Genomic DNA, 68,555 nt, shown 5'->3' on the forward strand with positions numbered 1-68,555 from the left:
GGCACAGGCAATTACCCAAACCCCGAAATGCGGCTCTGCTTCATGCCACACTGCCCGGGGTGGGGTGGTGCCACCGTGGGCACCCAGACCCTGCCTGCCGTGGGCACCTGGAGCCGGTGGCGTCCGTGTGTTAACTTCATTCCTTGCCCTTGCCACAGCTGAATTTGCAGTCGCTTCCAGGTGGGAAGGGTCTCGAGCTCTGCTTGCAGAAGCAGTGGCCCGACACCACGCGTGTGCAGGACAGCTAATCCTCCGCCTGAAACGAAAATAAGACAAACATCCAGATTAAATGGAGCATTAAAACAAGATCAAGATGGTATTAATATTCAATTAGAAATGATCAGGGTGAGACTGAGGCTGACTCCTCCATTATTTCTTTGTTTGCAGGTGGCCTTTCCTCGCCACGGGCAGCTGGGGAGGGAGTGGGCACCGTCCCCGTGCCCTCGCCGGGGGCACGGAGCTCCAGCAGAGGTGCCAGGACCACGGCTCCTGCACAGCACGGGCGAATGAGCACAACGAGGTGGCAAAACTGGGAAAGAAACTGCAAATCCTGGTGCTGCCCCAGCCCATGGTGGTCAGCACAGCCCCTCGCTGCTGTCCCAGTCCCAGCCGGGCTTTTTGGTGCTCCCAGGCTGCGCATGAATAAAACATCTCGGGAGCACAGGCTGCCTTTGTCTCGCTGCTAGCCGGGTGCTCTGCTTCTTGCCATGTGCGCGCAGCTTGGGCAGCAATATTTTAATGGGACGCTGCCTCCGACCAAAATAAATGACTAATTGTTCTGTCCCTTCCTTCCCCGCAGAGGGTGGCTTCCTCCTGCACCAGCCCAGCCGGGCCCCTTAACTCCTTGCACACCCGGTGCCTTCGTGTTTGCTCCCCAGCGAGCTGCCCCTGCTGATGCTGCACGTCTCCGCCTCGACACCTACTGATTTTCTGCTGAAAAAAAAAAAAAAAGGTCTTCATCAGAAATGAGTCACAGGCAGAATAATTGAAACTTCTGATGTTTCTGATGTCTCGGAGGATAAGGGGGTCGGGGCGGCTCAGGATGCAGCCTCCTGCCTGCCGTGCCCGGAGCCCTGGGGATGGCTGAGCCGAAAACTGAGCGGGGCTACGTTGGGCTGGGTGGCCTGGGCTGTGTGTGCCACTGCGTGGGACAGCAAAATCAACCTCAGGGCTCGTGTCCTGGCCGTGTGGTGGAAGTGCCATGGTGCCACATGGTGCTGTGACCCCCAGGAGGGACTGGTCCCCAAAACCAGGCTGAGCGCTCGTCCCATGCGCATCGCCCCATGCTCCTGGGTGGGTTTTCCTACCCCTCCGCCTGGGCATTGCTTTTTCCTTTCCTTTTTTTTTTTATTTAATCCATCTTACAGCAAGCTGAGGAAGTTTGCCCTGTACTCTCCATGTGTGATGTGTCCCTGGGTGCAGACAGCACGGGCTCAGAGGGATCTTCAATGCCTGCCCGGGCAGCGCTGGTTGGGGCTTTCACTCATCAGCTGCTGCTGCCCGCACCCAGCCCCTCTGGAAGTGGGCCCTGGAGCCATCCCAGCTCACCTCTGCTCTGTGTTTAAAATGGGGAAACTTGCTAAAGAAACAGGGTTTTGCTACAAAAACCCGACATGCCCCGGGGGAGCAGTGGCAGAGCCAGGCGTGGGGGCAGAGGAGGTGCTGTGGCCCTGGTCGGTTCCCCCAGCCAAGAAAATCGCTCCCCCAGTAAGGCTGTGCTGCAGGCAACTGGGGAAAAAACACTTAAGGTAATAGTGATAATAATAATAATAATAATAATAATAATAATAATAATAATAATAATAATAATAATAATAATAAATAAATAAATAAATAATAAAGCTGTTCACGGAGAGCCTGCCCCCTCCAACATTGCCGTCCCTGTGCCCAGTGCCTGGGGCAGAGCCGGGGCCACCACAGCCCCACGCAGTGCCAGGCACACACCACCAGTGCCTCCCCGTGCCCCAGGTCCCCACGTCCCCACGGCTCAGGGCACGAAGCTGGGTGGCCCTGGGGGTGGCAGCAGCGGGAGCTCACTCTTGGTGTGGCCGCGGGTGCTCCAGGGCTGCTTTAAAATGCTTTAAGGAATAATGGGACCTCTGAAATGGTACCCAAAATGTGCCCAGGATGCATGTTACTCTTAATCTTTCCTTAAGGATGAAACCCTCCCAGGCCTGTTTGGCTTAAGGAAAAGCTGTTGAGGTGAAAAAAAAAAAAAAAAAAAGAGATGATTAAAAGGTCTGATTCTTCCTTCCTGAAGAAACTGTAACAATTCTGATGGCACCAAACGAGCGACAAAATGTTCCTTCCAAACAGGCGGCTTATAATTGGAGACGAGGATTTTTTTATTTTTATTTTTTAATTCCCAGCCAAGTGTGATTTCAGCCTCTCTGCTGAGGATGGCGAGCGTCTCCCCCAAATCCCCGCGCCCGCGCGCTCCCGCGGGATGCGCTTATATGGGGCTGCGGTTTTTGGGAAGGAGAGGGCCGGCAGGGCGGAGGGCTGCGAGGCACCGCAGGGGTGAGCCCCGCTGGGCGGTGGGGCCGTGGAAAACCGGGTGCTGGCTGAGCACCGCCGGAGCCACGCAGGGGAGAAGAAATGCAGGAGGAGTGGCGTGCGAGACTTGATTGCTCGCTACAGGCATGTTGGCTCCGCATGTGTAAAAACAATAATTAAACGTAAGATGTGGGAGGATTATTAAAGGTTTTATGGCATCTAATCCTTTTTGAAACCTTTTCTGTAGGCTGGAATCTGAGGCTAGAGCAATAAAAATGCAAACTACACCCAGATTAATTCCGTGCACCATGATTTTCCCTCCCCAGCTCATGCCCTGGGTGCTCACGGGGCTGTGGGAGCCGGCTGGGGGCAGGAACCTGCCCGGGCATCGCGTGGGGCAGGCAGGAGCTGGGGGGGCTGCAGCCACGGCTCCTCCAGCCCCAGGGGGGCTCCATCCCCAGGGGGGCTCCCTGGGGGCTTCCAGGCCCCAGCAGGGTCACACATTTTGGCGAGGGAGTGGGCGAGGGGCTCCCTGGGCTGGGTGTGCCGGTGGTGCCCTTCTGGTGCTGCCCCCGTCCCTCTGTGCAGGGACGGCAGGGAGCCATCGCTGCGGCTGCCAGCTCTCATGGAAATACATAAATAAAGGCGCCTTTCGCATTTCAAAGCTGGAAGAATTTTTCTTCCCCCTCCTTCAGAAGGGCTTATCTCCATGAAATTAGTAATTGGCGTTGCTTTCTGAAGCCGGGTAAGCGCCAGCAGCCGGTAACACCCACACGGCACTCCATTCTCTCGGAGAGGCCCCGCAGCCAAGGCAGAGAGCCTAATAAAAATAATAACAAGGGAAGAAAAAAAAAAAAAAAAAAGGCAGTAGAAAGTGCTGAAATCAGATGTTACTTTCCCTTTTGCTGGCCCTGTGTTTCCCAGGCCGGGCAGAGCAGTGTGGCAGGGGCGAGGCGCTGGGAGCGGCGGCGACCTCCCGGGTGCCCCGTCGCAGCGCGGCCCCTCGCAGGCTGGGCAGCGACGCCGTGTTTCCAAAATGCTGTTTCATCTCCAAAGCGCCCTCGGGGCAGCAGCTTCCTCCCCCGGAGCTCCCGGCCCCGTCTGGCACGTCGGGGCGGCAACCCCGAGCCAAAACAGGTTTTGGCTGATGACTTCCAGCGTGCTCATTAACTTTGAGTTGGCTTCATTAGTTTCTTTTTTTTTTTTTCTTTTTTTTTTCATTTTATTTCCATGCACGCCAAGCTGCTCCTGCCCTCGTGCTTGGAGCATCCAACCCGGGGGTCTCTGGCTGTGGTCTGGGGGTGGCGGCTGGGGCAGCCCCTGGGTTTTGGCGATGCTGCGGGTGCTGCGGCGAGGCCGCGGCGATGCCACCGGCGGTGCCTCGGCCACAGGAGCTGAGAACGGCGGCGTGGGGCCGTTCCCGGCAGGCGTGCCGGTGCCTCGCCGAGGGCTGCGGGACGATCCTTATCGACGAGCCTACCCCAAACCAAACCGGCCTGCCAGTGCCGGGGCCAGCGCTGGGTGAGCGCCGCGCTTATCCCGGTATCCAGCGGCGCATCCCTCCCCAGCTCTTTGAGTTGCTAATGACGTCCACGCCCTCGACAGCCGATGGTTATCAGTGTGGGAGATCCTGGGCGCAGCTCGACGCCCTGGCCGTGCCTGAGGTTCCCAATCTGCCTCGCATCTCGATTGCTCTGGCTAAGGTGAGGCGGCTGCGAGCCCTCTCCTGCTGGGAGAGCAGTGCCGGGGCTCAGGAGCTCACCGCCCGCTGGATCCCACGCATCGTGGTGCCGTGCTGCCAGCTCGGGGGCTCTGCCTGCTCCACCATGCTCCGGGCCACCCACGGGGCCAATTCGGGCCCCATCCCACCCCGGGGGATTCAGGAGTCCCCATGGGGTCCTCTGGTTCACCAGTGCCAGGGTTTGGGGCCATTTGTGCTCACCGCCTGCGTGGGGCCAGCCCTGGCGCACTGCAGACACCTGGCCCTGGGTCTGCTCCCCGGTCCAGTGATTCACTCTGCTCGCCAGTACAGCTACCTAAGCGGGTTAATTACATTAATAAATATAAATTACAGCGTGAATTAGAGCACGCTGTGGTTTCTAGCCCGGGCTTTAATGAGCGCCCCATTTACTCCGGAGCAACCCGCTGCAGACGCTTGGGGAGATGGCTGGGATTTCCACAGCTCTGCTCTGCGCGAGGGGGAGCATCGCTCCCCGCTCCCCCAGCTGAGGGATGTGGGTGCTCAGCTCCACCAGGACGCAGGAGATCAGTGACACGGGGAGAAAAGCCATCAGCCCCGGGCTGTGCCCTGCAGGAGGCAGCTGGCCCCGGCTACCAAAGGGGCTGGCTGCAGACAGAGGGGTTTGGGGAGGGCTGGGCTGGGCCCCCTGCCCACGGTGCCCACCCAGGAGCACCCAGCTCAGCACCACCCAGTGACTTCCACCCCCCCAGCTCCTTACAGAAGCCAGACCCCTCTGAATCACTGTAATTTTTGTGGTTTTTTATTTTTTTTTACATTATTTTTCCCCCCTCTCAGGCAAGCCAAAAGCACAGAAATTGCTACGAATCGATTTTTGGACATCAAGTTTAGATGGGTCATATTTGCCTAGCTTTTAATGCCCGGTGTCTATAGCTTGCGCTTCCATCATCCCATTACATGGATGACAAGCAGGCCAGCACCACGGAGAGGAAACAAATTACCTAATAAATCAAGCACCTAGGATATAAAGCGGACAGTGTTATTAGGCTGCTGCAGAGAGGGAGAGTAACGGATAGGTATGGATCCAGGCTGGGATGGCTGGGAAAAGGACCCCGGCTGTCTGCTCTGCTGAGAGCAGCCGTGGAGCCACGCGTGCCGTGCCGTGAGGCTGGGTCCTGGGCACGCCGACGGGGCCGAGGGGTGCTGGTTTTTGCCTCGCCCTTTCCCCAAATCCTCCCTGCAAGTTCCCCTTGCCGCGGCGAGAAATTTGGAGGAGTTGGGAATAAGCCTGCTACAAGCCATCAGGCCTCTGCGGCCTTCATTGCAAAGCACTGATTTCATTGTGGGATTATAATTAGCAAGCACAATGCCATAATTACGCACCACTTAACTTCTTGGCTTTAATAGCTGCGTGAGCCAGCCTTAAAACAAGAGAGCAGGATTTTGGTGCTCGGCGGTGGGGGAAACATCCAGGGAAGGAGGCATTTCCAAGAGGGGGGTTGTTACGCCTCCCGTGCACTCAAACCTTCCCTCTCCCAGACAAATTGCTTTTGTTCGCTGTGAGAACCGCGCGCGGCTCGGCGACGGAGCCCCAGCCCTCAGCCCAGCCGGGGCAATCGGCAGAGGAACAAAAGAGGGCTGCAGGAAGGAAATGCTTCATAACCTTCTAAAGGCTCGGGCTCAGCAGAAGAAATGCTTTTGATTTTTATCACTCCTGTTCTTTCAAATAACCTCCCCTTAACCTTTTGCGTTTCCCTTTCTGGGACAGCGAGATAGTGCCGCGAGTGCCTGCGGCTCCTGGCTCCAGGCTGGTGGTGAGGAAGCGTCAGGTTTTGTTCCTGCCTTCGTGTCCCATTTGTCTCGTAGCCGCAGTGGAGGCATCTCCCCTTTGGCATCACCATCTTCCGAGGCCTGGCTCTGCCGTGCAGCCCCATCCTGCTTCTTGGCACCCCTGGGATGGTGCCTGGTGGGGCTGGGTCCCTCCGGCACCCCATGGGGAATTCAGGGTCCCCGAGGGGAGCAGCCCCCTGGCACGGGTCAGTTTTTGTGCCCCGCATCACTGCGGGCATTTCCTCTGGTCCATCGGCCTCCGTGCTGCTTAACTCGTCAAAAGCTGCCCTGCAACTCATTATTCTGGATGAATTAAATTGTTTGTAATTGATAAATTATGCAAAAGTGCCTGCCAATTTTGAAATGTAGAGCTGATATCAACCCACCCAGGGGGACTCATTCTAATTTTATCTCAGCCTTGCATTGTGCCTCTCCTGCTTGATGTATGTTGTATTGATTTAACAAGGCTCCTGGGAATTAGGTTGATTTTCTAATTTTATCCTGTAGATGAAATGAATCAGATACAAATACAATGAGTGCATTGTCTGCCCTGGCAGAGCGAGCGGGGTCCTCCAGCCGGCCGTGCCGGGCAGCTCGGCGAGGCACGGCCACCACGCGGTGCCACCCCTGGGCCAACCCCCCCAAACCTCTCCATGCCTCCCCGGCGGATACTCCGCGCTCTTCCTGGCCTCCATCCCCTGTGACTTCAGCAAAGACTCTGGCTGGAGCAGGAAATGTGAGGTTACTCCTCAAAACAGCCCTGGCTTTGCTGGCGGGGGGAGTTGCTGAAGCTGCCTGGGTGATCCCGGGTGGCACGGGCACGAACAGAGGCATCGGGATGAAGAGGAAGGTGGGGAGAAGATGAAGGCTTTATTTTTTTCCGTGCTTGCTCAGTTCTATGTGATCAGAGTCTGTTGAGGGGATGATGGAAGAACTCGCTGCATGCATTGGATAGATTTTAGCAATCTCTCCGTGAGAGATTTTCATTTTTGCTGCAGTGAATTTGGGGCAGTTTGTGGTCCCCTCGGCCTCCCCAGCCTCCTCCAGGGCTGGAGCATCGGGCGTTATCCTCTCCAGCTGGGAGGATGCTCAAAAAGCAGCAGCCGATGCCCAACACAGCTGTGCTCTGCCAAGAGCTGCTCCGACCCACCCTCTCCCTGCACCCACTTATCAGATAAGTGGGACAATTAGGAGATCCTCGCCGTAAATAATCCGGATTATGCAAGAAAAACTGTGGTTAGGGTAACGTGTTCTGGTCTGTAGGATTCGGGTGGCTGGAAGAGGCCCTTGGCTTCGGGATGTGGCTGGAAGCAGTGGTTTGGGGAGGTGGGTGGTTCGGAGGATAAAGCACCAGCCGAGGACATGCACCCTGGGGGCTTGGTTTTGTCCCCGCTGTGCCTGTGGATGAGGCTCAGTGGGGCTGTTTTTTTTGGGATTTACCAGAATTTATGAACAGAGCGGGGTGGAGGGGCGTCCATCTGCAGGCTCGTGGGGATGGGAAGCGCCCAGCAAAGCCCTGGTGGCCGTGATGGGCACGGATGCGCCAGCAAACGCATCTCCGTGCAGGAATTCTGCACAACTTGTCCGTGCATATGGTACGGCTGCCCCGAGGCAGACAAAATTTAAATTAATATTTTTAAATTTTTTTTTACTCCTGTTTTAAATGAATATGCATGGTTTCACTGCAGCTAGGATTAACTCTTCTCTCAGCCTCCCTCCTCTCGCCCAGACCTTTAGGGCTTGTAGCTGGACTGCTGCCCATTATATACGTCCCCTATATAGGACTGTGCCGAGCTAAAATACATAAATTTGGTTGTGTGTTTGGCCAGTGAGGAGCCAGTTAGCAGGAGGAGGATGCGCTTTGCTGCCTGGGTGTCAATGTCCCTGGGTGTCAATGTCCGTGGTGACCTGGGGGCTGCTTTGCTGGAGAAGGGGCTCAGGGGGGTCCTGAGCTGGGCTCTGGTCCTAGGAGCTGGTGGGGGGGAGGCGAGCCCCTGCCCTCCCCTGCCAGGAGCTCTGCGAGGCCGTATCGATCTCTCCTCCCAGCGCCAACCCCACGAGGGCTTGGAAATTGCTGTGCTCCAGGAGCAGCTTCACTGAGAATGAGAATTTGTAGTGTTCAATAAATATTATTAGAAAACTGAAAGATAATAATTATGTCAATTACAGGATGGGTAATTGGGCCTGGAGAAGAAAAGTACTTTTCTTCCTAATTGCTGGGGCCATGCTACTGTGATTGCATGTATCAGTTCCAAAAATAAAAGGCCAGCTATCAAGTGGAGAAAGCGCTTTGTTTTTCTAATGGCATGTTATAGCACTGTGCCTGGAAGAGCGCACTGGGCCAGCCTGCAACCAGGAATTTAAAAGAGCATCGGATAAAAAAAAAAAAAATCACATCATTTTCAGGTGTCAGAGCCTCTGCAGGGACATTTTTTTTTTGCTCCCAAACCGCTCAATGCCCTGAGCCCTGCTCCCATCCCCACCGTGTCCCAGGGGTTTTGTGGGATGGGGGTGTCTGGGGGTACCCCCACGGTGCCAGATGGGGATTTGGAGGGTCTGGGCAGGGCGCAGTGGTGCAGGGTGAGGGCAGCCTGTGGCAGCAGGCTCGCTCCCCTTGGCTGAGGCTGGGTGGCCTGTCAGTCACGGGCACGCACAATCCCCCGGTGCTCTGGGGGTTTGGGTTGTTTCCACGGTAAATAAAAATTTCTGTGATCCTGCTTGAAAGATGTCGGGGAGAAATTTCAGCGCGGTGGGAGCGGGGGAAGGGAAGCCATGATTTATTTCCTCCTCGCCTGGTGTAAAAGATACTGCGCTGGGTCTACTGAGCTTTGAGTGTTTGTATAAATCTGTCTACTCAAAACATCTCAACGAGTTGACTGACGGCCCATGTAATTTAGCACACAGCTAAAAATTTAAATCGTACATCCTGCTGAGAGCTGAGGAATACAGCATCATCTGTGCCGCGCTCAGCGCCGCGCCGCGGGATGCAGGTGCCAGGATTAGATTTTGGGAGGTGCCTACACCACAGCCAGACCCCTGGGTGAAGGAGAAGCCCGGTTCCCCTCCCGTGCCCCCCCCGGACCGGGGTCCCTGCCCGGTGCCAGCGGTGCCATCACTGGGTTTGGTGATGCTGGGCATGGGGCACTGCAGCCATGGGGCCCCAAGGGGAACCAAGGTGCCTTCCTGCAGCCCAGGGATTTTGGGGCAGATTTGGGGGCCAATTTGGGGGCAGAACCAGGCTGGCTGGCGGCGTGGGCTCAGCCCAGCAGCCCGCAGGGGACAGGAGGCACAGGAGGGTGGCACAGGACGCGTGGTGTGCCACCAAGGTGCCACCACCCCATGGGAAGCAGCTTCTTGCGTGCCTCCAGCCTCTTTTTCTTCCTCGCCTTTCATCTCCCACTTAATTTGTCTGCTCTGCTAGCCCATATGTTTGCCTGGAGATGGCGAGGTTTATTTTTTTCCCCCGCACTATAAATAGACGTTTCAGAGCAACTCCTTGCTGCCAGTTATCCGTCTACACATCAACATTAACATAATTACCACAGTGAATCTCTAATCTCGGCAGCAGCACATGCAGGTTTTAGTAGTGGATTGGGCTCGGTGACTGTGTGTAATTTGGGTCTTTAGTCAACTGACAAATCTGCAGGCGAGTCGCGGCGGAAAGTTGTGAACTTCCCCTGCTTTCCAGCCCCGACTGCTCGAGATCTGCACGGTGACAAGTGAGAAAGGAACAATGAATAGGATCTGCCACACGTCCCAGAGGTAGAGATGTATCACCGCCTAACTCGTGGCTGTCAGGGCCGCGGTGCATTAATCTTCCATCTTCTTTGTTTTGTTTGCAAACGGCCCTGAAGGACGGGGCTGTAATTGGGCCGGCGGAATTGGCAGCGGGATTTCTCTGCCGCCTTCCCCAGCCGCCTCTTGGGCAGCTTTCTGGGGAGCTGGAGCAGGATGGAAGCAGCACCCGGCTGCTCGAGGTGCCCAGCTCCATCACGGCTCCCCCACAGCTCCTGGGCATCACCGGGGCTTTTTGGGGTCAGCCCTCCCTTGGGAGCAGCACGCTGGCACAGCATCACCACCGGGTCCACGCTCCCTGCCGAAAGTGATGCTGCGGGGCTGCTTCCCAAAAAGACATCATCCCTATTACCTCCAAACGTGGCTGCAGGGCAGGGGATGCCCTTGCTGCTCGTGGGTTTTGACCTCTCTCAGCTGCCCCCTCCCCAGCACCGGGCACCCCCGCTCGCCTCCCGAGCCGCTGCTCCCCGGGCAGCACGGGGAAGAGCTGCCCCAGACCTAAGTGCTTGTGTGTTCCCTTCCCAGCCCGTGAGTTAATACAGGGACTGGTTAGATGGTTTCAGTGGTTAGATGACTCATGACCTCATCATATTGTGGCAACACGGCTGTAGCGCTCGCACTACAAATTATGGGCTGGATCCTGCCGCCCCGGCTGTGGCCGGGTGACTTCAGATATAGCAGGGTGCCTGTTTGCTTCCTGAAGGGCTTTGACTTCACTGGGAGGGTTGTTTTATTTATTTATTTATTTATTTATTTATTATTATTTTTTTCTACGGGGGAAAGAAAGGATGGAGCTTCCCAAATGGAAGGGGCCGGGATTCTGGAGATGCCCTGCTCGGGGTCCCTCGGGAGCCCTGGCAGAGGACGTGCATCCTTACCTCGACCTGTCCTGGCTGTCCTGCCATGGTGTCCCCACACAGCTCTCGGCAGCCCCAGCAGGCTGTGGGTCCAGATTTGGGAGCAGGAGATGCTTCCGCTGCCCCAAATCCCGCTCTCTGCTTGCTGATGCAACCGGAGCAATGCTTGCAGCACATTTGCTGCCACTGCGGTGGGTTGTCTGGAATAAACCCGCTCAAACAATCATCACTTTGATTCTCAACAAAAGAAAGGAGCCGGCTGAGTTAAATGCCTCCCTTCTGATGTTCTGTTTGGTTATTTGCTTTCAGAAAAATAAATACCCCGTCGGGCATGTTTATAGCGTCGATTTGGTATTGCAAACACGAGGCTAAACGGGAGAACAAGGCAGTTCAGGAGAGAAGAGAAGAGAAGAGAAGAGAAGAGAAGAGAAGAGAAGAGAAGAGAAGAGAAGAGAAGAGAAGAGAAGAGAAGAGAAGAGAAGAGAAGAGAAGAGAAGAGAAGAGAAGAGAAGAGAAGAGAAGAGAAGAGAAGAGAAGAGAAGAGAAGAGAAGAGAAGAGAAAAGAGAAGAGAAGAGAAAGAAGAGAAGAGAAGAGAAGAGAAGAGAAGAGAAGAGAAGAGAAGAGAAGAGAAGAGAAGAGAAGAGAAGAGAAGAGAAGAGAAGAGAAGAGAAGAGAAGAGAAGAGAAGAGAAGAGAGAGAAGAGAAGAGAAGAAGATTTGCCCCACTCAGCCACCTCCTCTCCAGCTGAATTGTTGCTTACAGTTTCTTACAGCCCCGTCCCCAGGCTGTCCCCAGCCCCTGTACCCCCCAAGTTTTGGGATTTGCCGTTTGTTCCCGGCCACCTCGCTTTGTGCCATCACCGGCCTGTTGGCACCTCCTGCCCCAAATCCATAGGGACACCCCACTGAGGCTCACCCCAAAACCTCTTTTTTAGGTTGGTGTGGCCACGTGCACTCCCCCAGTGCCCACCCTGAGCCCCCCACCCCACCCCAGCATCCAGGGGCTGTCGGTAGCGGCGCTGGCAATCCCGGAGCACCACGGGGGTGACGGCTGCTCTTCTTCCCTAGGGCTCGTGTGGATGCGCCGGCATCTCTGACAGCATAATCCTCTGCCTGGTGTCATCATTATGGAAACAAGCTGTAAATCTTCCCTTGATGTTATGTAGATCCCGCATCGCTTGCCTCACGGGAACAGCCAGCGTTAAGAAATAGGGTGTCGAACATAAAGATTACCGTATTGCAAGCACTAATTTGGGGAGGGAGCTGTCTCCTCCTTCCCCCTCCTCATCCCCTGGCAAAGCCATCGAGCAGAGGAGGGGGCAGAGCACTGCGAATTAAGGGATGCCGTTCGGCAAAGTCACTGCTTGGCGATTTCCATCATGATTTTGCTGACCCACGGGCTCCTTTGCTCGCCGCTGCTCCCCGACCTGTCACTGTCACACCTGCTCCCGTTTCATTTTGCTCATCCCAGCCGACTCCACGGGTCGCTGCGGGTCGGTCCCGGCTGCTCCGAGTGCCTCCACTCGCCCCCTCTCCCTTCTCCACGAGCCCTTTAATCTTTGGGAATTATTATTTATTTTTTTTTCCCTCCCTCTGACATCTCTGACTCTCTTGTGAAATGCAAATTAATTAGATTCTAATTACTCACTGTGTGCTGTTTCTGTTTCACTCTCTTGTTAGGTTAGTCTAACATCTTTGTTGTCAGCTGTATGTTGTATGTATTCAGCCCATTAAAAGTGATCCTTGTTCAGCGGGAGACAGGCAGAGCAAAGAGACAGTTCCCCCCTCCTGCTGGGGCTTTGTCAGGAGCAGCTTTGTCAGCACTTCCAGGCAGCATCGCCAAGGCAAACCTCGGCTTTTTTTTTTTTTTTTCAATTGTCTGCCCCCACATCCCCCTCCTTTTTTTTATAACCTGTGATTTAAACGTTTCAGCGCCGCGTTTTGCCAGCTCCAGCTGACCCCACTGCCTCACCCCACAGCTCCCCATGCCCCCAGGGCTGGGACCCCCATCCCACGGCAAGCGAGGGCTCAGCAGGACGCATTCATCTTGCAAAACCCATCCGAGACACGGCTCCTGCTCTACACCCAGCGCTCCCGAGCCGCTGGCTGATTCATGCCTGGGTAGCCCGGTAATAGAGATCTCCATAATAACAGGAACTTCGCCGAGACTCCGTGTCACCCGGCGATGAGTCGTGTAATAACGCTGACATATAAATGGGCGTCATTAGGCACGGGAGATCGCAGCCGTGGCGTGGAGAACGTGGGAGCTGCTCCCCCCGCCCGGCTGGGCACGGGAGGGGGCTGCCCAGCCGGTGCCCCCGCCGCTCCCCTGCTCCTCGCAGCTCCGTGCGCTCCGGATCAAGGATGCAGTGCGAGCTGCAGCGCCTTTGGGTGCCTGTTTGATGTCTTAACGAGCTAACAAAACTCGTGGCAAACAGGAGCGCTCAGCCCGTGCTTGATGTTGGGAATAAGGCACGCTGATGCTTCGTAGAAATGGAAGCGGAGAGGGTGAGGGGGAATCCCATGGGGTTTGGGAATCCCATGGGCAGCTGGGACCGGTGTCACGTCCCCTGCCCGCCTCATCCCTTGCCTGTGCATGGCACCAGAACCCTGGCACCTCGTGGGCCAGGCCATCACCCAGCTGGGAGCCCCATGTCCCATATCTGTGGGACCAGGAGCTCCCAAAAACCAAGGGTCGAGGCGCTGCTCTTGGGCCAGCCCATTCATGGGTGGGTTTTGGCTTCAGGAGGAAACACATAGAGACAGACCCAAATTGCAATCTTTTGCTCTTGAGATAAATATCTCCAGGTGAGGTTTGCGAGGGTTTTGCCCCCCCAGCATTGCTGCTATACACAGATCCCTGAGCGCTGCCCCACTCCCATGTGCCCCTCTACACTGTGCGCCTCACCCGCGTGCTCACAAAGCTGGGCAAAGCAGGACACAGACCCCAGAGCATCCCGTGTCCCTCCGGCTTGGGCCAGCTTTCCTTCCACAATTTGCTTTTGTGTGGGGTCCCATGCAAGGACTGACCCTGCACAGCCCAGGCGTGGGTGCCAGCACCACCCTGCTACCCGCAGGCGCACGGGCAGGAAGATGTAACACGACAAGGCATCACCTAGCACAACAGACCAAACTTTTTGCATTTCTTTCTTCTCCGAGCCCTGCGCAGCCCATAAATAGCATTAAAATACAACCAGAACCTTCTTCTACCTCCGTGCTCTTTTTCTTCTGCAGGAAGCGCGGCTCGCTCTGCTCTCCGGAGTTTGTTTGTTGCCCTAGGAGACACGCTGACAAGCATCACAAGCTTTGAAAGTCAATTGCTCGCTGGAGTTGAAAATGTGTTTTCAGGTATCTGGCTGATAGGTCCTCCAAGAGGAGGATGTGGCTTGAATGCTAAGCGAGGCAGCGCTGAATCCGGCCCCTCGGGCAGCGAGGAGGGGAGATTGCTGCGCTCTGATGTGCGGCGATAAAATGCCACAGCCCCGAATGCCCACAGCGCCTGGGTGCCAGCGCCCTGTTTGCCAACTTGATAAAGAAGGCACGATTTATATTTAAAAGCGCCGTAAACTTGCTGCTCCCATGGAAATGATTTCGGCCAAAAATGAATGTGGGTTACAAGTTTCTGTTGCCAGGAGGAAATGGTGGTGACTCGGGGTTTTCCACTCGCCGTGGTGCGCACAGGGGGTCGCCGTGCGCTATCCCGCCGGGCTGTGCCACCAGCAGTCCCACCGGCAAGGTCTGAGCATCTCCTGCAGTGGGGATGGGCTGCAGTCCTGCCATCGAAGGGATCCTGTTCCTTTTGGGGTGGGTCACAGAGGAGCGACCTTCCCTGGATCCAGCCACGGCACAGCTGGGATCCCGGCACCCGCAGCATCCATGCGTTCGATGGGGGATGCCTGGCTGGGGTTGGTCTGGCTCCCACTCATCCTCAAGCTCAAGACCTCTCCGTGTTGCTCCCCCGGAGCTCACAGAGCCTTGCTCAGCACCACCAGGAGCGGAGCAGGGCCGGGGCCATGCCCAAAGCGGAGCTCAGAGCCCCGAGCTCAGCGCCGGCACCCGGAGGAGAGGGTGGCGGTGGGGACGGGTGCTGCAGCGAGCCAGCCGTGCGTGTTTGATGTGGCAGAAATTAATCTCGATTGCTGTCTAATATTTTAAAAAGACGCTTTTTATAACACGCGAGAATAATGTAGGAGAACTAATGTTCCCTCATGAAATGCCTTTCAGAATAATGATAAAAGTGCACTTTAATCTGCTGTGAGAAGTCTCTGTGAGGGAGAGACGTCACACGAACAGGTGGAATCATGGAATAAATACAATAATTAATGAGAAGAAAGAATTTGCATCTTCTGACTTTTCCTCAACACCTGCTCTTTTTTGTCCAAATGGCTTTATTTTGTTTCCTGAGGGGGTCAGGAGGACGTGGGGATGCCGGCTTCTGCCATTAGTAAGCCGTGCTTTCAGAGACTATAAAATGTCAGGGAAGCAGTGCATGGGAACTAAGTGCTCCATTAAGTTTTCCCTATGAAATTAAGCACCTTTATTGCCTTAAAGAAGAGCTGCTGCCTAATGATGGACCGATGCAAATTCCCACCCGCAGAGCTGGGCGAAAGCGCCGGTTCCCAGCGCACCGCAGCGGGCAGGGTGGTGATGCCGGCGTCACCTCCTCCTTTTTGCAGCTGGAGACCTTGACTTGGTGACATGTATGCGTGCGGCAATCGAATAACCCACTCACGTTTGGAATATCTGCTCTTCAGAGGGCTGCTTTTCTTTTTTTTTACAGTTTCTGAAGAGGTCCTATGGTTTCCTTTATTTTCTGAAGTCGTGGCGTTACGGCAGGTTAGCGTTTTGCAATTGCAATCCGGGCAGTCGTTGCAAAATGGAAAACCTTTAGCAACTGGTTAATTCTGCCTGGGAAGAGTTTCAAGCTCGAAGTCTGAGCCCTACAAGTCATTTCTTGCTCATTGCAGCATCTCGGGGTGACTTCAAAGATCCCATCAAAGAGCACAAAGCTCCGTACGGGCTGCAACTGTGGGTCAGGCTGTTTCCACTTGCATCAGCCCCAGAGCACCCACCAAGCTCCCCGCCGAGCAGGACTGACCACGGGGCCGGGCTGCAAACAACACCCCGGCCCGGTAACTCCTCTCCCTGCCTTTGTGTAACATCGCTTTGAAAATGAGGAAGATGAAAAAGGACGAACATACCGGACAAATTACCACAATTGCTAAAATATAACGTGTCGACAGCTATTGGAAGAACAGGCTTCGCTTCTGGGGCGCTTTGGGGTTTCTCCCTTAAAGTCTTGGATCGTAGAAGCCTGCTCGGAGCTGAACCCGGCCGCTCCCCTGCCGAACACCCCCCGAACACCCACATGCAGATGCGTGCCCTGTGGCTCCTCCAAGACCTGGGGGGGCTCAGGGCAGCCACAGGAGGGCTGCAGGCTGGCTGTGCAGTGCCATCCACGCACCCATCACCGAGTCCTTTGCCAGACGTGTCGTGTTCGGCGCGTCCTTGAAGGCTTCGCGTCACCGGGGTTAAATTTTAAGCACCCCTACGAGTGCTTAATTAGAGTCAATGCCCTGGGGCCAGGAGGAATGACAATATACACCTTGTTAGAGCATAAAGATAAAGTATTTATTAAGATCAATAAAGGGGTTGTTTTAAGGCACAGCTGAGATAAGTTTGTGCAGTCACCTTATGGGTACAGCGAGAGGGCTGGGCGGGCGTCTCGTGTGCGTGCCCTGTGTGCCCTGCGTCTGCGGGGCCCGGGGACGTTCCCAGGGGCAAAACAAAGCCCAGCTCCAGCCCTGGGCTGTCACGTAAAGCAAAGCCGTGTAAATAAATCTCCGTGTGGTTGGCATTGCCGGGGAGCTGTGCCGAATGCGCTCGCTTGGATCTTGGCAGGGCGGCTCCAGCAGCAGGGTTTGGGCATGGGGAGCCACGGCCGTGCCATGAACCCGCTGGGGACCCGGTGAAGGGGGGCACGCAGGAACTGAAGCTGCTGCTCCTCTACGTGGGGTGTTTGCCCTGTGAGGACACCCGGCGTGTCCCTGTCCTGCAGCAGCAGCCGGGCAGGGTGACCCCCGGTCCCCCGCGCCCTCACCACAAGGCCTGGGGAGCGCAGACGTGGAAGCCAAGCTCCGCCACCAAAATTTTCAAGGAACCACTTTCATCTAGCAAAGAACGTCTTATTAATTTGCATGAGGGTTGAGCTGCTGCGCTGGGCTGTATCTGCTTCAAAGCGAGCTGGGGAGCAGACATTGAAGTGGTAACTCAGGCATCCTCTGAGCTGCTCTTAACCAGTCCTCCCTGTTTTGTAAATGGCATTAGTATCTTAGCTGCTTATTTAGGGCTTTAAAAAGTAACCGACTTCCTTGAAGTCATTAAAGTCTAACCTTTAAACTCCAGGAGTCTAATGGTTCAAGCCAAGCATAATGTTGAGGCACATCTGTGATAAATCTGCTTTTAATCTCCACAAAGTGCTTTTCATAGATTCCAACTTTAACGTATTAGGTGTTAGATGAACACACTGAGTGCTAGTAAAATACACCCGATTGTAATCTATTACCTTTTACACAAAGCAGCATTTAGTTTTATTAACTATTGAAATATACTGAAAACTGTGAAAAAAGCACCGTGTAAATCTTTAAGATTCATGCTGTTTGATTTTATGGAGGCCTAATTCCTTGCAAAAGGAGCAGGCGAGCGGTCGGGGCCGACGACTTAATGGGTTGTAGGTGATTAGCGGGAGCCCCCCAGCCCGCCTCGGGGAGGTGCGGGGTGGCAGCGTGGGGGCACCGAGGGGAGGCTTGGAGGGGGAAGATGCTTCCTCAGGGGGTGAGACATGGGCTCGGGGGCTTTGGCTGGTGGGCAGGGGGCTTGGTGGAGCCCCCAGCGGGTGCTTCGAGCCCTGGTTGCCTTTTGGGGCCGGGCACGGTGCTCGTCCTGCCCCAGCGATGCGACCCTGCCCCTATAATGCCCCAGCATCTTGCTGGGCTCTTGGCCCTGAGTGTTTTTTTGGGGATAGGGTTTTGGGACCGGGGTCTGCCTGTACCTCGCCCTCCCCAGTGTGGATGTTTCCCCCCGCAGTGCCCGTGCACGTGGCGGCCCCGCGTGAGCCCCGGGAGTTTCCAGCGGGCACCGTGCAGGAGGCGCCTGAGTCAGAGCGAGAAACGGCCGGGCTGGGGCAGCACGGGGGGAGCCCCGGGATTCCCCCGCTGTTCTCCTGGAGGGGCTGGGGGAAACCAACCCCACACACCGGGCTGGACCCTGCCTCGCTCGGCTGGGGGGTCCCAAAAGCACCGGGGATGGGGCGCTGCGGTTTGGGTTTGGTGGTTGGGTTCATCTCTGTCTCCAGCTCTTCCCCTGTGCTCTTCCAGCCAGCAGGGCTAATTTTTGGGAAAACGGGTATTCCAGGGGAAAAAAAGTCCTTTATGCTGCAGCAAACCATAAACATGGGAGTAATTAGAGAAAAACAAGGCCAGAAAGCCGGCACAGCAGCAGGTGATTTAAATACACACCCCGGGACCTCTCTTTGTGCCCCACATCCAGGGGTGCCGGGACCCAGGGACCTCTGCTGCCGGTGAGGATGTGCCAGGGCATGGCTTTGTTTTAATAAAGAGCTAAATTGAAAAGCGTTGTTCAAAAGCCTGTTCCAGATCTAAAGGGAAATAACTTTTGCAGAGTTTGTGGAGCCAAAATGTGCTTTGGTTCTTCCCACTGTTGGAAGAGCTGTCGAGAGTTGTGTTTTTTGTTTTTTTTCTCTCTCTCTCTTTCCCCCCGCCTCGCCCTCACACGGTTATCCAACCTGCCATGAACGCTGGGACCGGACCAAAACTCCGGTGCCAAAACCTCCACACTTGGAGAACATTCGGACCCCGAGCTGGAGCTTAAATTACATCCTGCACATGGCCCCAGCCATGCTGAAGGCAGTCCCAGCCGCACATCGCTTCCTGGCTGCTGGATCCCCGGCTCTGGAGCGAGCAGTGTTCTGCCCAGGGCTTGTCCACCTTCCCCCAAACCAGAGCTCCTGTATTTGCACCGCACTGCGGTGTTTTCCCTGTGTGGTGGCTCTTTGGGGCATTTTGCACCATTTCTGCTCCAGTGCAGAGGTGCCGTGGCGTGGCTGGGGCTCCCTTTTTGGCTGGCTTGGGCAACCTCTCCCCTCGCTCCTGCTGCAGCTGGGTAGGAAACAGCTCCAGCAGCTCAGCCCCTGGCACGAGGGCATGGATGGGGAGAGCGCAGCGGCTGCCAATGCCTGCTCCCGGCGGGATGCTGGGGAGCTGGGGGCTGGCACAGCTCTCGGCTCTGCGCGGTGGGTCTGGGAGCAACAGCGGCACGAGCGTGCCCACGCCCCTCCGCCGCAGGGAACGGGGTGGGCTGTGGGCGCTGGGTTTTGGGGACAGTGCCCTGGGGCTTTGCTCCATCACCCAGTGCCGGGCAGAGCCAGCTTTGCTCCCCAGCCTTCCCGCTGGGATTTCCCATGGCTTCGAGCTGCCGAGGATGATGCCAGCCTTGGCAAAGCCACCGGGGCTCGGAGAGAGGCCAGCTCACCCAGGCTCTGAACGCACCCAGCCCGCAGGCGAGCACGCCGTGACAACTGCCTGCAGGCCTGGCTCGCTCGCAAACGAATGCAAAACGCAGCAGGATCACAGGGGGCTCGGTGTTAAGCAAGGACAGGGAGCCTGCTCCCGCCGGGACAGCCAGCTGGGAAATCCCTGTCCTCACGCAGAGGTGCCTGCGCCTGCGAACACCTTGATGCTGAGCCAGCGGGATCAGCCTTTGCAGCAGCGGGATCACCTTTTCCATCCCTGGCATCTCCTTCTCCATCCCTGTTTTCCCTTTTTCTGCCCCAACCCAGCTGCAGGGGGGGGCAGCCAGCGCCCGTCAGTGGGTGCCTGCGCCCACCCAGGAGGCAAACAGGGAAGTGCCACCACCAGAGCTGTTCCCTCTGACCTCTCCTTTCACACTTCGCTCATTTCCTGCTTTTTTTTTTTTTTTTTTCCCCATTCCCCATGTCTTTGCCTAATAGTTTTCATTAAACCCAGCTCGTAAATAAGGCACATCCTCCCCTTTTGGAGCCCATGACCAGAGAACTCTTGGCCTCATTTTAGCAGTACAAGGTGTTCCAGTGATTATTACCCCTAAATAATGCGGTTTAACAATTAACAGCTTGTTTCGACAGCATTTGCATTTCCCTGCTACTAAACAAGAGACTTTAATCTCCGCACACAAACGGCGCCTTGTCGGGACAAGCTGCAGGATGCGCGGGCTGCACCGTGCGGAGCTGTGCCGGCTTCGCCACCAGGCTCCATCCCCTGCTGGGCTCCCCTCGTGCTCCTGTGGCACCACCGGGGCTCCGTGGCACCACCGGGGGTCCCACGGCACCATTGGGGGTCCCACAGCACCACCAGGGCTTCATGGCACCACCAGGGCTTCATGGCACCACTGGGGGTCCCACAGCACCACTGGGCATCCCATGGCACCACCAGGGCTCCATGGCACCACCGAGGGTCCCACGGCACCACTGGGGGTCCCGTGGCACCACCAGGGCTCCATGGCACCACCAGGGGTTCCAGGGCACTACTGGGGGTCCCACGGCACCACCAGGGCTCCATGGCACCACTGGGGCTCCCATGGCACCGCCGGGGGTCCCACGGCACCCCCGGGGGTCCCATGGCACCACCAGGGCTTCATGACACCACCAGGGCTCCATGGCACCACCGAGGGTCCCATGGCACCACCGGGGGTCCCATGGCACCACTGGGGGTCCCGTGGCACCACCGGGGGTCCCATGGCACCACCAGGGCTTCATGGCACCACTGGGGGTCCCATGGCACCACCAGGGCTCCATGGCACCACCGAGGGTCCCATGGCACCACCGGGGGTCCCATGGCACCAGGGCGCAGCCGGTGCCAGTGCCCAGGGGCCGGCGGTGCGGGTCGGTGCAGCCAGCGCCTCTGTTCCACCGATCCTCGGGCTCCTTTGAAGGCGCTGGCTCCAATTACCTCTAATTACGCGCGGTGTATCAGAAGGCAGACGGCTTTGAACCCGGCGGAGAACCGGGGCCGTTTCCAGGCGCAGCGCAGCGAGCCGCCCCAGCCACATGAAAAGTTGATGTTTCTGGAGCTATTAGAGCAGTGCCTTTTAATGATTTAATAAAATCGCCGGCGTAGCAGCGAGTCCTCTCAGATGTCAGAAGCCTCGTGCAATCCGCCACGGCTCTGACGAGCGGCCTCCTCGCACGGAGCAGCAGGGAAGGGTTTTGGGGTGTCAGCAGCGAGGGGGCTGGCGGGGATGTGGGAAGGGGACAGGCACAGCCTGGGAGGGCTGAGCACGGGGTACCTGGGGGCACAGGAGCGGGCTGAGAATCCCATTTATTCCGGGAATGCCCGGTGACCTTTGGCAGGCAGCGCAGATAAATGCTGGGCCGAGCGGCATTGTTCTCTCTTAATACAAGAAATAGAAACATTAATCATCTAACCAGCCATTTATCATGGTTTGGGGGCATTAATTTGATGGTATGTCATTTCCCGTTCGGTTTGTGTGTTGTGGAGGTTGCATTCAAAACACCTTCAATTAGATGTAAGTAATGATAGCGAGCTATTTTGGGGCCTGGTGATCCCTTCGAGCAGGAGGCTGCTGGGACTGCTGCTGGAGCAACCAGACCACCCCTGTTATCCCCCAGACCCCGTTTGCTGGAGGAAAAGCCAGTTTGGGGCTGCCTTTGGGTCCTGCAATGGGTTCTTGCCCTGCACATGGAAATCAAAACCCCCTGGGAGCCTTGGGGCTGCTCGTTCCTCCTTCCTCCCCAGCCGCTCAGGCAGACGGACCCAGGAGAGGGCCAGCTCCTGCCCCTCCTCATCCTCCACAGGTCTGCTCCACGAGGCCGGGCACCTCCCTGCGCCCATATCAGAGGCACCCAAAGGTGGGCGAGACCTGGGGGGGTGCCGGGAACACCCCACGAGCTTGCCCAGCCCGTGACGGGGAGCACCGTGCCGGTGCAGCCTCGTGAATTGGCCGTGTCCAGGCTCAGGGCTGCGTTTGGCTCGGCCACAGCCTCGTTGTGCAGGGCGGGGAAGGCACGAAACCTCCCCGGCCTCCTTTGACTTGAGAGAGGTTACGTCTCCGAAGGGAAAAGCACCCCTAATGACCCGCGCTGTTAATGGCTGCTCCTCGGGGAGCCACAGCAGAGCTGGGCAGATCAGAGGAGCTCCGTGCAAACAGCTCCGTCATCCTGCCTCGCGGCTGCCCTGCACCACCCTTATCTCTCCCAGACTGGGGCAGCTCCCGAGCAGAAGCTGCCCAGCGTGCCAAATTGCAGGCAAACACTCATTAGGGGCTGGGTGGAGCCAACCAAGCCCCAACTCCTCCAGGGCCACCCCGACCGCAGCAAAGCCGGGCTGCGGCACCAGCCTGGGCTGTCAGCACCGAGCAGGACGAGCTTCGCCACCGCAGGTCGCAGCCGGGGCTTGGCTGTGCCTCGGAGAAAATCTCTCGCCGGGAGAAAAGAAAGGAGCTGCCCTCCGGCCGGGTGCACAGCTCCCACTGCGCTCAGCAGCGAGTCCCGTGTCCCTAAAGCCTGCTCCAAACAAGCCAGGGGAAGGCAAGTGCAGGAAAATGAGTGCGTGCAGTGCCTGCACTGAGTCACCCGGAGCTCTCCCGGGCTGTTTGCTCAGGGCCGTTTTGCAGGCTTGGGGCTCGGCTCCTGCTGCACCATCACCAGGGGGTTTCTCCCAATATGTGTGCAGAGGGGACCTGCCCGGCTCCCATGTCCCAGCCCCTGTGTCACCAACAGGATCAGGGATGGGGCTGAGCCCACGCGGTCTCCTGGCCTGCCTGGACAAGGAAGAGAGGCCATGGGGAGAGGGAACGACCCCCAGCACCCACTGACCCTGTCCCAAGGCTCTGTCAGCGCAGCAAAACCGCCTGGAAGAGATGCTGCAGAGAGCTGCCCCGGCTGGCAGAGAAACCCCGAATCACTTTTACAGGCTGGAGAGCCTTTAAAAACCCAAACGAGGCCACTTGCATGTGTTTGTCTTGTCTGCCAGCTTGGGCTTTAGCGCAGGAAATGTGGCCAAGGAGATTTCTTTAAACAGAAAGAGACCCTGCCCGGGGGGGGGGGTGCAAGGATCTGGGGCCAGATCCTGCTCGGTGCAGGCTGCCTGCGTCCCAGCAGTGATCCTGGCGGTGCCCCCCTGGGGGCCACGAGCAGCACCTGCCCTCCTCAGGCTGCTTTGCCAACGCACCCGGCCCTGGCCGCATCCTGCAGCAGCTGCGGGGGCTCTGCCCGGCTCCTGGGGGAGCTGAAACGCAGGCAGTGCCCACAACAACTCGGGGGGGCCATGGGGGTGACCCCGCTGCTTGCTCAAATCGCTCCCCGGGGGCCTTCCTGGCCAGGCTGCCGCTCCCTCGGGACGGCGCAGCAATGCCGCTCGTTATTCACAGAGCCCACGCGGCTGCGTTTCTGCCCGGGCTCCAGGCAGTGCCCTGGCTGTCTCTAACGAGTGTGAAGCCTTTCTAAAACTTTCCGGCGAGCTGACAAAGTCCTCCGTGATGTAGCGGTCCCAAGTATTTGCTTGATCTGCTGTTGCCACACATTCTTCCGAGAACAAACACGCAGAGCGACGCGCGCACGTCATTCTCCTCCGGAGAGCTGGCTCCTTTTCTCTGGTTATAAACCAAAGCTGACAAGTGTCAGCCCTCCTGCCAAATTTGCACTGACTGGCATTCTCATGAGTGTTGGTCAAACAGTGAAATCCATTCATTTGTCTAAAAGCAAACCAACAGCATTCTCCTTGTCTCAGGCTGGAACAAAGCCTGTGCCTGTCTGCTCCCAGCGCCCTTCCCGCGCGCTGGGGCACCGGGCGCTGCCCCCCCCGGCCCCGTGGGGCAGCACAGCCACAGCCCCGGCCCCTCCTGCACTGCTCGGTGGGGAGCTTTAGGGGAGACCTTCGGGCAAAACCAGAAACCTGCAATTTGGTGTATTTTGAGGCAGGGAGGTGGCAAGGCAGGTGCTCTCGATGGGCTCTGCGGGGTCACTGCGCCTCGCTGCTCCCCTCCACCCCCAGTGGAGCAGCCTCTTAGCAGCCCAGCACCGTGTCCCCATTCCCAGGACCCACATCGGTCCCCGTTCACCCCAGGGCTTCTCTCTGCAGCTGGTGGGTGCTGGGTGCTGCCCTGGGGTGCTCCCAGCTGAGAGCAGCATCGGCGCCCGCTGTGCGTGCGCGCCTCGTGTGCGGTGAAGTGCTTCTGAGTGCGATGCTTCAGCTCCAGACCAGCAACAGATTGAGCAACAGAAGCATCTCTCTCTGTTGTGGAGCCTTCAGGAAGCTGTGGGTTGTTTTCTTTTTTTTCTCTCTCTCTCTTTTTTTTTTTTTTTTTTTTTTTTTGTTTTGTTAAGACGTTGGGGATGTGCTGGGAGGAGAGCAGAAAGCAGGGGGAGCGCGGTGCAGGCCCGCAGCTCCTGCGAGCAGCCTGGCGCTCGGCTGAGACAAGAGATGGCTCTGAAGGCTGGGCCGTGAGCGCTGCTGCTCCTGCAGCCTTTTGGAGCAGGATCCTGGCTGCTGGAGCTGGGCATTGCCCCGCTGAGCACTGCAGGAGGGGACACCTGGTTGGCATCACCCTCCAAACCAGCACCGATCCCGCCGGGAGCGGTGACGGCGGTGAGGACGGGGGGCGACGGGGGTCTCTCCGTCTCCCATTTCCCCCTCGCTTTGATGCGAGCCCTCCCATTTTCCCGCAGGCAGCACGGAATTGTTTGTCGCTTCGCTGGGAGCCCAGCGCCGTGGGTTGCTGGGGCAAAGCAAAGCTTTTGTCTCAGCCCCGCGCTCCAGCTGGCGTTCGCATGAGGCTGGCGAGCGCAACTCAGCCCAAACAATGCTGGAGCCCCGCCAGCGTGCCGGGGCATCCTGAACCCCCGGCGGCTCCTCGCACGGCCTGTGTGTGGTACGGGGCTGGGCAGGGGCATGCCGGGGGGGCTGGGGGTCCTGCTGACAGCTCCCCCCCCCCTCCCCAAGCCTTGGCTCTGCCCCCCCTGCACGGAGCCCAGCACGCTGCAGGCTGGGGGGCAGCGGGTACCCGGCTGTGCGCGGCCCTTTGGAGAGCCACCCGTCAAGTTGTGCCCCGTGCTGGGCACTGCCTCCCGGTTTTGGTGATGGAAATGTGGTTTTGTGGTTGCTGGAAAGCGCTGGCAGGGCTTTGGGATGCTTTTGGGATGGGCAGAGCCCAGGCAGGGCCAGCCCTGAGCCTGCCACGCACCTGGGCACGGGCTCCCTCTGCCCTGCTGAAGGGGAGACGAAGAAAATGGAAAATCCTTGGCGTTGCTCAGCACGAGGCTGGCCCTGCGTGGAGATGGGCCGGGTGGTGTGAAGTCAGAGTTGTCCTTTTTTGCAGCTTTTCTGCAGCTTTTCTGCAGCCCCCTCAGCCCATCCTGCCCCACCGTGGGGCTCCCTGAGTCACCCGTGGGTGACCAGAAGCCGCCTCATGCCCCTCACAGCGGCTCCAGGCGTGCTGGGCAGCTCAGAGTGAATCCCCAAAGCTCCCTGCTTTGGTCCTAAAGCACCCTATTTGGGGTCAGGCTGTGAAGCAGGGATTATCGAGCCGAGGATTGGGGTGTGCTGGGGCGGAGAGGTGCTGCCCACCCACGGGGCAGCGACCCCAGCCCACCCGTGAGAGCGGAGAGCCCCACGAGAGGCAGCAGCAGCGGCTTGGGGCGAGCGGTGGGATCGCTGCCACGGGCTTGAATAGTCATTATTCCTCCAAAGGGAGACCACAACACGGTTCCTACCCGGGAGATGCTCGCTGCGACCGAAACCGATGCTGAGCTGTCGCTGAAACCCGGCCCAGGCTGAGCCCCAGACAAAGGCGCGCGGCTCTCCGCGTATCGGTGGTGAAGGGCTTCCTGCCGAAAAGCTCTCCAAATCACGGGGGCAGCTTCTTGTGACATTTGATTAGCCACAGAGAACGGCTCGAGGGTGCTCGGCCGGGGGGGACTGAGCAAACTCCGAGCAGCCGCGGTGCTGAGCGCTGGGGGAGGATGGGGCCGGGTGGGAGGGCACCGCTCCGGGGTCGGGCACATCAGGGACCCCCCGGCCCCTCTCCGCTCCCCCCGGCCCCTCTCCGCTCCCCCCCGGTCTCTTTGTCCCGCCTGGCCCCGCGCAGAGCCCCCCAGGGCTGCGGGAGAGGGGTCCGGGAACCCCCGGCTGCGGGGGTCGGCGTCGCCCCAGTGCCGGGTGGGGGGCTCCGGGAAACGGGAGGGGGGCTCCGGGCACCGGGTGGGGGGCTACGGGCACCAGGAGGAGGACACCGGGCACCGGGCGAGTGGCACCGGGCGAGGGGCTCCAGGCACCGGGCACCGTGCGGGGGGCTCCGGGGGCTGCGGCTCTGCCCGGAGCCCGGCAGCGGCAGCCCCCCCGCAGCCGTGCTGAACTCTGCGGGCTCTGCTTTGCTTTGCTTTACTTTGCTTCCTTTTTTTTTTTTTTTTTTTTCCCTTTCCCCAGACCTAAAGCATGTTGTGTCAGGTTGGTCGTGACACTGCAGGGCTGTTTTCCTTTCTCTTGCTATCGCTGCTATCAAGTAGGAGTTAACAGCTCTTGTTTATACAATGACTATCTGGCCAGAGGCTGATTTAATACCTCCCACTTCTTTTAAGTGCAAATAGACTCTAATGTGTGTATTAGGCTACTTGAATGGCTGCTCTGGTGAAATACTCGCTTTCCAAATAACTTATCTGCAGTCAGCGCTGGGGAGAGGGGAGAGCAAACTTCTTTAGAGTTTAGCAATAATAAAAAGAAAACAATCCGCTTAATATTTCCCTATTTGCTTGGCTCAGCCTTTAGTCACGCCGAGCCTCGGAGGCTTCCAGCCACCGGAGCCCTCTGACTGGTTTGCGGGACCGCTCCTGGAGCCCCCCCGCAGCCCCTCGGTGGCTGCTGGCAGGAGGAGAGCAGCGGTCATCCCATCCCCATCCCATCCCATCCCATCCCATCCCCATCCCATCCCATCCCATCCCATCCCATCCCATCCCATCCCATCCCATCCCATCCCATCCCATCCCATCCCATCCCATCCCATCCCATCCCATCCCCATCCCATCCCCATCCCATCCCATCCCATCCCCATCCCTATTCCCATCCCATCCCCATCCCATCCCATCCCATCCCATCCCATCCCCATCCCTATTCCCATCCCATCCCCATCCCATCCCCATCCCATCCTGGAGCGAAACTGCCGGGTTTCTGCTGAGTCACAGCCACCGGGGAACGGGGAGAGCAATTACAGCTGAAAACTGGGAAGGCATCCCAAACAAATTGGTTATAATTAACACGTAGAAGAATAACACCAGTAATACCATTAGCAGGCCCAAAAGCCATTTGCAATATAATATCTATAATTAGACAGCGCACAGCGAAGCCGGGGCTGAGCTGCTGCCCTGGGAGGGGAGGGCAGGTGGGCACTGGGGGGCTCGGGAGGTGGTGAGCACCCTCCGCACCCTCCAGCACCCACCGGCACCCCGCAGAGCCCCCCGGCACCCCCAGCACCTCGGCCATCCCCTGCCCAAGCCCTGGCTCTGTGCATCCAAGGGCATTGGGGTTGGATGTGGTGGGCGCAGGGGGGCCGGTGGGAACGGGGCACCACTGCCCTGCCTTCTCCTGTATTTCCCCACCTGGGTTTGATGCAGCTGAGCGTCTGATGGAGCTGCTGGGTTTGGGTCTGAGCTGTGGCTGAGCCCCGTTAGGGGGTCCCAGGCCTGATCCCTTCGTCTCCTCCTCGTGTCGGTCCCGAGCTCGTGGCCAGGTCGATGGGATGAGCATGGGCTGGGGCTGTCCTGGCAGGGGGACCCAGCTCTGAGCCTGAGCTGCCCCCACTGCCATGGGGCTGTCTGGGGGTTGCCCTGCCATGGGCACCTGTGAGCTCAGAGGTTATAGGATTTTCCACGGGAAACCTGCCTGGGACATCGAGGGAAGTCCACGGCCCCTTCCCAAACCAAACCGACCTCGCCTCTTCTGCCGTCCCTACCCATTACCCTCGCACCCCTCCTGTCCCAGGTGCAGGGGGATGGAGGAGAAAGGTTCAGCTTTTGAGGCTCAGGCCCTCGCTCGGTGCCAGCACGAGGTCGTGGCACATCCCCAGCAGCTTCCCACCCGCCGGGCTCCTCTGCCTGGGCAGCCCCCGGCCGCGGCAGCGCAGCCCAGAGCCTGGGCTGGGCGGCACGGGTATTGCCCAAGCAGATCCCGTGGATGAGGGTGAGGTCAACGGGAGCTTTGCTTGTGAAAGGACCGGGTAATCGGGGCCTGTCGTGACAGCACCAGCTCCCGACGCGCTCCTCTGGCCGCCGGGCGAGGCTGCGGCCCCTGGCAGGGCACTGAGCGAATTTAGGGTTAGGGGCAGGGGCTGCAGGGGGGGCTCAGGGGGACGCCCCTGGCTGCCAGGCACAGCCCTGCCCACGTTTCTATGCACTCCTTGCGGTGTCTGTGTCCTGCCACCGCTTCCCTTGGCTTTATTTTTGGTTCTTTTTCGGTTTTACTTCCTGCAGGAAAGTCGGAGCTCAAAAGTTCTGCTGAAGGGTTTGGTAAAAAACACCACATTTACAGGCTGGGGTGAAACGAGGTGTCTGAGCGCATCAGCAACCCAAGCCCAGCATCCCAGCCGCTGGGACCGATGGCCCCGTGTGGTTTCGCAGGATGCTGCGTGAGCATTTCCCTGCCAGGAGCCCCCATGAAGAGGGCAAAAGAGAAAATGACCCAGCCTGGGAAATGCTGGGGGCTCGCAGGAGGCTGGCGGTGCCCGTGCTGGGTTCAAGGGTCCAAAACACCCCAAGGGGAAGGCCCCAAAGAGCCCCAGCAGCTCCCAGTGCTCCCAGTCCCCAGGCACGGCCCCGCCGGTGCCAGGAGCAGCCGCTGGTGCTGGGGGGGGGGCTGTGAAACCTCACTGCCAAGAGCAGATAAAACCCCCAGAGCTTCCCCACGAAGCCAAATAAACTTGCTGATAGCTCGCCGTGCTCTCCTCGCCCCGTCATTAGTATGCGTTTCGCTGCCTTTCCAGCTCTGAAATCCTTGTTTAGATAAACTTGAAAGCTGAAGGAAATTTGGCAGGCAGGGTCCTGCCCTGCGCGGAGGGCAGATAGTGTCACCTGAAATGTAAACAGGCGCTATTGACTGGGGCCGGGCCCGGCTTGTCAACGATAAAGCCACCTCGCGGGGTGGCTGCCTTCGCACAATGAGCGCCGCTTTCATGTTTGGCGAGTTAATCTATTAAACGGCGGCCAGGAAATGAGATGGGAACAGAAGCCACTCGGTTACCGGTGTGTGTGTGTGTGTGTGTGTGTGTGCAGGTTTCTCCTCTTCCCCCCTCCCCAAACCCTTGCTGCCTCCCCTGCATCCTAATGGCAAATCTGATGAAGCCGTCCCGGCCCCTTCCAGGATTAACGGGTACCCGGGGAGGTACGAGGGGAAGGTTAAAAAGATATGAAAGGAAAGCTCCACGTCTAGGTTCAGGGCCCGTGTGCCGCAGGGAGGCACCCCGAGCCCACAGCGAGCAGCCAGGGGTTGGATTTTGGGGCAGGGCGAGCAGCGGGCACAGCGGGGACCCAAAGGGGACATGGACCTGGTGGCTCCTTCCCCGCAGATGCCGATTGCGCAGGGGAAGCGTGGCTCGGTTTCCCCGAAAGGGCGGCTCTGCGGTGGGTCTGCTCGGTGTCACAACACCCCCAGCTCGGGAGCCGTGCCTGGGGTTTTCTCCCTGAGCGGGGTGGGTGAGGGCGTCCCCGTTTCCCTTCCCCATTTCCCTTCCCGTGGCTGTGAGACCTCGCGGGGTGCCGTGGCCCCAAGCACGCAGCACGGCTCGGCCAAGCCACGTGTGGGACCTTCAGGGGGACCTTGCATCACCCCAGAGACCCCAAAACCGCCTGTGTCCGGAGTGCTCGGCCCTACAACCCTTGGGGCACGTGGAGGACAAGGGGCAGGAGCGGGCTGGGGTTCCCCTGCTGCACCCACACCCGCTGACCCCACACCTCGAGCACGGTGCCCGTCGGGCTGGGGGGGGGAGGCAGCCGCTCCTCCTGCTGAGCCTTCCTCTGAGATCGTTACGAAAAAAATCTCAGGGAAAGGAAAAAAAAGAAACTTCTGGGAAAAGATCATGGTTTCTAATTGGGATGTGCAAATATCAATTTAAGCAGATTTTAAATCAATATGAACCAGAACATTTCCTTTCACCCCTAATTGTTCTTTCCTTTTTTTTTTTTTTTTTTATTCTCTTTTTCAACCAGGTGAGCTTTAATAACCTAAAATAAAACATCTGCTATTTCAGTGCAGCCCTAGCGTGAGGAATATCAATTAACGAGAGGCATTCTTGGTCGTCTGAGTTCACCACAACAGCGCTGGCTGGATGGAAATGTGAAGAAAATTACAACCTTTTCGGGGAAACCATTAAATAAAAATCAGAATTTGTCCATAAATACCGCTGGGGGAGGGAAGCAGCTCCTCTAATGCCTTCTATTTTCAGCAGCGGAACCCAATTTCCAGCGTCCCTTCCCTGTCCCCTTTTTCCACCCCATTGGGGCCCAGAAAGCACCAGGGGCTGTGGGGCCGGCCCCGTCCCAGTGGTGTGGGGTGGCCGGGGGTCACCGCGCCGGGATGGGGACCCTGTGGGTGCCCATGGGAGATCGGCTGTGGATGCTTTTTCCCCTATGGGGGGCATTTCTCAGGGGTTTTTCTCATCTTTGGGGGCTGGAGGCAGGACAGCAAGAGCCAGGCTCCATCGGGGGAGCTTCTGGGGGGCTTCTGGGGGGCTGCTGGGGGGTTGGGGTCTTTGTGGTGGGACTGCTGGACCTTTGTAGCCCCCCAGGAGCAGCGGGAGCTTTATGGGATGGGCAGGGGGTTCTCCAGGCTGCCCTTGGTCCTGTGCCGCTCCTTGGGGTGCTGGCGGCCTCGGGAGTCCCAGGTGGGGGGCTCCAAGCACGGTGGGCAGGGGGTGCCCCAGGGTGGGTGGTGGGTGCTGGGGGCCAAGCTCTGGCACACTGAGTACCTGGCAGCCACCGCCAGCTTCCCGCCGTGAAAAAATAAAAATGAGAATTAAAAATGAGATAAAAAGGTAAAAAAAAAAAAAGAAAGAAAAAAATAAAAGAAAACTTTAAAAAATGAGAAAAAATAAAAAGTAAAATTAGGATAAAATTAAAAGAAAAAAGAAAATAAAAATTAAAAAATAAGAAATTAAAATAAATGATAAAATGAGAATAAAATAAATTTCAAAAAATAAATAAAAAAAATAAAAATAAGGAATCAAAATAAAATAAAGCATTAAAATTAGAATAAAATAAAATGTAAAAAAATAAATAAATTACAAAAAAAAATAAAAAGGGGGGGATTATAAAAGCAGCAGGAAGGCGGTAGGCAGGGAGGGAGGCGAGGAGCCGCTGCCATCCGCACAGGGGGAGTTGGGGGGGGGGGGGGGGGCAGCAGCGCGGCGGCTCCGGCTCCGCTTTGCGAATCCAGTCCGGGTTTTGCGGCGCGCCCCCAGGCCCCACGTGGGGCACGGCGGCCCCGGGCGCGGCGGCCAATGGGAAGGGGGCGCGCGGGCAGCGCCCGGCCCCGCCACGGGGCGCGCGGCAACCGGCGGGGGGGGGGCGGGGGGCGGCCCCCGGCCCCATCGGGACCCCCCCGGGGACCCCCCCCAGGGACCCCCCGGGACCCTCCTTGGGGTGCACCGCCAGGGGGTCCCCGGCCCCCCCGGTACCGATCCGGGGAGGTGGGGGGGGGAGCAGAGGAGGCGCTGGGCTGGGGCTGGGGGGGGCTTTTTCTTCTTTTTCACCCCAATTTTTTTTATTTTTTCTTATTTAAATCGCTGCGTTTCGTTACGAGGGAGCGCCAAAATAATAATAATAATAAAAAAATGTAAAAAAAAAAAAAAGAGTAAAAAAAAAAGTCAAAAAAAAAAAGTAAAAAAAAAAAAAGAAGTAAAAAAAAAAGTCAAAAAAAAAAAGTCAAAAAAAAAAATTAAAAAAAAAAAAATAATATAAAATATTCCTTTGATACACAAAATCAAATTGATATTTAGCCTCTGCTTACTTTTTTATGCATGGCTCCCTTCGCCGCGCGGTAGTGACAGATTGTTTGAGCTGGGAGGAAAAGCCATTCAGAGCTAATTAAGCAGCCATTCCGGGCACTATTTGCAAGCGGGAGGCTGCAAAGCAGAGGCATTTGTCAGCGCTCCGCCCCACGTGGCTTTGATTGACAGCTCCGCCGCCCGAGTGGCAGCCGCGCCGGTGCTGTCCAATGGGGTGGCGGGAGGAGACAGCGCCGTGCTCTGATTGGTTAGGGGGAGGTTTGAGTGACAGCGGCCCCACGTGGGGTGGGGAGGCTCCGGGTGACGCGCGGCGCGGGAGCCATTTTGTGCCGCCGGGATGGGGCTGCGGGGCTCGGCCGGGAATGGGGTCGGGATGGGGACGGGACCGGGACTCCCCCGAGCACTGCGGGGCTGGGACCGGCGGTGGAGCCCGGTAGCTCCCTGAGAAGGGGTTCAGCGGGGCTTGCAGCCGCTCCCGGGGCTCTTTTTCCCTTTGTGCCAACCATTTTCCCCGCGTTCAACCTCAAACAGCGTGAAAAAAATTTAAAATCGGGCAAAAAAACAAAAAAAACACCCAAAACCCGGCAGCCCCGCAGCCTCCCGCTCGGGGCCGTCCCGGTGCCGCCCGGTGGCGGGGCCGCCCCTCCCGCGCTGCCCATTGTGACGTCCCCTACGGCGGCGTCCAATCAGCGGCCTCCCCCTCCGCCCCCACGTGGGTTCCCCGCGTTGCCATTGGCTGCCTGAGCTCCGAGGCCGCCCGGGCTGCTGGCCCCGCCCAGCGGCGGGCGCGCTCCGGTGGCGGCGGCGCGGGCCGCGTGCTCCGGGGCTGCCCCAGTCCGCGCGCGGCGGCGGCACCGAGCGGCGGGAGCCGGCCCCGGGGAGCGCCCCCCAGACACCGCGACCCCGCCGCGACCCCGACCCCCCGGATCTCTTCTTCTGCTTCTTCCCTTCGCCCCCCCCCCCCAAGCCCAGCATGGCCCGAGGAGCCCCGGCGCCGCCGCCGCCGCCGTTCCGGAGCTGAACCGAGAGCCGGGAGGAGCGGAGCGGAGCGGCCGGTGCCGTCGCTCGGATGTGTACGGCCTTCTCCCCCTCCTCCTCCTCTCCTCCATGGCCGTCGTGCTCCGCCGTTAGTTCCTGGCTTTGCTTCCCCCCCTTTCTCGCCCAGGAATACCTCGGGGGCTCCTTCCTCGCCGCTTTGTTTTCATTTTTTTTTTATGACGATGACCCTTTTTTGGCTGATTTTTTAATTTTTTTTTTTTTCGCTCTTGGAAAGGGAGGGAAGGGGGGGGGGGTAAAGCCCGGCGGCTCGGGCGGCGGCAGCAGCAGCAGCAGCAGGGGCTGGCCGGGCTCCGCGGGTGCGCAGCGCCTTCCCCGGCCGAGCCGCGCGGTGCGGAGCCTGCGCCGGGGGGCGAGCGGGGCTGGCCGGGGCCCCGCTGCTTTTTTTCTCCCCCCCCCTCAGCCTCCTTTTCTCCTCCTCACCCCTCCTTTTTTCTCTCTCTCTCGCTCTCTCTCTCCCCCCCCTCCTTCCTCGCCTCCTCCGCCCCCCGCACGGACTTTCCTCTCGTCTCTTTGTTCCAGTTCTCGGCCTCTCCGGGAGCGCTCCGTGGCCGGCGGGCAGCAGCGCACGTCGCGATCGTCGCGGCTGGCTCCAGTGACCGCGCCCCAGCCCGGCCATGTACCCCCAGGGCCGGCACCCGGTGAGTCCCGGACCCCCCCTTCCCTTGGCTGAGCTTCCCCCAATTCCCTTTTTTTACCCCCCCCCCCCCCAAGCCGCTGAGCGTCCCCCCCCCCCCCTCCCCGCAGGCTCCGCACCAGCCGGGCCAGCCGGGCTTTAAATTCACCGTGGCCGAATCGTGCGACCGGATCAAGGACGAGTTCCAGTTCCTGCAAGCCCAGTACCACAGGTGAGCCTTGGGAGAAAGTGGGGGGGGTAGTGGGGGGGGGACACCTTAAAAAAAAAAAAAAAATAGGAAAAAAAAAAAGGGGGGTGGCCGTGGCGAGCTGCGCCCCGTGGTGGCTGACGGCCCCCCCCCATACACATACACACACCCGGTTGTGCTTTGCTCCCCCCCCCTCCCGCCCCCCCCCAGCCTGAAAGTGGAGTACGACAAGCTGGCGAACGAGAAGACGGAGATGCAGCGCCATTACGTGATGGTGAGCGGCGGGCGGGGGGGGTGGGGGGGTGGAGGGGGGGCGGCCCCGCCGACGAGCCCCCGGCCGAGGGAGGGGTGGAAAAGAAAAGGGAGAAATAAGTGTGGGGGGGGTCGCCACCGCCCCCTCCCACCCCCCCCCCCCCCCCGTCCCGCCCTGCGGTAGCCCAGGCTCGGGGTGGCAGCGCTGAGCCCCCCCCCCCCGGCTCCCAACCGCAGGCTCCTAATCGCAGGGGGGGGATGGTGGGGGCGTGGGAACACCGGGACCCCCCCTCCGGTACCCCCCGGCCCCCCGGTGCTGCCCCCGGGTCCGGTCCAGCCCAGCCCTCTGCGTGCCCCCCATGGGCTGGCTGGGGGCTGTGACCCCCCCCCCGGAGCCCTCCAGCCCCCGACCCCTGGGTTTGAGCCGCTTCGTGCCCCCGGGGGGGGGGGACATGGGAGGGCTGTGGGGTGTCCCCAGGGCGAGCCAGAAACATCTGCTGGCTGTAAGGTGTCATTTCCTCGGCTGCCAGCACGGCCCCCACCAGGATGCTTTCTGGTAATGACCTTATGCAAACGCCGCCTGGTAAATGAATTCAAATTCACCTCGGCTCCTTTTTCTTTTTTTTTTTTTTTTTCTTTTTTTTTTTCTTTTTTTGGTGTGTTTTCTCCCTCCCCCAGTACTATGAGATGTCGTACGGTTTGAATATTGAAATGCACAAACAGGTGAGTAATGGGAAGGGGGGAGGTGGGGCTGGGGGGGCTCTCCTCTTTGCCCTTTTTCTCGGTATTGGGGGGGGGGGAAATAAACCCTGAGCAGTGAGCGGGGGCGAGGGCAGGGTCGGGGAGGTGGCTCCAGGGGAGCCTCGGGGCCCCGCAGCCCCGTTTGGCGGAGCAGATTTGGTGTGTGCGCTCGGGAAAAACTCGGATTTTGGGAAATCTGTTTGTAGGGGGTGCCAGGAGGTGCGTGCCCGGCGTGGTGGGTTCCCGGTGCTCGGAAAATGGGGATCCCTGGAGCCTTCCCCTCCTTGGTGGGGCAAAGAACCCCGCTCTGGGGTCAAACCCCGACCCTCGCGGCGCCGTGGCGTGAGACTTGCAGGGAATTAGGGAATTATCTTCGGGATGCCGATAGCCGCTGGTGTGTTGCTCAATGGCACGGGTTTGTCTTTGCATCTGGAAAAATGAAGCAATGTTTGGTGCTTTTTTTTTTTTTTTTTTTTTTTTTTTTTTCCTTTTGGGTCTCCTCTAATATGTAACTTGCCCGAAGGAAAAATATAGCAAGGCCGGAGCAGAATGCGGTGTGCTACCTTGATAAGATTACGGTTAAAGAGCCTAAAGGCTGGGCACATGATGGTAAAACTTAAAGGAATAAAGTTATTATTGAGATTAGACCTGATTATTTGTGCTGCTGCTGCTTACTGGTTTTAGAAGTAGTTCTAATTAAGAACTGAAGGCAGATCCGAGTTGACATCAACTTTGCAACTCGCAGATCAGCCCCGTTCAGCTCCAGAGTGGTTTTGCTTAATAGCAGCATCGCGGTCCTGCCTATGGAAGTGTCGTTAGCAGATGATTAAATTCAAAGCAGCGTGTCTGGGAGTCTGCCTCTCCTTCACACACGGTTCCCTTCGGCTTTTTGGTGTGTGTAGTCACAGAGTAGCACAAATAATTACTGCTTAGCCGGCAGGGCTTTTTGTTGGGCTTTTGTTTGGCTGGGGTTTTTGCTTGTTGTTGTTGGGTGGTGGTTTTTTTTTGTTTTTTTTTTTAACGTCTTCTTCCATGCAGATTATCCCAACTCCCTGTTCTCTGTCGCTTCACCCAGCCAGAGGTGTCTGTGTGAGGCTGCTTCGCCTCGGGTGCCTTTGGTTGTGGTGTGGCCCGGGATGCCCCCGTGCGCAGGGCTGGTGCCCGCTGCCCTGGCAGCTCTCTGCCAGCCTTGGTTTGGGGATGCAGCACATTTTGTCACCTGGTCGCTGGTGCTGTGATGGCTTGGCCCCATGCAGGTGTTGAAATGTTGCTTTTTCTGCTGATGGGGGCTTAAGAAAGCAGCTCTGAGATGTGCGGGGTGTGTTGCACCGGGGATGGTGCCTGCAGAGCCCTGCTCCAGGAGGGGCTGTGCTGCTGGATGGGGGCCGGCCGCTGGTCTTGGCTTTGTGGGGTGTTGGTGGGATGCTCGGCTCCTTCCGTGCCGTGGTGTGTCCCCGTGCATCGTGCCTTCCCCGTTGGCCTCAGGTCTGGGGCGTTTTTGGAGTTATAGAAGAGCCCCGCTGTGCCCATGGGTGCTTTTTGGCAGGGAGGCAGGGGGGTGCCCTCACCATCTCCCACCTGGATGCTGCAGGGTGGCAGCACCCCGGTGCTGGGGACCCCGAGACGTGCCGGGGGCTCCTCTGGGGGTGAATTCCCGGGGTGCCCCCAGCCCGCGTTGCTCCTGGTGCCATACACCGTGTGCCTCGTGCTTGCTGGGTGGGAAATTTGGGGAGGCGAAGCTGCCTCCTGCTTCAATTGACAGCAGCGTGCGTGGTGCCGGAGGAAGCACCGCGGCGAGCCCAGCGCGTTTCCAGGCCAAAATCAGGTGGGAACGGGCACGGGGCTGGGGATTGAGCCAGGACCCTGGGGGCTGAGCCCCTCCTGGGTAGCTCCGTGCCCAATTTGGGTAGCCCCGTGCCCACCAGAGCCCGGCGTGGCCGTGTCGGGTCCGAGCAAGGAAGTCAGGGGCTGACCTGTTCGGCGTTGCCTCGTGTTTTATCCGCGCACAATCAAGGAGGCTGAAGTGCCTGAATTATTCATGCGGTGTCCTGCCCTCCAGACTTGACTGCTTGTGATTACATCTGCTTGAGACAAACATTGATGGATACTTCATCTTTAAGCAAAAGGGGATTGTCTGGCTGTGGGCTTATATAACAGATTATCTCTTCTGCGCCGAATATTAAGCGCGTGCATATGCGCCCGGGTGCGCGTTTTGGGTTGTTTTGTGTTTTTTTTTCCCCCCCCTCCCTTTCTTCTCGTTTTGTTTCTCGTTAAGAAAAAAATGCAGTTTCATAAACAAGTCCATATGCAAGGAAATATTTAGGAAGTGACTACCCACTTTGTTGCATGTCAGGCAGTCAATCGCTCCTTACATCGGCCTGGCGGTGAATGCAGCGCTCTGTTACCCCGCTCGGCTTCCCCGGCGCGGGGCTGCTCAGGGCTTCCCTTCCCAAACCCCGGCGAAACTCTTTTTAAGGTTAATTGATTTTCACAAAGAGCCCTTCTTTCCCGTCTTGTTTCGGCATTGTTTTTGTTCAGATCTGGGCAGATAATCGCCAGACGCCATCCGAGGGAGCAACGATTCCAAAAGAAAAACTAATTTTGCGTTGGGAAACAGGACACCTCGGAGGGGGAACCTTTGTGCCTCGTGGTTGTTTTTTTTCTTTTTTTTTTTTTTATGGCTGAGAACTCTCCACATAAGCACTTCTTGTTTTCGTGCTTAAACACTTAATGCTTTGGAACAAACCTAAACCCTCCCGACACTTCCCTGGGAAGAGAGGCTTACTTTTTTTTTTTTTTTTTTTTTTTTCCCCCCCCTTTTCTAGAATATTCCAAGAACACAATATACTTTCTGTCGTGCTCGTTAGCGAGGAGTGCCAGGTAATAATTTGCTAAATACTTCGGAAGCCAAGTAATTTGCTAGGGTGATGCTTTCAGGGCTCCCAAGGTAGGAGCGAGCCCGTGCCAGCCCTTTGGAGCTGCGGGTGCCCCCGGCTGGGCTCTGCCCCCCCCCCAGTAATGAGGTGGGGGGGTGCCCGCCCCTCGGCGCCCCCTCCCCGAATTTAATTCTCATCAGCGAAGCTCTCCACTTTGCTAATAACGATAGCAGCCACAAATAGCTTTCAACATGCCATTGACAGCCCGGTTGGAGAGAGCACTTGAAATAGTGGTAGACAGCTGAAAGTACCCATAATTGTGTGCCGGAGTGAGAACCACACTGCTCAAGGGCCTGATTTTCATGTGCTTAAAGAGACAATATCCTGGCTTCAACAAACGCTTCTGGTGCTTCACGGCTGGTGTGATTTACTCCTCGTCCTCCTCCCGCGCCGGGCTGGGCTGGGGCAGAGCCGGGTGCGGAGCTGGGGCATGGCCGGGGGGCTCCGGGGGGCTCCTCGCCCTGGGAGCCGGGGTGCTGGGGGCTCACCGAGGGGCTCTTAAAGCTGTTGTGGGGTGTTTTGTGGAGGGGATGGAGAGCTGGGGCTGCCTCGTGCTTGGTGCTCCCTCTGTGGTGTTGTCCCACCTGATGAAGTCGGCACGCCGGGGAGGGTTGGGGGTCAGCCGGGTGCTGGGGGTGATGCAGGCACCGCAGGTGTCTGATCAAAAAAAATCAGAAAAATCGCAAAAAATCCTCACAAAACGCTGAGCCAGAAGCATTTCTGGTGCAGCAGCAGGTCGGATCCCTGGTGGGGCTGAGGGCAGAGCGGGATTAGTGGGGATTTTGGGTTCTCCTCGCCCTTTTTACCTGCTGGGGGCATCCCTGCTGGGGCTGAGCATCCTTTGGGGTGCTCCGGTGGGTGTCGGTGCTGCCACCACCCCATATGGCTCCTGGCTCTCCATCCTCTGCTGTGGACAAAGCACACGGTGCGTGCCGTGGGGATGCGGGGCCAGCCATCGCCATGGCAACCCCGTGCCACAAATAGGGATTTTTCATGGCTGGAGCTGCCCGCTGGGGCTGGGGGGGCTCCGCGGGGCACGACGAACGGGGAAGGTGTCGGGTGTGGAGCCCTGCCCTGATCCCGCAGCCCCAGAGCATCCCTTTGTGCTGCCAATTAAACTTCTAACGGGGCCAACTGGAGTTTAATGTGCTGGGGAATGGGAAAAATTAAAGTGAACAAATATTTAAAGATTATCGAGGCTCCTGCTAACAGGAACCGTGGCGGTTGTAGCGTTTTGGACATTAATGGATTCTTGCTTGCTGAATGTGGGAGGTCTTTTTTGTAGGGGATGAAGCTTTTCTTCAAGTCTTTGTTGGAAATTTGGGGGAAATTGGGCTTGAATGGCTGTTCTTGGTGCGTTTTGTGTGTCTGGGTGGTGTTAGTGCTTGGCAGCGCCCAGGAAAGACCCAGCAGCGGCTTGCTGCTCCCTGGGCTCCCCGCAGCCTGTTGGGGTGCAGGATTCTTCCCTCTGCACCTAAACGACCTGCCCGACACTCAGCCCGAGGGGCTGCTCTTGCTGGCACTGGGGTTCTCCATTCGAATTAGGGCTGAATTTGTTCTGGAACCTGCCAGGAGCCAGCAGAAAGGAGCCCACGCATCTGCTCACGGAGAGCGGTGGCGCTGGAGGAGCCGTACACCGAGTGCTCGTGGCATCCAGAATCCAATCGGCTTCATCAGAAGGAATAAATATTTAATGGGGCTGCAGTTTATATAGAGCCTAATCGATCTGTCAATGCCAAAAAGGCCTTGGGAGAGCTTTCCCTATGGCTGAGCAGCGGGCGGTGCAGCCCCGGGGTGCTTTCCCGTGGCACTGCTGCTCCGGAGCAGCCCCGTGCGGGGCTCGGCGGGGTTTTTGTGGCTTAATTCCTCATGGATTTGGCTTGAGGACGGAGGTGCTGCTGCCGGGGAGGTGCAGGCACTGAGAGGCTCCTGCTGGAAGGAAGGAGCACCCTAAGTGCACCGAGCACGAGGCGAGCCTTGCGTCCTTGCTTTCAGGTCCATTACGCTCCTGGCGGCCGCGGCGCTCGCCCAGCTGCGGCTTAATGCACCTGAGTCGCCGAGGCAGGAGCTGGGAGATGCCTCCTGCTTGAAATGCAGCACCAGCCGATTCCCATGACCTCTGAAAGGGCTAATAAAAGCATCAGGTGTCATCTGATCGCCGCGATGCTTTCTGAAAAGCCGGCGTCCAGAAATACCGCCGGCGCTTTGAAGTCGGAGCGCGCGGTGCCCGCTGCAGGTGCTGCCTCGCCGCTGGGTGTTTCGGAGGGTTTCTTTGGAGGGTTTGGGGTCCTCCTCGCGCCTTGCTGCCCCTTGGTTTTCCCGTTGGGTCTTCCCCTGCCTCTTCTCCATCCCTCAGAGCAGCGTTGAGTTTCTGCTGTGTTTTTTTTTCTCCTCCCCTGTAAACGATCAGTTTGGGTTTCTCGCTTTTACTGCAGCCTTTGGGGAGCAGGCGGGGGTGAGCCCCTCTCCAGGCGGCACCCACAGGGGCTGGGGCTGCAGCGGGGGGCTCTGGGGGGCACGTGGGGGGGCTCTGAGCTGGTGCTGGCCGATGGGAGCGAGACCAGGTAATCGCTTCTGCCTTACTGGTAACCGCTCGGGGCTGTCGGGAGGAATTCCTCGGCGTTTGATTGTGCTCCAGGGCTCCGCTCTGACCATTGTTGCGGCGCTGAAGCCTCACGGCTGCTCAGGAATTGTTTGAGTTGGACCAGAAGCTGTTTTAACAGCTGCTGCGGCCAGCAAAGCGGCCGGCGTTAACTCTTGGGATCCGGGGCATGCTCTGCCCTGGACCGGCCACAGCTCCCCATCCATCCCCATCCATCCCCTGCTCCTGCACAGCTCGGGGGGTGCCCTGGAGAGGATGAGGCCCCCCCTACAAGCCTTTATCCACGGCTTTGCTGCGGGGTGGGAGCATCCCAGGGGCGCTCGGTGCGGGCACGGCGGTGGCTCCCAGCGCTGGGGGCTGAGATGCAAACTGCTGACTCGCCTGGAAGGCGCGGCGGGGTTTTTGCTGAAGGAAAACGTTATTCCCGGCTAATGGAGACGTCGCAGAAACCACAGTTTGACAGCAGAGGCTGTTATTATTAAACTCCTAAATAATGTGGTCGGGCTGACAGGTGTGGATGGTTACGGGTTGAATATCTGGGGTGTGATGTAAGGATGGCAGCAGCAACCCCAGCGGCTGCGCTTGGGGTGGGGAAGGAGCCCGATGCAGCTGGGATCGGAGGAAACCATCGGCTGCGCGTGGCACTGGCCAAGGTCACTGTTGGCTGCTTGGTGCTTGGGGTGGCCTCTGCCTCTGTGTTTGCAGAGGTTTCTGGTAGAACACAGCCCTGGAAAATGGGTGGTGGGGCCGGGCTGCCACCCGTGTGTCCCTTGGGTGCGCCGCACCCAGCGCGGGGCCGGAGCGGTGCCAGCCCCCGGGCACTGTATCCACTCAGACCTTCATCATCTTCATTCCAGCTTCAGGAGTCGGGAAGCTGCCAGGGCTGGCTTTGTGCTGCACGGTCCCATGAGAGGAGTGGGGCTGAGATGTCAGAAGGGGGGAGCAGCCCCTGCCCCGTGCTGTGGGCACGGTGCGCCCCGAGCGCTTTTGCCGGGGAGCCGCTTCCTCCTGCGCCGTGGGGAGGGGCTGGGAGGGGAGGGGATGGGAGGGGAGGGGATGCAAATCTCTGCTGCTGCTGCTGCTGGGAAGCCCGGCGCAGTCTGCAGGAGGCAGCTTCGTGCTAACCCCTGCCTTTTCTTCTTCCCTTTTTTCAGACAGAAATTGCTAAAAGGCTGAATACAATTTTAGCGCAGATCATGCCTTTTCTGTCACAAGAGGTAAGGACGTTTCCGTGCCCCGGGTGGGGGCTGTGCTTCCCCAGGGAACCTTCCCCCACCAGAGCAGCTTTTTGGGGGGTTGGGGTTGGTTTGAGGGAAGTGGGGCTCAGTCCCCCGTGGGTGCTGCAAAACCTTTGGTGGGGAAGAGGGGGGGGGACCCCGGGAGAGGCTTCGTGGGCTCTGCTGTGCCCAGACTGAGCTGGTGATGCAAAACCAGCCCCTTGCCTGTCGTGGGCAAGGAAAAGTGTAAAAAAAAATTAAAAACAATAATAAAAAAATGAAAAGGGGGGGGATCAGGGTGGCCCCGGGGCGTGGGGGGGACCTGTCTCGGTGCCACGTGCCCTGCTCTGACCCAGCCTCTGTCCCCGCAGCACCAACAGCAAGTTGCACAGGCTGTTGAACGTGCCAAGCAAGTGACAATGACGGAGTTGAATGCTATCATCGGGGTACGTGGACTTCCCAATCTGCCTCTCACCGTGTGTATACCCCTTTTATTCCTATCATTTACCATAACCAGAGGCAATCCTGCGCTCGGGCGGCGTTAGGGAAGGGCAGCTCATGGCACCGTGGCCATCCCAACCCCCCTGATCTGGCACTGGGCGAGGTGGGGTCGCAGCCAAATTCCCCCCCAGCACCAGGCAGCACCAGGAGCCCCCCCTCCAGCCAAATGCTGCTCATCCCCGAGGCTGGGGGGCGTCCGAAGGGAGCTGAGCAGGGCCCAGGTCCCCCCAGCCCCCCCAGCCCAGGCTTGCCTCTGCCTGTACTGTTGATGTGAAATGTGCTGTAAGCTTGCCGGAGTTGTTCCATGCATTGACTTACCCGCTTCGGTGTGGCCGGGGTCTGTCGAGCATTTTTAAGACTTAATGACTTTAATTGTCTCTTAATTGGTGTAAAGGTCTTGGTCCTGCAGGAAACCTGCTCCTGTCGGAGCTCCCCTACACGGGGCAGCGCAGTCCCCAAGCAGTGTCCCGGCCCGAGAGCTCTTTTGGGGCTAGCTCTTGGTTTCTGGAGAACATTTAATTTTTTGGAGCATTGCTTTTGGTTTTCTATAGAACATTTTATTTATTTTTTTTTTGAAGCAACTGTCTGCACTTCTGCCTTATGGTACGAGGGAGCTCCCCGCCTGCATTTAACCCGCTCTCCTGCACGGAAGCAGGGGCAGAAAGCTTCTTGCAGCAGCTCTCGCTGCATCCTGCACGTCCTGGGCACTGTGCAGAGCCTGTCCCTGGTTTTTCCCTTTTAACGGGCAGCCCCAGGCGGCTGCGGGGCCGGGCAGGGGCTGGGGGGGGGAGCTCGGCGCTGCTTGGCTGCTCCTAGCCCCAGCCAGGAGGCAGGCAGCTAGAGGCAGATATCGGAATTCAATTAAGGTAAACGAGCGGGGCCTGTGACCCCCATTTTCAAGGTAATTGCTTCCTCGGAGCAGAGCTGAGGCGAGTGTCGTCCCGCCATTAAGCAGCCAGCCAGTTAATCGCTCTGCCTGACGAACCTGCACGAGGCAGGAGTTACGGGCAGAGGAGGGCGTGGGGCTGCTCCCCGGGGAGCAGGCACCTCGTGCTGTGGGGTTTTGGTCACCCCGTCCCCAAAACCAGAGCTTTTTACCCTTCACCAGAGAGAATTTCTCCCCGCACCGCTTTGTTGTTGGAGGGTTTTGGCGTGGGGCGGCTCGCTCGCGCGTGTCCGTGCTTCTGGGGTGGGAGAGAGCAGCCCGTGGGGCGTGCACGGCCCCCGCACCCCATGTCCCTTGGGGACAGGGTGGGGACAGCAGGGACAGGGTGGCTCCGCTGTCCCCGCGGGGCCTCGCGGCCAGAGGAGGTGGCTGTGTTTGTAACCGCGCCAGCAGGTGCCCAAAACAAAACCGACCGGCGCAAAAAATGCACCAAACCATTAAAACCTTTTTTCGCCCCTTTTGAGGTCAAGAACTGTTAATTTTATGCATCTAGGCCATTGTCTCACAGTTCCTCTGCTTCAGGCTTCTGTGAAATTGAGCCCTTGATTTGGTTATAGCTCTGGAAATGATTAGACTACTTTACTAAATTTAACGCAAGTGGTGAACTTAAGTGGTGAACCATTAAATCGGTTAACAAAGGCATGAAGCATGATGTACATAATCCAATTAAAAACACTCTACGTACAAGATATTCCTTGCCAGCCTTTCTCGTAAACCGTAACCTCTTCATATCTTAACCATATTTGTCTGGCACACGCCGGGAGACCCCAGGAGGAAAAGGGCTCTGCGCCTGCGCGCCCCTCGCCGCCTCCTCTCGCTTGGCCGGGGGACCCGGGGCTGAGCGGTGCTCGGTGCCCACCCTTGTCCCCAGCCCCCTGCCCCAGGAGGGCTGCAGGGTGCCACGGGGAAGCTGCCCAAATCCCCGGGTGCTCCCCGGTGCTGGGTGCCCAGTTTGAATCCCTGGGTGCTCCCAGCACGGCCAGCAGTAGGTGCCCAGTTCGGGGCTGAGGTTACGGGGATGGTTTTGGGGTGGTGGAGGTGGCCAAAGGGCTCCTGCACCCCGTCAGCCCCCAGCTTGAAGCTTCACCCACGAGGCTGCTTGGCAATGAACCCCTTGGTGATGTGGGGTTTGGAAACTGCCTTTTTTTTGGGAAGGAACGAAGGTGGGGAGAGATGGTGCTTTTTGGCAGAGCAGGCACAAAGCGAGGGGCATCGCTTCACTCCGCTTCAGCCCCCTGCTCCGTGGACACCTGGGCAGGGTCCCCCCTGCTGCGGGGTCCTCCAGGATATGGGATTCCTGGTGGGATGCGTGCCCACAGCTCCGTGGGCTCTCCTGCGTGGATGTGGCAGAGCAAAGCAGCCGGGAAGGACGGAGCTGGGAGCGCAGCGTGGGCACCCTGGGCTCGTCGTCACTTTGGCACCTTCGGTCCCTTCGGCGAGGGAGCTCCCGAGGTGCCTCCTGCTCACCGGTTCCTGCCTGCCAAAGGGAAAAAAAAATGACTCTTAAACATTATTTTAAGCTGTGGTGGGACGTCGTGGCTTGGTGCTTATTTCTACCCCTTTGCTGGGTGGTTCGTACCCCATGGGGCCGGTCCCACGCAGCTCAGCGAAGCGTTGGCTGGACGTGTTTGCCAGCAGCTTGAGAAAAAAAAAAGAAAAAGAGCAAAAAAGGAAGAAAACAGCGTTTTTCTGCTCCACTGGAGGGAGAGGCTCTGGGGGCTGAGCCGTCCTGCCTGCCTCGCTCTGCCCCACCTGGGTGCTCGGAGGGGCTGTGCCGTGCCCCTGGGCCGTGCCCTCAGCCCCGTGCGGGGTCTGCCTGTGCAGCGGGGTGCCCAGGGCTCCCTGCCCTGCCTCCAGGGCTGCTGCTGCCCTGTGGAGGTGGCTGGACGAGCATCCTGAGACCACGCTTCTGCCCGCCGTGGAGAGACGAGGAGAAAGCGTTGGATTTGGGGGCTGGAAAGCATCCGGGGAACTCTGCGGTCCCACAGCCCGAAACGGGTGGAAATCATGCAGGGCTGGGACTGGAAAGGGCTCACTGGTTTCTGCACGAGGCCAGGCGCTGTGCCGCTCACCTGGAGATGGGAAGGATCAATATTGGGATGCTGGCAGAGCCATGGGGCTGGGGACCCCCTCGTGAGCCGTGGTGCCCCCCATCCTGCCAGCGTGGGCTCCTTGTGCTGCTGCCTCGTGCGTGCCGGACTGAGGACGTCTGTGAGATTTTGGAGGGTCTGAGGATGCCGCCCCCTCCCCGCACCATGGATGGAGCAGCCCAGCAGAAATCCGGAGCTCCTGCTTTTGAGGATGAAACGATTCGTGCCTTTTCCCTGCCGGCGCTGCGGGTGCCTAATAATTGCCTTCTGGATTTGGCTCCTGCCACAGCCGAGACCTTTGCACTGCCCGGAAGAAGCTGCGTTTGGAGATAATGCGTCTCCTCGGCCCGAAACTGCGACTGCTTACTTTCCAATCTGACCCCGGGTCGCTGCGGGGTGGGGATTTCCCTCTCGCCTCGCTCGGGGTTTAGAAACCCAGCCCAGCTGCGAGCGGTGGGCAGGCGTGGGCTGCCCACCCCGAGCTCTGCCCGGCCCCTGCGCTGCTTCCCCCAGGAATTCTTGGGGCTGTGCCCCAAAATATGGGGCTGTGAGGGCTGCAGGGTGGTGTTTGTGCCTTGTTCCCGTGGATTAAACCAAACGGGGCCGTGATGGTGCTGGCAGCAGCCCCGTGCTGCCTGGGCATCGTGGTGGTGTCAGCATGAGGGATGGTCCCTGCCTGCTGCTGTCACCTTGGCTTCATGCAGGGGTTAAAACCCCTTTAGAGCTTTCTCAGAGGACCCCTGCCCACTCTGTGCCCCCATCAGGGTGCCCGTGCGGTGCGCAGGCTGGTGGTGCGTCTGCTCGCCGTGCCACAGGACCCTCACCCCCTGCTTGCCCCCTCAGTGACCATTTGTGCCACGTTTGGTGGCACTGGGGAGGGACAAGATGCGGCTGGTGCCAGCACAGGCTGGCAGGGGAGAGGTGGGGGCTCTGCTGGTCCCCCCCAGCCCCTCATTCCTGGGGTTGGTGCACCAGGAGGGATGGAGATGCCGGTGCCGGGGAGCCTCCTGGGCAGCCTGCTGCTGTCCACGGTGTGGGGAGCTGGAACAGGAGCTGTGGAGTTGAAATGTGGTGCTTGGGAATGAGCGCTCTGAGCCAGGCTTGGAGCAGTAACCCCCTGACTCAGATCTCAGCCCGCTTTCTCCAAAAAAAAGAGTTCGGATCTGACCCAGGGGCGCAAGGGATGCGGCTCCTCCTGTCCCTTCCCCTCCCCAGAGCCTCAGCTCAGCTCTCCGCGGGCACACCATGGGATGGCTGGGCCGGGGGGTGCCGGCAGGGTTGCAGAGTGGCAAAAGGGTCACCTGCAGCTCGGGCACCCCCTGGGCTCTCTGCTTTTGTCCCTGTGGGCTGGCTGAGCGGCCGCTGCTCCGGCCAGAGCCGTTCCCTGCGGCACGGGTAGCGCTGATGCTTTTGCTTCTGTCTGTCGGGGAGAGCAAAACCAGGCCTGCAGCGACGATGCAGCTCGTCTCGCATCGAGGATGCATCCCGTGCTGTGGCTGGGACCACCCCCGGGGTCCGTCCCACCCCCCGTTTTGGGGTCCCTCCTGCTAACGGGGCTTCTCCTTGCAGCCGGCCTCACCTCCCGGCGCCGCGCGCCTCGGGGCTCCTCCGGGGTGGCTCCAAGCCTCCCCCATCCCGCTGCCCCCCTCCCTCCCCGGCTCACTGGTGGTCTCATTGCAGCAGCAGCAGCTCCAGGCTCAGCACCTCTCCCACGCCGCCCACGGGCCCCCGGTCCAGCTGCCGCCGCACCCCTCGGGCTTGCAGCCTCCCGGCATCCCGCCCGTCACCGGCAGCAGCTCGGGGCTGCTGGCGCTCGGCGCCCTGGGCAGCCAGGCACACCTGGCTGTAAAGGACGAGAAGAACCACCACGACCTGGACCACAGAGGTGAGAGCCCTGCCCGTGCTGCTTGGGGTTGTGGGGTGGTCCCAAAGCGGTGCCGGAGCCCCCCCGGTGCGCGGCGTCGCTGCCTCCAGGTCACCCAGGGGCGCCCGGTGGGGCAGAGCCTGCTGGGGTTTGAGGGGTGTTGTGGGGTGGGGGGGTTGGCTCCAGATTGCTCCTTTCTGTGCCCGTTTAGGACAGGGAATGCAAACAACCCAGGAGGTGACACCGGTGGGTTGAGCCCTGTTGGGTTAATTCGCTCCTGTGGCCCTGAGCTCGCCCTCGAGGCTGAGCCCTGCAGGCACTGAGCTGTGCGGTGATGCCAGAGCACCCTTCCTCCTCCTCCTCTTCCTCCTCCATCACCATCAGAGCTCTGCTCAGAGGCTTTGATGGCCTGGAAACCAGTGACGTTCACTATCATGCATGTTTTTTTCTTATTAGCCATAAATCATTCTTTTGGGGAGGAAAAAACAAGGCACGGGTTCAGCTGCACACCAAAAGTGGTGCAGGTTTTCCCTGCAGCGCCCTGTTAGCACACAGGACCTGTGATCTTTTCCCTATCGCTCCCATAGCTGTGAGGTTCCCACATGTGTTTGTCTCCCCGTGAACACCAGCAGGAGACAGATCCTGGCAGCAATTACCCAGTTCCCTTCATTTTCCTTCACAAATCCCAGTTACCAGGAGGTGCCAGGGGAAACGGGGCCGTGTAAACGTGCACGGACCCTGCCGGGTTTGTCACCTTGGCTCTCAGGACCCCGTCCCCATGCCCTTCCCTGTGCCTTTCGATGCCTTTCCTCGATGCTTTGTGCATTTTGCCATCTCAATGAGAACGGGAAGAGGGGGAGGAGGTGGCACGAGGGAGGGAGATGGGTTTGCGAGCGGAGCCCGGCATGGGTTGAGCTCAGGCAGGGCACTGCAGCGGGGAGCCCCTGGGTTTGTTGTTTCTGTTCTAAGCCTTATTCTAACTGCTGTTGTTTTTGTGTCTTCTTTTTGTTTGGCTGCGACCTCGCCTCTGCCACCGGCTGCCTCTAAAAGAGCGCGACTCGAGCGCGGTGAGTCCCGTGCCCCCTTCCCTCCCCGTGCCCCCTTCCCTCTCCATCTCGGTGCCGATGGCTGCGCGGTTTTGCTCCAGTTACCACATTAAAAAGCAGCCTCCTGGGTGTCACCTCGGGGGGGGACGCCTTTCCGATGGGTCTTATGAAAAAGAAAAGGGAAAAAAAAACAGGCAAAATCCCCACCCCGTTAGGGGATGTGATCACTGTGCTGGGCTCGGACCCCCCCGGGGCTGCGGCGCGCCCCCCGCTGCCGGAGCTCCGCGAGCGAGCGCGGATAAAAAAAAAAAAAAAATCCTTCAGCGATTAGGAAAGCTATTTTATTCCCGATCACTCTCCTATTATCTTGGGTCATCTAATCTGCCGGGCCGGTTGGGGCTATTACGCCGTGTTAAGTAGGACTCGGAAGGTCAAGCAGTTAACTAACCAGCTCAAGAACCGTGCTCGAGGGCAACTGCCACCTCCAGCACTGATTTCATTTATTTTTAATTTTTTTTTTTTGGCCCTGCCTTAATGGCAGCGGCGTGGCTCTCGCTACGGCCAGGCGCTGCTTTGTGGCACGATGGGGGCTCGAATAGGTTGTGTGGGGGGGGTTCAACCCTCGCCCCCCGCCCCGGGTGCCTGCTGCCCGCGTCCCGCAGCCGAGCTGCCGGCACAAAGCCCGGCTGAGCCGCGGCTTTGCAGCGATTTCCTGCCATCCGTGCACGGCCCCGGCCCCTCGCTGCGGAGGGGCCCTTGGAGAGCCGAGGGCGGATGGGAAGAAAAGTGCTATTTAAAGGGGGGGGGGGGGAGAGAGGGGAATCGGGCATCATTAACCTGCCTGCTCGCAGGGGCGGGGAGGGGGCCGTGAAAGATGGGAATGTTCCCGATCTATAAAATAAAACACGGGGCATTCCCCGGGGAGGTTTAATGCGCACGATAATCAGAGTTAGTCATTCATATTTTCCTAGCCTTGCCTGAGCAATAAAAAATATTTAGTTTCTTGGCGGCGCGCCAGCAGAAGGCTGAATGGATCGATGCCTCTAAATGCTTGACATGATTCTCTGGTAGCTCCGAGGTTTTTCAGCATGACTGCCTGAGAAGAAAGACCCCGGTGTTATCCAAAGCTGCTTATTGGGTACCGAGGAGAAACATGAACTGCTTTAGTTCTCCCTTTCAGAAGGAAAAGAAAGGCAGGCAGAGGGGCTTAGAAACAGCTCTGCTTAGCAGGGGCGGCGAGCTCCGCGACCAGACGCGCGGTGACGGCGACTGCTCCTGCGGCTCCCAGAACCTAATTGAATCCCAGCGCCCCGGGGCCGGGCTGTCGGGGTTTTGCCAGCCCCGGCACCGCTTCCCCGTTCCCATTTTTTGCTCCCAGCCCAGAGCTGGTGGGCGAGGGGGGTCCCTGGTGGGGCCACGGCTTCGGATGTGCCCGGGGCTCCTGCGCAAAACCCCAGCGAGCTCGGCTCTGCCGCCAGGCTGCTGTTGCCGGGTGTTTTTCTAAATGTTTTTTGAACGCCCTTTGGCTTGGCGGAGCTCGGCTGCTGCTGCGGCTTAGCCAGGGCTGAGATAAAGCAGCTCTCTGGCCGCTGGGCCCTGCTGTGCCCTTTGCTCCCCTAATAAAACCCGGGGACGAGGTCCCGGCTCTGCTGCCACCGAGGAGAATGCCTGCCCTTGTGCCAAATCCAGCCTGGGGCTGGGGTTTGGTGTCCCTATTTACCAGCAGCCTCCCCAGCTTCCTCGCAGGGTTTTCCATTCAGAACACCAGGCAGCTCCTCCCTTCTCCCTGCTTTTGGGGCAAACGGGCTCGGGTGCCCACGAGCAGCCACATGGGGCTGGAGGCGATGCCGGGGGCTCGCCTGCCCCTGGGGTTTTGGGCTTTGGGGCTGGGTTCTGGGCTCGGTGCTGTGCCCTTCGTGCTGCTGCTCTCCAAGCCCCTGAGTCTTTGTGCTCGTAACTCAGCCGTGCCTGTTTTATTTTATTTTTGCAGAATAACTCCGTGTCGCCCTCGGAAAGCCTGAGAGCCAGCGAGAAGCACCGGAGCTCCACAGATTACAGCATCGACTCCAAGAAGCGGAAAGCGGAGGAGAAGGACAGCATGAGCCGATATGTGAGTGGCACGGCACGGGAAGCGCCAGCAGGGGCGGGCACTGCTTGTTTGGGCAAAAGAAAGCTGGGTTTGGGCAAAACGTGGTGAACACAGGGTGGATGCGCCCTGCCTGGTGCTGCCGGGGGGGTTTGGCTCTGTGGGGGCTGCTGTGGGGTTTTGGGGTGCTGACTCCTGCTGTGTTCCAGGACAGCGATGGTGACAAGAGCGACGACCTGGTCGTCGATGTCTCCAACGAGGTGAGCCGAGCAGCATTTCGGGAGCTCTGCGTGCTGGGGTGGGGGCCCAGGGGATGATACTGGGGTGCGAGCGCTTTCTCCCATCCTACAGGACCCCGCCACCCCCCGGGTCAGCCCGGCCCACTCCCCCCCGGAGAACGGCATCGACAAAGCCCGCGGGCTGAAGAAGGGGGACGCACCGAACAGCCCGGCCTCGGTCGCCTCCTCCAGCAGCACTCCCTCCTCCAAAACCAAGGACCTGGGCCACGTACGTGCCGTGCCCTGTCCCCTGCCCTGCCCTTCCTGCAGCATCCCGAGCAGGGGCTGCCCTCCCATGGGTGCTGGTGGTTGAACCTCATCCTTTATATGTGGGTTTTTTTTTTTTTTGGGGGGTCCTTTCTCCATCCAGAACGATAAATCGTCAACGCCCGGGCTCAAGTCGAACACTCCGACGCCGAGGAACGACGCCCCCACCCCGGGCACGAGCAGCACCCCGGGGCTGCGACCGATGCCCGGCAAGCCGAGCGGCATGGACCCTCTGGGTGGGTACCCCCGGGGCTCCCCAGGGCTTGGGGGGGGCGAGTTTTGGGGACCCACCCCAGTTTGGCACAAGCCCCGAGCGCTTTGCACGGGGACGGGGACGATCAGGGGGCGGCACAACCATCGCGCCACGGTCCCCCTGAGCGCATCCCTGACCCCCCCCCAGCCTCAGCCCTGCGGACGCCCATCTCCATCGCGGGTTCGTACGCGGCCCCCTTTGCCATGATGGGGCACCACGAGATGAACGGCTCGCTCACCAGCCCCGGAGCCTACGCCGGCCTCCACAACATCCCCCCGCAGATGAGCGCCGCTGCCGCCGCCGCCGCCGCCTACGGCCGGTCGCCAATGGTGAGCTTTGGAGCTGTACGTAGCACTTTTAGCTCCTTTTTTCGCTCACGGTGGGGGCGGGAGGGGTTTGGGGATGTTGGGGGGTTCCCCTGTGTTGGGTGGGGGAGTGGGGGTGCTCCTGGCCGGCCGTGGTTTGATTTGGCTGCTGGTGAGGGGTGCTGGGCGTGGGGTTTGGGGTGTGCACCTTTGGGTATCGCTCTGCGTTGGGGTATCCTGGCCTGGGTTCGTGGGAAAAGCACTGCACAGCCAGCTCCCCCTTCGCTCAGACCCTCGTGGGTAGACCAGGAGTTGGGCTCGATGGTCCTCATGGGTCCCTTCCACCTGGGGATGTTCTATGATTCCATTTTTAGTACTGCTAAATGCCTCATTGTGCGTTTTAAAGCCCAAACACAGTCAGAAAGGGAACTAAAGCACTGCCATTGATGCAGAGTTTGGGGTTTCTGCAGCACTGGGGCGCAGCTTCCCACTTGGGACTTGGGAACGGTGTGGGGAGGGCGAGCGAGTCCCACGCTGCCCCTGGAGGGCCTGAAATCTTTGGTTATCTCCCCAATCCTTCCCCTTTCTGGTGGCATGGGGGATAAAATCGCCATCAGCTATTGAGCAATTGTGGGCAAACGGGGAGCCGCGGGGCTGGGGCTTGGGGGGCTGACGTGCGCCGTGCCCGGCTCGTGCCCCCCTCACCACGTTGTCTCCTGGCAGGTCGGCTTCGATCCTCACCCACCCATGCGAGCCCCCGGCCTGCCCACCAGCCTGGCGTCCATCCCTGGAGGGAAGCCGTAAGCACCTTAGGGTTTTCTGTGGGGTTGGGTGCGGGGTTTCTCCGCGGTGGGGACCGCGGTCAAGTGCGGGTGGCCCCCAATTTTGTGGTGCCCCCGGCGAGGCCGCGCTGCGTTTCAGCACTCCCATTTCCCGGGGCTGACCCCCTTGTGCCCCCCCCTTTTTGCAGAGCCTACTCGTTCCACGTCAGCGCCGACGGGCAGATGCAGCCGGTCCCCTTTCCCCACGACGCCCTGGCCGGCCCCGGCATCCCGCGGCACGCCCGGCAGATCAACACGCTGAGCCACGGGGAGGTGGTGTGCGCCGTCACCATCAGCAACCCCACCCGGCACGTCTACACCGGCGGCAAGGGCTGCGTAAAGATTTGGGATATCAGCCAGCCGGGCAGCAAAAGCCCCATTTCCCAGCTCGACTGCCTGGTAAGGGGTATGGGGGGGTTCCGTCTCCGTGCCGCCGGCGCGCTGCGCGGTCCCCCCCAGCCTGGTGCTCACGGTGGCCCCGTGCCCCTGCCTCCCCCTCCCCAGAACAGGGATAATTACATCCGCTCCTGCAAGCTGCTCCCCGACGGCCGCACGCTGATCGTGGGGGGGGAGGCCAGCACGCTCACCATCTGGGACCTGGCCTCCCCCACGCCCCGCATCAAAGCCGAGCTCACCTCCTCCGCCCCCGCCTGCTACGCGCTGGCCATCAGCCCCGACGCCAAAGTCTGCTTCTCCTGCTGCAGCGACGGCAACATCGCCGTGTGGGACCTGCACAACCAGACCCTCGTCAGGTGAGCAGCCGGCACCTTCCCTGGGCTCCCCGCGTGGGTTTCCCACTTGCTTGGTGCGGGGACAGCCTTGGAGGTGCAGCGCTGGTGCGCACGGTGATGCCCTCCTGCCCCGAGCAATCCCCCATCCCGCAGCTTCCCCAGCTCCCTCCGTGGGTTGTGCCGTGCCTTCCCCCTTCAAGATTATTATTATTTATTTTTTTTTTTTATGTTTTCTCGCAGGCAATTCCAAGGCCACACGGACGGTGCCAGCTGCATAGACATCTCGCATGACGGTACGAAGCTGTGGACGGGGGGGCTGGACAACACCGTGCGCTCCTGGGACCTGCGGGAAGGGCGGCAGCTCCAGCAGCACGACTTCACCTCCCAGGTGAGCCCTTGGGCTCGTGGAGCCCTCGTGCAGGGGTTTTCTGTCCATAAAAACTGGGCCTGCCTGCTCAGGATGGCCCCAAAAGTGGCTGGTGCCTCCATGGTGATGGAGGGAAGCTCTTCCTGCTGGTGCCTGGGTGTAACGCAGGAGCATTTGAGGCAGTGGGAGCTGTGGGACCCCCCTGGCTCTCATTTTTAGCCCCTCTTTTGTTGCTTTTTCACCTGGTGCAAGACTGGGCTGCCATAAGGAGAGCAGTGCTCACACCAGGATGCTGGAGGAGCCCGGTGCGTGGGGTGGCAGCAGGGCACGGGCAGCTGTGTGCCCCTGGAGACCTCCCAGAGCCCTCTTCCAAAAAAAAAAAAAAAAAAAAAAACAAAAAAAAACACCTGGGACCTCACATGCCCTTAGTAAATGTGTCCATCCCGTGGGGCTGGCACCCCCCAGAGCTTTGCATGGCTCCAGACCCCTGATGTCTCTGTGCTTCTCCAGACCCTAGGAGCCAGGACTCGCAGCTCGTGTAGCCGTGCTGCCATCCACGCTGAGCCTTTCTGTTCTGGACATGCCAGACAGACACTTTTTGTCCTAAATGTCAGCACCGGGAGCGCTGTCCCTGCAGGATGCTGCTGGGTGCCTCGTGCAGACCCCCAGCAGGGCCCCTCCTGCAGCTCCCAGCTCTGCCAAGCCCCGTTCCAGCTCTGGGATGGGCGATGATTTAGGACAGGGCTCCGTCCCTTCCAGCTTCCCAGGTCCTTTCCCTTCTGAATCTCTGGCTTTGCAGTCAGCTCTGTGAGCAAAACCAGGTTAAAATCAACCAGAGAAAAAGAAAGAACAGAGTGGGGTGGGCGGAACTGGAGGAGCTGTCTGGTGCTGTCCCCCCGGCGCCTCCTGCAAAATCTGGAGAGACGCAAACCCCGCTGAGAGCCCCCCTCTGCCCCGCAGATCTTCTCGCTGGGGTACTGCCCCACGGGCGAGTGGCTGGCGGTGGGCATGGAGAGCAGCAACGTGGAAGTGCTGCACCACACCAAGCCCGACAAGTACCAGCTGCACCTCCACGAGAGCTGCGTCCTCTCCCTCAAGTTCGCCTACTGCGGTGAGTGGGGGCGGCGGGCGCTGCGCTCCCCTGGGTACCCCGGGGAGCCCTGGGGTTGCGCACGAGGTTTTGGTGCTGGGAGGGCTGAGCATGGTGACTGCGGGCAGGATTTGTCCCGGGGAGGGTCCCGGTGGGGTTTTTGCCATGAAACAATCCTGCTGCTCCACCTGGTCGTGGTTCTGAGCCCCCACAATCTGAGCCCCCACAACGCGGGGAGGGCGAGCTGCGGGCCGGCTGCGTGCGCAGGCGGTGGCGGTGCTGGGTTGGGCATCCAAAAACTCCCCATTTCCCAATTTTTCCCAATTTTTCCAATTTTTCCCAAACCCTTTCCCGAGTGTGACCCATTGGGGCTGGGAGAGGGGTGTCCACCCAGCTCTGGTGCCGGGGGGGGGCAGCTTGGCCCCTGCTGACGCCGTTTGCTCCGGCCACAGGGAAATGGTTCGTGAGCACGGGGAAGGACAACCTGCTCAACGCCTGGAGGACGCCCTACGGAGCGAGCATCTTCCAGGTGCGTGGCTGCTTTTTGGGGAGGGCACGGGGGGCGGTGGGCAGCTCCTGGACCATCCCAGGGGCTTCTAGGTTCGGTGCAGCATCATTGGGCCACCACGTTGACCTGATTCCCATTTTTTTTTCCCCTCCTTCCAGTCCAAGGAATCCTCGTCTGTCTTAAGTTGCGACATTTCAGCGGATGACAAGTACATCGTAACGGGCTCTGGTGACAAGAAGGCCACGGTCTACGAGGTCATCTACTAACCCCGGAGCGGAGCGGGGCTGGCGGCGCCGCGCGCGCCGTGCTGCAGCCGGGCGGTGGCAGGGCTCGGCGCACGGAGGCAGCGGCCGGGGGCTCGGCCACCGACGGGCGGCCCGGGATTACACACGGATTTATTTGGAGGTCTGCAAATATGGCACACATTGAAGCCCTAAACGACTTTTGGTTTTGGTTTTAGGGTTTTTTTTTTTTTTTTTTCTTTTTTTTTTTCCTTTTTTTTTGGTTTTCTGGTTCTTTCCGTCTGCGCTTTGGTGGCACTATACAGGACTTATTTTTTATTGTGACTTTTTTTTTTTTTTTTTTTTTTTTTTTTTGGTGCATCCTGCATAAGACTTGTGAAAAATGTAAATACCGGACTAGTAAATAGCATTTGGAAGGGTGGGGGACCCCTCCCGGTACACTAGGTGTGTATTTTTCGTCTGCTGTAATTGTATTCCACTGATGGTTTTGGTGGTGGCAATTTTTTTTTTTTTTTTTTTTTTTCCTTCCCCCCCCCCCCCCCCCTTGCCCCGAAGCGTCCGTTTGGGACGCGACCTGGACATGCAGCGTGTAACCAGACTGAGCAAAGATGTCCACTGGTGAAAGTTGTTCCTACTGTCGTACACGTGCGTTGTTCGGTGTGTTAGTCGTGTTCGGACGCTGTACGGACTGCGGTGAAGTCGGTCGGATCCTCAGCTACTGACGGGACATCAGCAAAAACAATCACGTTTTTATATGGATTTTTGTGCTCGTATGTTTGAAGAAAAGGGGAAGCCCGCGAATCCGGGAATCATCTGCTCGAGCCCTTCTTGGTCTTCGGACATAAGCAATGAGGAGTGATTTCAAAGAAAGCATAGTAAATTCAGCTCAGGGAGCCACGAAAGATAATAGCAACTTATGTGTTTTGTATTCAAATGAAAGTAAAGAATTAGAATTGATAACCTTTAAAATACAGTTTTTTAAAGCAAAGTTTACTAACAAGTAGGGTTTGTGTGTGGTGGGGGGAAGGGGCTGGCTTTGGTAGGGTCCTGTGGCTATATGGTCTTGTGTCTTCTGGTATATAGGTTCCGATGAAGCAAAACCCATCCCCGCACAGGCCTGCATTTCAGCATTTTGTACTAAAGGGTAAAAAACAAAAAAAAAAAAAAAAAAAAAAAAGAAAAAAAAAGGAAAAAAAAAAAAGAAATAACGGGAAATAAAAGTATTTGTGTAGCAGAAGTGCTCACCCTGTATTGTAGCATATGGAAGAGAATTTTTATACTACGTTTTTAATGGATTATCTTTTAATTTTTTTGATTTTAACCTGGGCAAAGCCCATGTAGGGTCGAGGTGAGAGCTGCCCGCTGGGGACGGGCGGGCCGTGAGCTTCGGATGTGTGCCTCCAGCATCGCCTCCCTCCGGCCATCGCGGCCGCTTCAGGGGGAGAGGATTTGGGGTGGAAAGGAGATTTCCTGGAAAACGTGTCTTTTCCCCTTCAGGATGGCGTTTCTGAGATTTTTTGCCCTTTTCTGTTCCAAACCGAGGGAGATGTCCCAGGCAGAGCGCGGCTCATTAGCGGCCGGAGGAGATGGGATTGGATTGCTCTCGGGCGCTAATTACCCGGCAAGGAACGGAGGAAAAAAAAGCTCTTTAAAACTGCATTTAAGGAAGGCGGCTCTGAGGGTGGTTTGGCTGAGAAAAAGGACTGGAAAAGCCTGGAAAATCCCGTTCCCACCAGCCCCCTGCGCTCCTGGGCTCGGTGATGCTGTGGGGCACCAGCGGGGACGGTCCCAGCGGGGGCAGCTGCGTCCCCACAGCCCTGGTACAGCCTCTGGGAGCATCCCCATGTCTGCAACATCAGGAAAAGGGTCGATGGCTCTGGAAAACCTGGCTGGCAGCTGCCCCCTGCCCTGAGGGCACCGCCGGCTCCCCCCCTGCCTGCTCGCCCCGTGCCATGGGCGCTTCGTTTCCCCCGCAAGCCCCCCGCCAGCGAGGAACTGCACGTGGTGGAGGGCGGCCGAGTCAGACTGCTCAACTTCACGCCAAAGGATGTAGCAGGATGTGTACAGCTGGGAACAACTACAATTATTATTATTTTTTTTTTCATAAAAAAGAAAAAATGGGGGAGAAAAAAAGTAAAAAAAATAAATGTAACGAGGCTCAAATGAAGGCAAAGTGTCCATAAACGATTTGACCTCTGGAAACCTGCACTGAGTTGATGTTAAATGTGAGCAAGCACAGTGAGAGGCTGTTCCTGCATGGGGGGGCCGGGGTGCAGAACCCCCCGCCTTGCCAGGAGGGTCCTACCCCTCCCGGCAGCCTCGGGGTGCTGCAGGATGCGACCACCCGTGGAAGTGGGCTGGGACCACGAACCGTGCTGCGTCGGCCCTGCTGCTCGACTCCTCTCCTCCTGCTGCGGATGCTTTTGGTTGCCGCCGTGCCCCAAGGATGCTGTGTGGGGTGGCCGTGCCCCCCAGGGCTCTGCTGCCTCCTGCGTGGGCATCCCCACCTCCTTGGAGGGACACGAGGCTCCCCTGATCCAATCCTCGCTTTTTTCTTCTCAAAATGAGCCTGAAGCCGTCACCTGCTGCTTTGTTTTTGCCTTCACGAGCCTGCAGCCTGATGGGGATTCTCCTTTGGTGACACCTGGGGATGATGCCACCGCTGCTGCGTGGGGCTGGGGGCTCCTCTGTGCTCCAAAATTGCCCGATGCCAACGTCCCGCATTCCTCTGCTGCCAGCCCGGGCGCCCCGGCAGCCGAAGCGCTTTCCTTGAGCAAGGACACACGCAGCGTCCTGCAGGGCTCTGCCCCGTGATGTATTGAACATGACAGAGCCTGCTGCGAGGGAGAAATAAAAAGCAGGAGCAGCACTCTAACCGCCCGGGCTTCCGATAATGTACGCCGCTAAATGGTGATGAGTGCATTTAAAGCTGATTTTAAGCTGGATGGGATGAGGGGCTGGCACAGGGGACCATTAAAAGATAAAAATTGCAAGAACTCCTTTGTCGGAAGGTTTTGGAGAGCCCGGCGCACGGCACTGGAAGGGTTTGCCCCGGCCTGGGGGCACCCGGTGCTGCCCCTTCGGGCGGCTGAGCGGCTCTCAGCAGTTCCCAGCAAACTGTTGCCCTTTGCAGTTAATTTGGTTTGACTGCAACCTTTCCAAAAGTGCTGACGGAGAAGGTGTTGAAGCCAGGCACAGTCTCTCCGATTTCCATTTACGTTATCAGCCAGGCGCCGGCTGTGTGGACTTTGAAGTTGAAGTATTCTGAGCCCTGCGCACTATTTTTTTTTTTCCCATTATTATACATTCTTAAGACCTTTTTTTTTTTTGGCGTTTAATGCTTTCAGTGGCCGAGGCTGCTGTGACCCTGGTGCAAACCTCGGGTATCGTGCTCCTGGATCCCACGGGCATCGCAGTGGGGCACCCGGAGCTGCCCGCGCCGTGCTGTGGGTGCGCTGCATCCATCCCCATCCTGCAGCACCCGTTGGGTTGTGTTACCTGCTTTCCATTAAGGCATTTCTGTGAGCATTGCAGCAGCTCTCTCGCCCAAGGATGGGTTCCCACACCGGAGGCACGGGGGGTGTTTGGTCCCTCAGCTGCTGAGCCCAGCCGCTACCCTCTGGAGGTAGCCCACGCATCGCGCCCGCACCGCTCCTCCTCCCCAGCCTGGTTTTCTGGGGCGGCCAGCAGGTGAAATTACGCTTTGAGTAACTGCTAATTAGCAAATTACAGCGTTCGGGCCCAGGCGCTGGGGCAGAGGTCGTTAGCTTGCCTTGGAAAATATCATAAAGGAAATAAGTGGGGTGGGTGGCTGCTCACGCCGACACCCTATCGCACCCCCTGGCTCCAGGGTACAGAGCCCGCTGGTGGTGGCTCTTGTGCCACCCCATGGGAACGCTGTCCCCAAGGAGCTTTTTGGCCACGTGGCTTTTCCCATGCTGTGCCTCTGGTCCCTACAGGGCAGCGCCAGGCGTTGGTGTCGGTGTAGGGAAGCCGTGCGGTGACGAACTGTGCCAAACTGCGCCGTGCCACACCGTGCCCACCTTGGGCACCAAGAAGCCCCCCTCAGGCTGGGCTCCCCAGGAGGGCAGCCACCCTCTCCGCCCCCCAGGTTATGGGGTGCCCCCTCCGTTCTCCCCACAACCACATCCGAAGCTCTGGGGACAAAGTGGGGTGCCCACAGCAAGCACGCTTTGCGCCTGCAGCCGTCGGGTGCCGTGCGTCGCGCACGCGGTGCCGGGCAGGGCCGAGAGCCCCGTCCCCCCCCCCCTGCACCCCCGTGCGCTGCTGCGGCACCTCGTGCCATCCCTCGGCGGCGGCTCTCCGAACAGATGGCAGGAGGAGGCTCTGGGACACCGTCAGCTGTTGTTATCGCTAGCTGATGACACGGAGTGTAAATTCTGTTGGCACTACTCCCTTCGTCTGTTCTGCCTCTGCATCCCACCAGTTTTAATTACTGTAATTGAGTTATAATGAATGATTGTGCATTACCATTGTCTGTAATGTGGCAGGGAGTATTCTGTTCGTTACACACTCCATCTAACAACATGCCCCTCCTCGTTGCTTTGTTTATCTGGTTGAAGGGTGTCATCACTTCAAATGGCACAGATAAAACACTGCTCAGAGTGGCTGCGTTTAGATGTTTATCGTTTTTCTGTTCTCAGGCACTGGTGCTTCACTGAATCCCGGTGGAAAACTGCAGAAACAGATAAAAACTAATTTGGCTTAATCCCTCTTTAAAAAAGAAATAAATAAAGGGGAAAAAAAAAGAAAAAAAGCAAACCACAACAACAAAAACCCTGCAGGGCTTTGGCCCACTGAAAAAGCCTTTGGCACTGGTTGGCACCAGGGGTGGGGGCTCCCCTGGGGGGCTTGCCAAGGGCTCGGCTGCCGTGTGCTGGCTGTGCCCAGGCACCCAGCCCCGTGCCCATGACCACCACCTCCATGGATTTTGGGGATGAAGCCACGATCAGTGGGCACAGGAGAAGCTCACGCGTTCAACACCAAGCACTGGAGCAGGGACCCTTTTAATCTTTGAGGCAGAGGCCAGGCTGATACCAATTTTTAAGGGCAGGGCTGTGTCTTGAGAGCGCCCATCGCGCTTCTTGGCCTCCCAGAGGATGAGAACTGGCTCGTGTGCACCTCGGGTGCTCCCAGGCTGCGGCTGGCTTCGGAGAAAAAGTGTTGTGTGAGCGCTTTTGTAAAAGACTTGGCCCCATCTGCACACTGTCAGTAAACGGCTGAGCTAAACAGCACGGTGTTATGAATAGTAGCATTTGGGAGTTTTAAACCCTTTTTTTTTTTTTTTTTCTTTCTTTTTTTTTTTTTTTTTCCCAAGGTAAATTCCAGCAGGATCAACACTGCACAGGAATTGCCCCGGAGGAAGCTGGCTGCTCACCAACTCGCCTTGTAAAAAAAAAAAAAGATTCATTATTACCGTTGAGCCGAGATGAAACAATTCTCTGGAATTAACCAGGCTAATTTTGACCAGCCGATGTTTTGCTACAATGAAAGTTTGGATTGTTACACATAAAAGCCGACCCCCCCAGCACCCCCGGGGGGGGGGGAGAAGATGGGCGAGATGATAACGCCGGCGGCGGGCAGGGTGCACGTGCACGCACGCACGCACCTGAAGGAGCCGCGGCCGGTGCCAAAATCCGTGCCAAAAACACCGTGTGGCACCTGGTGTGGTCACCCCAAAGGGCTGAGCTCGGCCACGCTGCCCCCACACCACAGCACCACGGGGATGGGGGCACGGGCAGACCTGGGACGCTAACGAGGCTGCTGAGGAGAACCGCTGCGCCCGGCTGCTAATTGGTATTTCGTGTGTGCAGGTCTGATAGCTTCTGCTGAGAGGTTAATTAATGGTTCATTTAGCCATGAGAGGCACTAAACGGGAGGGCACCGAAGGGCCTTGCTCACTTGGTGCTCACCTTTCCCCTCCCAGCAGGAGAACCCGGGACCCCCCCAGCGTTGCTCACACCGGGGACCGGACCCCTGCTGCTGGTGGGGGTCCCCCCATCGCATTCCCGAGCCCCTTAGGGGCTCAGCCCCCTTTCCACACCTTGTGGGGTGGGCACAGCCCCAGAGCATCCCCAGGCATCCCCTGCTGTCATTCCCCAGGCAGCCCCCGCCGTGTCCAGGAGCTCTCGGCGAGGCACCCAAGCAGAGGACCCCGCAGTTTCCCCGTGCTTTATGGCAGCGCGGAGCAGCTGTGCTGTTCTCCTGGCATATTGAAGCGGTTTAATTACATTTTGACACTAAGAGCTGTTTTATTATCCCAATTTTTGTTGTGTAACTAGAACATGCAACGGATTGCCGAGGCATAATCCATTAATACTCACTTGTGAGGATTTGTAGCTCTGGACTCGTGGCCTTATACCTTACTGGCAGATAAATATATTATCCCCCTGGGCAGCCTATCTGGGGGAGGCAGCGGGCTCCAGCCCGCTGACAGATGTGGTATTTATGGATGCTCATTGCTCCTGGCAGGGACACGTCCTTGGAGGGGGCTCGTGCCTCCATCTCTGGTGCCCAGCAAGGACCGGGGTGGTTGTGGGGTGCCCCACAGTGGGTGCTGGCAGTGGGTCTGGCCGCCACGGGAGGCTGCTCGTCCTTGTGAGGCTTCAGCCTCCCATCAGGGGGGTGAGGAGATGGGTGGACATGGCTCAGGGATGGAAAGCCGGTCTTGTGTTGGCCACCCAAGCTCATGAAAGGGATGGCATCTTCCATTGATGCCACTAAATTTACGCATGTTACATTTCCCTGATGGTTTGGATATTAAAAACCCAAATAAAGGTGCAAAACTTCAAGGCTAGCCTGAGTGCACCTTCCTCAAGGCATGGAGCAGGCAGCTCCAGGGCTGTGAGCCCTGCCTGGCCCTGGGGGGGCAGCGGGAGCCCGAAGGGGCAAAGCACAAAATGCAAAACCTCCCCCCGGAGAGGCGCACAGAGCACAACGGCAGCTCCCAGCTCGGCTTCTGCCACAGCAGGAGGGTGGCCACCCTCTGCGGAGCATAAAAGAGGCAGAAAACTGCAAATCTGGGGTTTTGGAGGTGCAGTCAGTAACCCACTGACCTTGCCTGGAGGTGGGGGCAGAGCTGCCTTTCCCAAATCTGGAGAACCTCCACCCCGGGCTGGGGGTCCCTGCTCCTCCCCAGAGCCCCCTCGCTGCCCGCACCCCGGCACCGAGCTGCGGGGAGATTTCTCCCTCCTGTGATAAATAACTCGCAGGGAGCAGGAGCCATCTGAACCGAAAAGCAATCATCCCAGCTAATAAACCGCTCCGGAGCTCTCCTGAGCCGTAAAAACCCTGCCTGCTGCTTTCCAAGGGTGGGGAGCCAATGCAGGAGCAGCCCAAGGCTGCGCGCGCTTCCCCAGCAGGAGCAGGGACTGCTTTTATCCATGTGGGGCTTCATCCACCCCACTGCGCCCCTGCTGAGTCCCAAAGGGCCCCATCCTGGTGCAAAATTCGGGTGGGAGAGGCCGCGGTGCTGCTCCATGTGTTTACATAATTTCTCCCTTTGCAGCTCTCCCCTGCAGCCCCCAGTGACCCAATAATCCCCAAAAGCAACCAGGAAATTCCCCAGCGCAGGAGCACGGCCCCGCACACTGGCACCGGGGTTATCCCAACCCTGCCCCGGGGACCCCAGGGACCCCCAGGTTGGTGCGAGGACCTCTCCCTGCTTCGCCTGCCGCTCTCTGAACTAAGTTACTTTCCTCCTCCCCTTTCCCAGCACTTAACCTCGTGATCCTCTCTCTTTGAGCACACACAATTTTGGCACGCAGCTCCGCGGACCACCCTCAAAAGCAAATCTCTTTAATTTATGGAGAGACTCGGCTTCAAAACGCGAGGATTTCCCCCCCCCCCCCCTCCTCCGTCCTTCGCGTTTTGTCCTGACTGTAAATTTTTTAACGACAGTTTAGAAAACATGAGCAAATCATCGGTGACGTTTTTATAACCTGCCTAATACCTTAAATAAAAGGTTCCCCAGAAGTGCGTGGCGGGAGCTGGTGAGGGCGATCTGCGGGGACAAACGTGCCGAGCACCGGGGACCCTGCGCCCATGGTCCTGCCACAGAGCCCAGCCCCACAGACCCCAAATCCACATTTCCAAGCCCCCACCTGTGCCATGTGCCAGGAGCAGCCCAGCTGCGTGTCCGGGATGGGAAGGGCATCGGAAACCCCAGGGATCTGGTACAAAGCCCGCCTGGAAATAAGAACACGAGCAGGGATTTTCTTTTGAAGATGCTCATGTGTTTTATTTCTAGACATGGCAGTTTCAAAATGTAAATGCAAAGGCTAAATTTCATTTTTTCCCCAATTTTTAAAATTAAAAACTGTATGAGATTCCAAAGGTTAATGGGAGGGCTAAGTAAAGCACTGTGCTTGCTTCCTCCTAGCTGGCACCGCGCTCAGCAGCCCAGCCGTGCTGTTCAAACAGGCCAGCCTCTTGGAGAGGGGTTTTGACCTGCCCTGGTCCTTCAGGTAGGGTTTTTTGTTTTTTCATATTTTTTTTTTGGTGGAAATGCACACGGTCTGCACCAAGATTCACTCACCCCTTCCTCCCCATGTGCCATCCCCTTCATCCTGCGCATCACCAACCAACCCCAGGAGCGATTCCCATCCTTCCTCCAGGTCCCTGGTGGCCGTATCCCAAATCCCCAGCACCCACATGTGGGGGTCCCGCTGGAAACCCCAGTGTTCCCCGGGGGGAGCAGCCCTGCAGCAGCCCCTCCACGTGCCGCTGGGCTTTGCGCTGCTCTGCGCCCTCGCCTTGGGTGACATTGAGGACCACGCAGCCTCCACGGTTATGATTAGTCACCAAACTCGTAATCTCATCAAAGAGATATCACAAGAGCTTGACAGGGGCTGCTTCCCATAAATCCACGCTGATTGGCATTAATTGCACTGTCCTCTTCTGATTCTCTATTAATTGAGTCCCGTATCAGCTGCTCCATTATTTTTCCCGGGATCGATGTCAGGCTGACAGGCCTGTAATTACCTGGGTCATCTTGTTTGCCCTTTTAAAATACCAGCACAACATTAGCTTTCTCCCAGCCCTCTGGAACCACCCCGGTGTTCAAAGACTTATTGAAAAATCAACATTAACGGCCCGACCGTTCTCCTTGACCAGATGTTTTAAAGCTCCTCGGAGCAGCTTAACCAGACCCGCTGATTTCCAAACACCCGCGGGCAGCAAGTGCCCAATGCCCGTGCGAGCAGGGGCTCTTTCATCACCAACCACTGCTCCCAGCCCTCATTTCCCCATCACCACGGAGCAGGAACACATCACCACAACGTCCTGCTCCAAACAGCTCTTCTCAGCCTTACCTCTACCAGCCTCCGCTATTCCTCCAGTTTGGGTTCCCCGGCTCCTTCCCCAGCTCCCGGTGCTATCTGAGAGCAGCCCGAAGCTGCTGTCCTCTGGGCAAGGACCAAGTTGCTGTCCTACACCTGCAGACACTTGCAGCAGTGATTCACAAGAGCTTGCAGCAATGCCAGAAGTGGGAATGAGAGAGCAGCTCACAGGGAATAAAGGACAAGCCCCGTGCACAACGTGGAGAGCAGCCAGCCCCTGGCTATGTCCGGATGCCACCAGCACCCTCTCGGGGACACCCAGCACAGCAGTGAGGGTAGCACAGCAAGAGAAGGGTTACTGCCCATCCTCCAAACACCCAGAGCCTGGGGAGGGGGAATTTCTCCGCCACACTGTGATAACATCCACCCGATAACACTCATCCGTCTTCATTAGGCGCAGGAAGCGCGGGGAAGGAGCTGGAGCAGCGGCGCGGCCCAACACGGGCCCTTTTCAAGGATCATTGTGCCCTTCCTGCAGGTAATGGAGATGAATGCAAATCGCCCTTAATGCCTGTAAGTCATCCCCACCACGCTTCCCAACTCCTTTCCACCAGGAGAGCACCCAGGGGTGAGCGTGGGCAGCGCCCCGCAGGGTTTCATTGGCACCCAGCGCACAGGATGGGTGCTGAGCTCCACCCTGGCACTGCTGGACTCGCTGTACACTCCTCAGCAGATGTTTGCTCATGCCACCAGGCCATGGTGACCCCATAAATTCCAGCCAGCCCAGCAAACACAATGAGCAATTGTTATTTAAGAGCACCGACGGCGTTTGAACCATCACCCAACCTGCCCCAGCAGGAGGCTGGGGCTGTGCCACATCCCCTTCCAGGGACATCACCTTCCTACAGCCCAGTCTGGTGGTAATTATACCTCTTCTTAATTGACTGCTAATGGCTAGCCACCTGAGGACAGCGTGGTATTAAGAAGGTTAATTGGGTTGGGCCAGGCACCCACTTTGGGGGGTGCAGAGCACCGAGGGATTCACCTGGCCCATGTGTGCCCACGCCTGCCTCACTGGGACTTGTTTCTCTAGGCTTCCCCACTTACCCTTCCCAAATTCATTAAAATAAAATAAATATGTGCCCTTTGACGTGAGCCTGATGAAAATGTGTTTGGTAAAGGGGGAATTCACCCAGGGTGTTCTTCTTGCTGCTGAGGGATGGCACCAGCACCCTGGGGTGCAGCGCTCACCCGCAGCTCCTGGCCACCAAGCCATGGGCAGAGGATGCCACGCCAGGTGCTCCTGGCTTTGCATGGAGCAGGGATGGCTTTTTTTGGGAGAATATTTGGAAAAGCACCAACCAAACAAACAAAAAGGCACCAGGAAAGCACCGAAAGCCAGGGCGTGGGGAGCTGTTACCAACACGGGACCTCTTCCAGCTTCCCTGGGGAGGGAAGTCCCCAGGGAGGGATGGTGCCAGGAGCCTCCAACCCAAGCCTCACCCACCATGGCTTTGAAAGGGGCACTGCAGCCCTCGCACCACCTTGTCCCCAGCACAGAAGTCTCTGATGGGCAATGCCCAGGCTGATGGGGTCTGAAGGTGTTGGCATAGCCGGCCCCTGTCCACCACCGCGGAGTAACCAGCATCTAAACAACCAGATGTGTCACTGAGACCGAGGGACAAATCAGTGTTTGCGCCCAAGGCGAGACAAAGGGCAATCTGTTGGGCTCCCGAGCTGACAGACGAGGGCTGTGTTCTCCCCGCTCGCATTTTATCTCTGCGCACCAGCTCTTCTAACTGCTGGGAAAAGAACAAAAGTGTGCACAGCAAAGGAAAGAAAATATTTATGCAGCCAAGTGCAGCATCACCGCTGCTGGGAGGAAGAAGGGGAAGGAAAAATGTGAGTGTGCTGCCGTGCAGGGCTCAGCCTCGTGTGCTCGCAGCCCCAGCACCGCACCAATGGTGCTGGGATGGGGCTGGCATCCCCCGAGCTCCCTCCCGGAGCAGCGGCGTGAAAGGAGCAGCAGGGCCCTGAATGCGCGTCCGTGGCCACGTGAAAATGGATTCCAGCAATACTTGGAGCCCGAGCCCATTATTCCTGAAAGCAGCTGGATTGCAGCAGGGCTTGATGCAAGGCTGCCGCAAAGAGGTTATCTCCTCCCTGTGGGATTTTTTTATTTATTTATTTTTATTTTTATTTTTTGTGGTAAAAGGCGAGCCATTTTGTAACCTCACCTTGGGTGTTTTATTCTCCAAAGAAAGCTTGAACTGCAGGAATGTCAACCGAGGCTAAGTAGTTGCCCTAGCATCACCGTCAGACAAAAGCCGACACTTTCTGGCATTAAATTGCTAAGAGACAGTCAAGGACTCTTCAATGCGGCTGCAAATTGTGTGACCAAGCTGGAAAAACACAAGCCACAAGATATTCTTGGCCTGTGCGCACCCATAATCAGATGAAACCATAATGGTGCGCAGACACCAGTCCCTCCTTTCCAGCGTGGTGAAATGCCTGCCGAAACGCCTGGCTTGGCCCATGGGCTGGCTTCCACGGCTCAGTGCTGGGCTGAGGTGGGGTGCCAGGAGGTGTTGGGGTGCCTGGAGGTGTTGGGGTGCCTGGAGGTGTTGGGGTGCTCAGCAGGTGCTGGGTGTTGGGGTGCCCACAGTGCCAGGGTGCTGGGTAGGTGGTGGGGTGCCGGGGTGCCTGGTAGGCAGTGGGGTGCCCTCAGTGCCAGGGTGCTCAGCAGGTTTTGGGGTGCTCAGCAGGTTTTGGGGTGCTCAGCAGGGTTTTGGGGTGCCCATCGGGGGCCAGGCAAGGTGGGTCCAGGCACCCCGAGCATCTCCGCCAGGGTGGCTGCGTGGCGGTGCCCGGCCGCCCCTTGTCGGCGCCGAAATGTTTCGGAATCAGGCATTTAATGAGAACAAAAGAAATTAATTGGTGGTTTAGGCCTAATGAGACTGCTGTGCAAATTAACAGTCCTCATCAGCAGAAACAAACAGAGTCCTTAAATGAATTGCTGCGGAGCATTACACTGAGTAAGCTTTTGCCGGGCTGATAAATAGCGGGTCAGGAGGGACCATCTGTGCTCCCCCTCCCCGGCACAGGCAGGGAGCGGGGAATGAGGCTTAGGGAGAAAAATAGATCTCAATAAAGCATAAATTCTCCGTTTTATTCATCTCGGCCCAGCTTGACACCACCATCTTACGGGCGAGATAAAGAAGAAAACCACTTGCATTTGCATCTGAAAAGAGCAAGACTGCGGCCCCTCCACTCGCGAAGCCAAAGAGTTCTGATTTCAAGGGATATTTAGCCCCTATTCAGGCGGGCACAAAAGCCGGGCCCCCGGCACGGCAGCGGCAGGGCCGGCTGATTGCGCTGCAGACAGAAGCCCTGTATATCTGTCACACAACCCATTTGTTCCCTCTGTTTACTTAAGACGTTCTTCAATTCCCAGCGAGGATTTGGATTTCTGGCTTGGTTTACTTACGCTCGTACGCTGGAAAGAAAAAAAAAAAAAAAAAAAAAATCTGTCTGATCTTTAATAATCAAAGTAATTAGAATAATCCTTTCAGGGCTGAATGAAGGATTATTTCTTCATGTCATTTTAGTTTCATCCTCATTTGGGCTCATAAAATGTGGAAAAAGCACTTCAAAAGCCCCACTGTAGTCCCCGGCCCTTGATGCTCTTGAAAATTCCCACCCAGACGCCTGCCAAGCCCCGCGTTCTCAGGGAAATTTCCAGGCCCTTGCGTGTTTGTCTAAAGCAAATTTATTTATTTCAGCGGCGGTCAAATAAACACTGGGTCCGCTGAGATTTGTGGATCGTTTGTTGTTTCGCTGTCTTGGGCAGATAAGGAAACCTTTGATGAAGTGAAGGGACTTTGTGTGGCTAATCTGGGCCCAGCAGCTACACGCAGCGATTGTAAAATGCTGCGGTGTCTGCAGGGAACAGTAATTACATAGGAGGATTAAAAGGTCCTAAACCTCACCTATATTTCACTTTTGTAAACTAGCGAGGAACAAAGAATTCCTGGCTTGCCAAGAGGAAAGAATAATTGACACAATTCGCAGACGCTGGATTATTATAATGTAAATAAACGAATGCAAGAGGACAAAACTAATTTAGGCCTTAAACTTTTCATCTGGCGTTTAACAAGGGGGATAAACACGGCTTTTCAAAGCAGTGTCACAAACCCCGCAGCCCCCTCCCCGTTTCGCCTCGCCGGCCGCCCCCTCCCAGCCGCGCTGCTGCTCGGGGGGGCACAGCCCCAAAAGAGGGGCTGGGGGGGCTGCCAGGGGGTGGGGGGCATTGCCCTGTGCCACTTTATGCTGATTTAAAACCTTGGGGGCCGCTCTCCAGCCTTGTGCCCCCCATCTGCAGCCGTGGTCCCTGCGGTGTGCGCCACGGAGGCTGCGGGGATGAGCCCCACGGAGGCGGAAGGGATGAACCCCATGGAGGCTGCAGAGAAGAGCCCCAAGAAGCTGCAAGGACGAGC

The 68,555-nt window shown here is 58.1% G+C and overlaps 1 protein-coding gene and 1 long non-coding RNA gene across 6 annotated transcripts; one reads left to right on the forward strand and one right to left on the reverse strand.

The window, feature by feature from the left end:
- The first annotated feature begins 32,515 nt into the window (after positions 1–32,515).
- On the forward strand, positions 32,516–56,859 carry TLE3 (TLE family member 3, transcriptional corepressor). Of its 5 annotated transcripts, none has more exons than XM_068695420.1 (21): positions 32,516–32,810; positions 33,316–33,434; positions 33,541–33,641; positions 33,828–33,891; positions 34,548–34,592; positions 41,303–41,365; positions 41,737–41,841; positions 46,583–46,787; positions 47,817–47,833; positions 49,803–49,922; positions 50,108–50,158; positions 50,250–50,405; positions 50,547–50,679; positions 50,844–51,025; positions 51,725–51,801; positions 51,972–52,221; positions 52,327–52,574; positions 52,794–52,941; positions 53,881–54,031; positions 54,463–54,539; positions 54,677–56,859. In XM_068695420.1, exons 2-21 carry the CDS (start codon positions 33,411–33,413, stop codon positions 54,782–54,784), a joined length of 2,325 nt encoding a protein of 774 aa, XP_068551521.1. In that variant the 5' UTR covers positions 32,516–32,810; positions 33,316–33,410; the 3' UTR covers positions 54,785–56,859. The 5 variants fall into 5 exon arrangements, with proteins under 5 accessions (XP_068551521.1, XP_068551523.1, XP_068551524.1 ...); XM_068695422.1 differs by having other exon boundaries at positions 41,737–41,811; XM_068695423.1 differs by having other exon boundaries at positions 41,737–41,811; positions 46,586–46,787.
- Positions 56,860–62,885: 6,026 nt separating this feature from the next.
- Positions 62,886–65,292, reverse strand: LOC137862905 (uncharacterized). Its single transcript, XR_011100576.1, has 4 exons — positions 64,906–65,292; positions 64,487–64,591; positions 64,093–64,183; positions 62,886–63,782 (listed from the first exon to the last, which is right to left on the reverse strand). It is a non-coding gene; the product is annotated as an uncharacterized lncRNA (long non-coding RNA).
- Positions 65,293–68,555: the final 3,263 nt, after the last annotated feature.

This window comes from Anas acuta, chromosome 12, assembly GCF_963932015.1.
Source record: "Anas acuta chromosome 12, bAnaAcu1.1, whole genome shotgun sequence".
In the NCBI taxonomy this organism is placed as follows: Eukaryota; Metazoa; Chordata; class Aves; order Anseriformes; family Anatidae; genus Anas; species Anas acuta.

Bases quoted from the DNA above. Each gene is read 5' to 3' on its own strand.
- TLE3 (XM_068695419.1), top strand. From the start codon at position 33,411: ATGTACCCCCAGGGCCGGCACCCG. The intron at 50,406-50,546 runs GTACGTGCCGTG...TTCTCCATCCAG, and splicing joins AAACCAAGGACCTGGGCCAC to AACGATAAATCGTCAACGCC. The intron at 54,032-54,462 runs GTGAGTGGGGGC...CTCCGGCCACAG, and splicing joins CCTCAAGTTCGCCTACTGCG to GGAAATGGTTCGTGAGCACG.